The sequence below is a fragment of the Vombatus ursinus genome, unplaced genomic scaffold (genome assembly GCF_900497805.2).
Source record: "Vombatus ursinus unplaced genomic scaffold, bare-nosed wombat genome assembly UNPS02015411.1, whole genome shotgun sequence".
Classification (NCBI taxonomy): Eukaryota; Metazoa; Chordata; class Mammalia; order Diprotodontia; family Vombatidae; genus Vombatus; species Vombatus ursinus.
The window spans coordinates 1,476,296-1,546,432 of NW_020955189.1; the positions used below are offsets into that span (position 1 = coordinate 1,476,296).

Consider the following 70,137-nt stretch of genomic DNA (forward strand, 5'->3'; position numbering starts at 1 on the left):
TCTGTTCACCTCCTTAACTTCTTTCTTGTTTGTTTTGTGGTTAGATTTATCTAGTTCTGAGAGGGGGAGGTTGAGGTCCCCCACTAACATAGTTTTGCTGTCTATTTCTTCCCATAACTCCCTTAACTTCTCCTTTAAGAATTTGAATGTTATACCACTTGGTGCATGTATGTTTAGTATTGATATTACTTCATTGTCTATGATACCTGTTAGCAAGATGTAGTTTCCTTTGTCTCTTTTAATTAGATCTGTTTTTGCTTTTGTTTTGTCTGAGATGAGGATTGCTATTCTTGCTTTTTTTTTTTAATTTCAGCTGAAGCATAATATATTTTGCTCCAACCTTTTACCTTTCTGTGTGTGTCTTTCAGCTTCAGATGTGTTTCTTGTAAACAAGATATTTTAGGATTCTGGTTTTTAATGCACTCTATTTCCTTTCATTTTATGGGAGAGTTCGTCCCATTCACACTCACAGTTATGATTACTAACTGTGTATTTCTCTCAATCCTATTTTCCCTCTTCTTATACTTTTCTCTCCCCTTTCCACCCTGTTCCTCCTCTCCAGTGTTTTGTTTCTGACCACTGCTGCCCTCCCTTCTATCATCCCCCCCTTCCCTTTTCTTTCCCCTTTCCTCTCCTACTTCCCTATAGGGTAAGATAGATTTCTGTACCTAACTGAGTGTGTTGTTATTTCCTCTTTGAGCCAAATCTGATGAGAGTAAGGTTCAAACAATACTCATCCCTTCCCTTCTTTCCTTCTACTGTGATAGGTCTTTTATGCCTTTTCATGTGATATAATTTACCTCATTCTGTCTCTCCCTTTCCTCCTTTCCCAGTATGATCCTTTTTTTTTCACCTCTTAACTAAAATCTTTTTTTTTTTTTAACATCACAAAGTCAACTTATATCCACACCCTCTGTCTAAGTATACTCCTTTTAGCTACTCTGACAGAGTTACAGTTTTTAAGAGTTACAAGTATCATCTTCCCATGGAGGGATGTACACAAAGTTTAACCTTATTAAATACCATGTTGTTGTTTTTTTTCTTTTCTGATTACCTTTTAATGTTTCTCTTGAGTTTTGTATTTGAAGATCAGATTTTCTGTTCAGCTCTGGTGTTTTGAAAGTCCCCTATTTCACTGAATGTCCATCTTTTCCCCTGAAAGATTATGTTCACTTTTGCTGATTCCTGTTGTTCTAGTTGATTCTTGGTTGTAATTCAAGTTCTTTTGCCTTCCAGAATATCATTCCAAGCCCTTCGATCTTTTATTGTAGAAACTGTGCAATCCTGGCTGTGGCTCTCTGATATTTTAATTGTTAGTTTCTGGCTGCTTGCAGTATTTTCTTCTTGACCTGATAGTTCTGGAATTTGGCTGTAATATTCCTGGGAGTTTTCATTTTGGGATCTATTTCAGGAGGTGATCGGTGGGTTCTTTCTATTTTATATATATATATTATATATATATTATATATATACATATATATATATATATTTTGGTGAGGCAGTTGGGGTTAAGTGACTTGCCTAGGGTCACACAGCTAGTGTCAAGTGTCTGGGGCTGGATTTGAACTCAGGTCCTGTGCTTTATCCACTACGCCGCCTAGCTGCCCTGCCAATTCTACTTTTAAAGAAGTTGTTTTCTTCAGGTTTTTTTTTTTCCCAATTTGGCCAGTTCTGTTTTTGAAGGAGTTTTCTTCAGTCAGTTTTTTTGTCTTTCATTTTCCAAGCTGTTGACTCTTTTTTTGTCACAATTCTCTCATATAACTCTCATTTCTTTTCCCAGTTTTTCTTCTGCCTCTCTTACTTGATTTTTAAAATCCTTTTTGAGCTCTTCCAAGAGGACTTTTTGGGCTTGAAAGCAATTTATATTCCCCTCTGAGGCTTTGCATGTAGGCATTTTGACATGTCCTGAGTTTGTGTTTTGATCTGCCCTGTCACCATAGTATGGTCAGGGCTGTTTTTTGCTTTTTGCTCATTTTTAAAAGTTGTGCTCTGCTTCTGGGGTATAGGGAACCCCGTCCCAAGCTTTTTGCACTGAGGACCAGGGCCTGGTCACTGGTTTTCTGTGCCGCAGTCTCAGGTGCTGGCAGCTTGCCCACTGCGCTAGGGTGGGCCTGACCTAGTCGTGCCTGTTGTGCCCTGGATTCCAGGGCTGGCAGTTTGCCTGATGTGCTCGAGCTGGACGCCTCACAGCTGCCCTGCTGAGCCAGCACCGCAGGGCCTCAGTTGATGATCTGTGCTGTGGCTAAGAGCCTCCTGCTGGCTTGCCTGGACACTGCCTGTGCTAGGCTGGCCTCCTCTTTTATCCAAGTGAGGCAGATCTTTCCTGAAGTCCTTCTAAGTTATCTTGGGCTGGAAAATTGTTTCACTCCTGTCTTTTTATGGATTCCATTGCTCCAGAATTCTTTTTTGGGGGAAGGTGGGGCTAGGCAATGGGGTTAAGTGACTTGCCCAGGGTCACACAGCTAGTAAGTGTTAAGTGTCTGAGGCCGGATTTGAACTCAGGTCTTCCTGACTCTAGGGCCACTGTGCCACCTAGCTGCCCACAGAAGTCTTTTAAAGGCTTGATTTAATGTTGTTTCTGAGGGAAACTGGAGAGAGCTCAGGCAGCTTCCTGGCTTCTCTCGTCTTCCATCTTGGCAGAGATACTGGAGTGGTTTGCCATTTCCTTCTCCAGCTCATTTTATAGCTGAGGAAACTGAGACAAACAGAGTGAAGTGACTTGCCCAGGGTCACACAGTGAGTGTCTGAGGCTGGATTTGAACTCAGGAAGATGAGTCTTCCTGACTCCAGACCTGCTTCTCTGTGCACTGTGGCGCCCCCTAGCCACCCAAATCCAGCACTGGTGGGTGCTTTTTTTTGCTCATCTGTAAAGTAGGCTAATAGTACACCTGTTAGCTGTTTCTGAGGTTGCTGAGAGGAGAGGACTTTATAAACTTCAGGTCCTAGAAAAAGGCTTGTGGTTAATCTCATTTTAATGACAGAACATTTCAAATTATTTATTTACTTATTTTTAGTTTTCAGCATTCACTTCCATAAGATTTTGAGTTCTAAATTTTCTCCCTTCCCTGCTTTCCCCCTCCCCCCAGACAGTGTGCAATCTGATATAGCTCTACGTGTACAATCATATTAAGTGTGAAATGATAGAATTTAAAATCTAGTCCAGCTTCCTTCTTTATTTTTATAGACAAGGAAGCTGAGGTCTGGGGAAGTTAAGTCACTTGGGCAGCATCACGTGGTGAGCTCTCAGCAGAGAAGAGACCCAGGCTACCCTTCCCAAACCAGCCCTCACAAAAAATAAATAAACATATTTATGCTGGGGGGTGGGGGCGCTCCTGACCTGTGATTTCATTGATTTCATTGGTGTGAGTTATTCCTGGAAGTTTCACGCCCTTTACTGAGCTCAACCTCAGAGAACTGATGACCTGGGCTGCCGTGTCTTTGTTATTGTTGGTGCTAAATGAGAATTAGCCAATTTTCCCCAGTCTCAGTTATTTCCCAGCTGTACCTTGCTGCCCTCATGTGGTTCTTTGGTGTGGCCATCCTTTGGCGTCAGAGAAGAGAGTTGCAGGATGTTACAGCAAGGTGAAACCTTGAGGTTCACAGGTGGGAAATGACTCGTCCAGACCACCATCTGTGGCAGAGCCAGGATGACTTCTCCCCTGGTCTCCTGCCTCGGAGGCCAGTACCCTTTCCACCATCCGTGGGCTCTCCTGTTGATTCTACCTCCCTGCCACCTCTGTCCCTCTTTTGGTCAGCCAAGCTGTCCTTGCTGGACCTCTCAGGAAGCACTCCATCTTTGCTGGGCCTGCCTTTCCATCTGCTCTTGCCCATGGTCTCTCCTTCTCCTCCTCACTCCTGCTTAATGTCCTTCTAGCCTCCGCTTAGGCTGCAGATGCCTCCCTCCACCCTCTTACCTTTTAGCATCGCTCAGTTATACACTAGTGTGTGCACATGCTGCCTTTCCACTGTGAACAGTTAGCTGCAGTTTCATCTTGGTCTTTATGCCCCCCACACCTCGCACAGGATTTCATCCATCTTTACTGACTGATGAAAGAAGAAACTTTAGTCTCTGGGCTCTAGGAGAGGCCGGTCTTGTCAGGCAGGAAGCTTTGACTCAGTCACATTTCTTTCCTTTGATTTCCTGGACTTGCAGATTTCCTAACTGTCTAAAGGCCAGTGCACTTGAGAGTCAGTCAGCTGGCCTTTATTGAGCATTTTCTGTATGCCAGGCACTGTTCTTAGCCCTGGAGATACAAAGAGTCATGCTGTTCTGGCCCCTAATGGGGCAGCAGCCTGTATAAATACGTATTTGTATAATAGTGTCAGAAGGGGAATACTGATCATGGGGAATTGGGGGAAAGGGCTGGGCAAAGCTTCCTATAGAAGATTGGGTTTGAGTTCAGTCTTGTAGGCAGTCAGGGAAGGTGTGCCAGCCAAGGAAGAGGCCCTGTGTGCGGGCCTTCAGTGCTGGGTCCTGGAGGGAAGTGAAGTTGCAGGGGCATGGCTGGCGGGTTGTGAAGAGTTTTTTTTTTTGTTTGTTTGTTTTTGTGTTTGTTTTTGTTTTATTTTTTAGGCAGTTGGGGTTAAGTGACTTGCCCAGGGTCACACAGCTAGTAAGTGTCAAGTGTTTGGTCTGAGGCGGGATTTGAATTCAGGTCCTCCTGACTTCAGGGCCGGCGCTGTATCCACTGCACCACCTAGCTGCCCCTAAAGAGTTTTTAAAAGCCAGAACATTTTATATTTGATCCTGAAGGTTATCAGGGGGCACTCAAGGGAGAGAGGTGTGTACAGGGGGAGCTCTGCGCTTTAGGACAGGCCCTGAGTGAAGATGGATTGGATGGGGAGAGGTTGGCCAGCAGTCGCAGCCCCACAGGTGGGAGGTGGTGGGAAACGCCTGCCCCAGGCTGGGACAGTGTGAAGGAGATGTGGGGAAGGGAGAAATGCCAAGAGATGGCTGGGTGTGGCGAGCAGGAGATCAGGTGGGGAGCCTTGGGGAGAGGGAGCTTGGGGCTACCCTTCACAGTACTAGGGGGAGAGGAAAGGTCATGTTCTCTGGAGCCCAACTGAGAATGTGAGTCTGCCCTTTCCTGGATTCCCCCTCTTCGAGCTGAACTCTTGGCTTCTTCTCCGTGGGCCTGCGCTCCTGCTGGCCTTGGGTTTTGCCAAGGAAAAGTATTGCAACCCCTCGGCGATCGTTCACCTATAACACTGGCGTTTCTGTAGTGTTTTCCAGTCAATTAAATCTTTTGTCAGGTACCTACTGTGTACCAGGCCTGCATTGTGCTATGTGCCAGGGACGCAGACAGAAGGAGTGGGCCCCCTGCCCTAGGGAGCTGCAGTCTAACTTATATACACATGAGCTTATATACAAGAGATACAAGATGATTTCCGGAGGTTCAAGAAACTAGATGTAGAGGTGAAGAGGAAAGGCACTGCAGGCATCAGAGACAACCAGGGCAAAGGCATGGAGGTGGGAGATCTGGGGAGGCTCTAGAAATTAAAGATAGAGGCAAGGAAGAAAGGCATTGCTAGCATCAGAGACAACCAGGGCAGAGGCATGGAGGTGGGAGATTGAGTCTAGTATCATGTTTGAGAAAAAATTAAACGATTCGTTTGAACCGAATCACAGTGTGTGTGAAGGAAAGTAATGTATAATTTCGACTGGGATGGTAAGTTGGGGTCAGGCTGTTTATTAGATTTGAGTCTAGAGATAATAGGAAACACTAGAGTTTGAGCAAGGCAGTGACAGGCAGACTTCTGCTTTACAAGAGTTCTCCTTAATGCTCTGAAGTAGGTGGACAGCTATACTAATAGACCTACTCTTTTTTTTTTTCCCCAGCCAAAGACAAGGTTTATTAGAACTCTGATCGGGTGAGCGAGATTGCTAGTGAGTGTACTATTGGCCAGATTTCCCAAATCTGAGCACCTTCATGGAGGCCGAAGTGGATCTCACATACAGGTGGTCTGTGGGAGGGATCTAGGAGTGGCCAAGAAATCTGGGGTGCCTGGGAGGTAACAGAGGAGGACCGGAACGCCAGGGACCTCGACCCCCTGGCCCAGGGAGACTGGGGTCTAGACCGATCAAGGAGTGGAGGTCTAGAGTGGGGCCAGTGCAGACACACTCAATTTACACATGAGAAAACAGAGGCTCAGAGCCGCCCTGACTAATACCCACGTCTTCTGGCTCCCACGTGTCCTTTCCCCTCTGGGTCTTGAAAGAAATAGTACTGACAACAATAACAGTAATGATAGCTAACATTGATAGAGCCCTCACTGTGTGCCAGGCACTGTGCTAAAAGCTCTTTACGATTATTATCTCCTTTGATCCTCACAACAACCCTGGGAAGTGGGTTGCTATTATCCCCATTTTACAGATGAGGAAACTGAGAGAACCAGAATTTTTTTCCCTTGTAGGAAAGGATTCCCACTGGAAATAGGATCAGTCGATCATTCTGTGGTTGAGTCAGTCTGGCTTAGCTGTCTGGATGGAAGGGGTCACCTTTGGTGGGCAAGCTTGCTTTGACCTTGGGGAGGAAAGGGTCAGTCCTGTAGTTGACTTCATGGTGGCTTGGGGTCCCATTCCTTCATCCAGGTACCAATCATTTGTCACACGAGTATTCTGCTCTATAACACAGGGCCAGCCCCCCATCCCTCAAAGGAGACAAGTGCATAGAATGGCAAGCTCAGACTCAAAATGCTATCATCTTTATTTCAGTTTATTACAGGAAAGAAGTTAGGCATAATTGAGAAGTTTCAGTAAATGCTGTTGCTAGGCAGCTGGTATTTATTTGTGTCGTGCTGAAAGTGTGCAGGAGGCTGTGTGGTTAGTGAATGCACCTCTGACAAGAGCTGTGTGACCTTGAGCCAGTCACTTTCACTTTTTTGCATCTCAGTTTCTCTCTAAATAAAATGGGGATAGTATTTGTTCTGAAAGCCTGAAATGTAAGTTAATGTCCATTGAAACTTATTATTTCTTTGTTTGGCAGCCTAGAGTAGTGGACCGGGCCTCTGAAAACCAGAGTTCAAATTCTGACTCCAGCAATTGGTTAGCTGTGTAACCTGGGGCAAGCCACTCCTCCCTAGGCCTCAACTTCTTCATCTGTAGAATGGACGATTGACCTCAAAGGGTTGTTGTGAAGAAAGGGCGCTTTGTGGGGTATAAAGTGCTCTTAAAGGTGGGAGTTATGGAGAGGGGCAAACTTTAATTTGATAGATGGAAAAACTTGGCAAGAATTGGAGCTGTCTGCACATGGAGTGGATGGCTTCCCTCTCATCAAGGAGAGGGCAGAGGGGATTCTGGGCCAGCTGCAGGTTGTACTATGTGGCCCTGAGATCCACATATGTGGCAGCTCGAGGATTCTCTGTAATCAAGACTTGTTACTGTTACTGCCTGGATCAGATGAGATGATAGCACTTAGCGTTGTGCATGGCACACAGTGGGTGTCTCCAGAATGCTTGTACCCTTCCCTTCCCCCTGGCATTCTCTGAGTGCCCAGTGGGTAGCTCGTGTGCCACTTTGAATGAGAAACCTTTCCTGATCTCCAGGAATAGAGGCTCTTGATGTTTTCTATGTCATATACTCCCTGGGAATCTGGCAAAAACCAGGGACTCCTCAAAATAGTATTTTCAAATGAATAAAATAAAATTCATAGGATTACAAAGTAAACTCATTCTGTGGAATAAAGTTATCAGTATTTTTTTTAAAAAGTTCCTGGAACCCCTGAAATCTCTCCTTAAGTTGAGCCTGAGCTAAGAGCTGGCCAGTTGGGCGGCACCCGAGCGGATCGCGCACCAGACCTGGGGTCAGAAGAGCTCTCCTTCGCGAGCTCAGATCTGGCCTCAGACGCTCACTGGCGACTGCTGCCATCGTCGGGCTCTCCAGGGCTAGCCTGTTCCTCCAGGCTGTCTCCCAGTCACCTCTTCTCATCCGTAACTCTTGCCTTGAGCAGAAACCCGTTCCCCACCCCCTCTCCTTCTGTGCTTGTCCCTGGCTGTGCCTCCCCATCTTTCCCACTGTCCTTTGGGGTGGAATCCCCCTTCATTCTCAGTCACCTCCTCAGCCTGAACATACCACATCCCTTGTTAACCCACTCCACTGATGGTCACAGTGCTTGAGAATCACACCGGGAAACTTCTGATCTGGAGACAGGGACTTCAAAGGGGGAGGTGGAGAGGCGGGAGTGGAGATTAAGAATTGATAGAGGGGCAGCTAGGTGGCACAGTGGATAGAGTACTGGCCCTGGATTCAGGAGGACCTGAGTTCAAACCTGGCCTCAGACACATAACACTTACTAGCTGTGTGACCCTGGGCAAGTCAATCCCATTGCCTGACTGAAAAAAAAACAAAAACAAAAACAAAAAAAAGAATTGATAGTGTCTTCTGTGAGCCAGACATTGAGCTGCGTACTTTATCCTTATCCCATCTGAGCCTCCTCATGTAGGTGTTACTGTTGTCCCCATTTACAGATGAGGGAACTGAGGGAAACCTGGGTGAAGTGACTTGTCCAGGATCACACAGCTAGTAAGTGCTGGGGCCATATCTGAGCTTGGCTCTTCTGCCTCCAGGTCCCAGGCCGTAGTGACTGTTGGAGCAGCTGCCTTGGGTCTAAAACAAGCAGTTGTGCTTCCAGAGTAAAGTTTCTGTTTTTTTTCCTCTGGTTCTTTTGAAGTCGGCACAGGCTGGCAGTGATTGCTAAGCTGTCTTTCCTTGCCTGTAGCTTCCTTCTTTGTGAGTTGCTTGTCTTTCTGGGTCCCTCTGACTTGGAATATTGTCAGAGACCTGGACCTGGAATCTGAAGACCTAGGGCAGTCCCTCTGCAGACTTCTCTTCACTGCCAGTGTCCTCATCTGTTGCATGAAGGGCTTGGTCTGGACCAGGATCTCTTTCTGGATGGTGCCCCCAACAGTAAAAAAACATTTTGAGCATCTGCTTTCCCCACTATGTGTGTATTTAGTTATTTATAAATTGTCTGCCTCTAATACTGACCCGGTAATTATGCATATTATCATAATAACATTAAAATGAAATAAGGTTTGATCCTAGAGGTAGTAGAGGGCCACTGCAGTTTGGGGGCGGGGGGAGTGATGAACTGGATGTTAGGGAAAGCCTTTTGGCAGCTGTGCAGAAAATAGATCAGAAAGAGGAGGGCCTTGAGACAGGGAGGCCGGATATAGAGAGTCTGAACTAGGGGGAGGCTATGGAGAGGAAAGAAGGTGGAGAGAAGATGCTTTTCTCTGTGTGTGTGTGTGTGAGAGAGAGAGAAGGTGACATGCATGTGTGAGAATGTATGTGAGAGAGCAAGAGAGGTGACAGATGCGTGTGTGAGAATGAGTATATGTGAGAGAGAGCAGGAGAGGTGACAGATGCGTGTATGTATGAGAGTGTGGGTGGGTGTGAGAGAGGTGACAGATGTGCGTGTGAGAGTGTGTGTGTTTGAGAGAGAGAAGGTGACAGGTGTGTGCAAGAGAGCAAGAGAGGTGATGTGTGTGTGTGTGTGTGTGTGTGTGAGAGAAGGTGACAGATTCTTGTGTGAATGTATATGTGAGAGAGAAAAGGTGACAGATGCATGTGTGAGAGTGTATGTGAGAGAAAGCAAGAGAGGTGACAGATGCATGTGTGTGTATGAGAGAGAGAGAGAGAGAGGAGGTGACAGGTGTGTGTGTGTGTGTGTGAGAGAAGGGGAGAGAAGGTGACAGATCCGTGTGTGAGTGTGTGTGTGAGAGAGAAAAGGTGACAGATGCATGTGTGGGTGTGGGTGTGAGAGAGAGCAAGAGAGGTGACGTGTGTACGACAGTGAGTGTGTGTGAGAGAGGAGGTGACAAATGTGTGTGTGTGGGTGTGAGAGAGAGCAAGAGAGGTGACGTGTGTATGACAGTGAGTGTGTGTGTGAGAGAGAGAGAGAGAGAGAAGGTGACAGATGCGTGTGTGAGAGACAGACGCACAGACGGACAGAGAAGGTGGGGGAGGAAGATAGAGGGAAGAGACGGAGAGACAAGGACAGAGCGAGACACTGAGACTGAGAGATGGTGGAGGAACAAGGCTTGCCAAGCAGCGTATTAGGGGCATGTGTGAGAGGGAGGAGCTGTTTCGGGTGAGACCGACCAAGGCCAGGAACATGAGGATGGGGCAGGATGGTGGTGCCTTTCACAGAACGTGCCCGAGTCGCCAGCCAGCTTGGGAGGTCCGGAGAGCTCCAGGAAATGGCATTCCAGTCTTGTTGCACTTTGGGGGAGCTCTCACTGGTAACAATCTTTTCCCTTAAGTCAAATCCAGATTTGCCTTTTAGCATCTTCCATCCATTGTCTCTGGCTCTGCTTCTCTGGTCAGACAGAGCAAGGCTCTCTCTCTCTCTGACAAGGACCCCGTGGATTTGCCTGATCCCACCTGAGCCGTCTTCTCTCCTGGCTAATTAGTTCCTTCCCCATTGTGTTCACGTGATGCCCCCTTTGTGCCTCAGCTTTCTCCTGAGATGAAGGACAGCTCCGGTCACAAAGGTCCCTCCCACCCCTTGACATCACACTTCCCTGCTCAGCCTGAGTTTCCTCATCTGTCAGATAAAGCTTGCTCTCCATAGTGTCTCTGGATTGTTGGCAGGGTTGTCTCAGGGAATTGTGGGGGAAGTGGTCTGTCACTGTGTATGTGTGTGGGGGGGGGGGTGGACAGCCCCAGTGGTCAGGTGGGCTGGTTTCCTAGAATGGATTCTCTGCCAGCTTACGTCCTTCTCCAGCACGGCTTCACCACTTTTTGATGGATTTGGTGAGAAGGCATTAGAGCCATTCCTGTGTGTCCCCCACCCATCTTCCAGCTGCCAGTGACTTTTCTGAAGAGCAGGGCAGACTGTGTCAGCCTTCTCGCCAGGCTCCATTGGCTTCCTGTTACTTCAAAGATCAATGCTAAATGTCTCTGGCATGGAAAGCCCCCCCACCCCACCCCCGCCCCAGCTGTCACCCATTACTCCACAGTGTGCTGTGGGTCGGGCCATCTTGTCATCTTCTTCGCCTCTGTCTTCCATCAAGCTTCAGCACCATCCCTCCCTTCTCCTTGAAGCCTTTCTTGACCCCCCCACCCCCACCTCCTGCTAGCCTTTCTGATCACCTTGTAGCTGTTTCATATAAATACCTGTGTTACACACATGCTGTCTCCCCCGACTGGCCTGGGAGCTCCTTGAGGACAGGAACTGTTTATTCCACTTCTGTCTCTGTAGCTCTGGTGCCTCGCACGAGGCCTGCCATGGCTTGGGAGTTGGAGGGCAGGGTGATGGGGTGGATTGGCCTACAGAGTATATTAGGTCCTTCTCAGCTCCAAAACTTGCTGGGAAGTGCCAGGCAGTTGGGGGGGTACTCCCTTTTGGCAGGCCAGGCAGCCTGAACTCCCACTCGCACCTGAGTCATTCTCTTCTTTTCTGTTTGGATGAATTTTCCCAGCATGTTGCTGCCCTGCCTTCGTCTTAGAGCACTTTGGTTCCTGGGCATTTTCAAAGCTCCCTTGCGAACCTGTCTTGTTTCCTTTAGAACAGCTCTGTGTGATTCAGTGTGGGGTCATGGAAAGAAAGAGCTGGGGATCTGGAGGCCTTGCGTCCTTGTGCAAGTCGCTCAGCTCTTCTAGAAGAAGGCACTTCTAAAGAATTTGGAATTCTCTCAGCCCTTTGAGGCTCAGTTTATTCATCTCTGAAATGGAGGGGTGGAAGGAGATGGCCCTTATCAGCTGGAACTTCTGGAGGGTTGGGAGGCAAAGTGTTATCCCTGTGTTACAGCTGAGGTAGCCAAACCAAGAGGCTTCTCTGGGAAACCAAGTCTTCTGTGGGTTTTTGAATAGGGAACAATGGGCCATTGCCTAGTATTGCAGGGCGTGAAGGGGCCTTCGAGGCCTTCTAGGCCATCCAGGACATCCCCTTCATTTCCACATGGGGCCTTACTGTGTGCCAGGCACCGTGCCTACTACTATACCATAGAGATACAGAGAGAAGCAAAAAACAATGTCTCTTCTGTCAAGGAGCTCTCGGTCTAATGGACAGATAACAAGTAAACAAGATAGAGACAGCATACATTGGGGGTTTCAGAGGAGAGGCCTATGTAGATTAAGGAGAACTTGGAAAGGCTTCTTGTAGAATGTAGGACGTAACCTGGGACTAGGGGGAGCCAGAGAATCTGGAGGTGGCAATGAAGGAGAAAATCGGGGTACGGCCAGAAAAATGCCCCCAGTTGGGAGATGGGGCATCCTTTGTAAGAAGGTCCCTGTCACGGGATTGCAGAGGAGATGGTGGAGAGGAAGGTGTAGGAAGACTGCAGAGGAAGGAAAGGACCAGGCGCTGAAGGTCTGTAAAAGCTAACCAAGGATTTCTAACTTGCTGCGCTCGGTTTGTACTGACCCACACTGAGCTCCCTCAAGTGTGTCTGTCCCTCCACCAGTGCCTGGCTCACACGTTACTGAGTGGCTGCTGTCGAGTGCTAAATGACTGGATTTTCAGGAGAGCTGTAGTCCTTGGGCTTTTGAAACATGTAACCCATGTTTCTCACTTTGAGCCATACACACAACTTTTGTGAAATAGTAAGGAAGTAGAATTTTTCTAATCAAGATTATTGCTCTGTTTAATAGGAATTCTTGATTTACTTAAGGCAGGCCTGTAGAGTCTTAGCCACATGGTGGGCCCTCCCACCTCTTCTACCTTCTCCTCCACCTGAGTTTACATGGTTGGTGGCACAAGGATGCACAGTTTCCTTTGGAGCCCCATTGGGCAGAGACTGAGTGGAAAAAGTGGTGTTGATTTATGCTCCCTTGTGGTGAGCACTCATATTTCAGGAATGTTGGAGTGGGCAGAATCTTTTTTTTTTTTTTACATTCCTATTAAACATATTTTCGCATTAGTGATGTTGTAAGAAAGAATTAGAACCCATAGGAGGAACCACCAGAAAGAGGAAACAAAAAGGGGCAGCTAGGTGACGCAGTGGATAGAGTACCGGCCCTGAAGTCAGGAGGACCTGAATTCAAATCCAGCCTCAGACCAAACACTTGACACTTACTAGCTGTGTGACCCTGGGCAATTTCACTTAACCCCAATTGCCTAAAAAAAAAAAAGAAAGAAAAAAAAAGAGGAAACAAAACTCAACAGAAGAGGAAAAAAATAGCAAATAGTATGCTTCGATCTGCATTCAAACTCCATAGTTCTTTCTCTGGATGTGGATAGCATTTTCCATCACGAAGCCTTTGGAGATGTCTTAGATCCTTGTATTGCTGAGAAAGGGCTGAGTCTATCAAAGTTAGTCATTGCACAATGTGGCTGTTACTGTATACAACATTCTCCTGGTTCTGCTCACTTCACTCAGCATCAGACCATACAAGTCTTTCCAGGTTTTTCTGAAGTCAGCCTGTTCATCATGTCTTATAGCACAGTAGTATTCCATTACATTCATATACCACAACTTGCTCAGCCATTCCCCAGTTGATGGGCATCCTCTCAATTTCCAATTCTTTGCCACCACAAAAAGAGCTGCTATACATATTTTTGTACATGTGGGTCCTTTTCCCATTTGTATGATGTCTTTGAGATACAGCCCTGCAAGTGGGTATGCACATTTTTGTAGCCCTTTGGGCATAGTTCCAAATTGCTCTGCAGAACGGTTGGATCAGTTCACAACTCCACCAACAATGCATTAGTGTTCCAATTTTCCCACATTTTGTCCAACATTTATCATTTTCCTGTTTTGTCATGTTGGCCATTCTGATAGGTGTGATTTGGTACCTCAGACTTGTTTTGATTTGCATTTCTCTAATCAGTGGTGATTTAGAGCATTTTTTCATATGACTATAGATGGCTTTAATTTCTTCATCTGGGCAGAATCTTTTAAGAGATCGAGTCACTGGATGATGGCCTTCAGAGGGATCTTCGGACCCTTTATGTAGCAGGCCCGCACAGCTGCTGCCAGTCAGAGTCAGTAGCATTCAGAGAGTATTATTGGAGCCCAGGGAAGGGAAGCGAAGCGGCTTGCCTCCTTCCGGCTACTTGTAGCCCTCTTGGTGGAAACCAAGGATTGCATGAAGATCGGGTCTCAAGAGAGACCTTCATTGGAGACTCCTAAACTGGAAAAGATGAATCAAGTTATTTCCCTGAAGTAAATGATATTGAGAAAGGAAGAAAGGTACAAGCATTTATTGAATGCCTACTGTGTGCCAGGTACTGCGCTAAGCACTTTGCAAATAATACCTTTGTTGGTCCTCACAACAACCCTGGGAGGTGGGTACTATTATTATCTCTTTTTACAATTGAGGAAATGGAGGCAAACAGAGGTTAGGTGACTTGCCCAGGGTCACACAGTATCTAAGGCTGGCTACTGCAGAGCTAATACAATCTCTTCCATGAGTGGTAGAAGTATATCAAGTTCATTGTAATAGGAAAAGGGCAAACCTTCTGTGTATTTTCTATTTTGCAGATTCTTTTTCTGGGATAGGGAGAGGTGGACCTGAGGTTTTATGGGTTTGGGGAGGGACTCCCTCTGTTGTGCAGATTAGAGAGGGTGTGACTTGCCTAGGGTCACACAGGTGGTATGCGGTAGAGACAGAGGTTGAACCCAGGTCCTCCTGGTTCCCAGCCTCTGCACTCCTCCACTCTGTCCTTCTTTTCAGACATTAGAGACACAGACCCACATTCTGTTTCTGGCTCTTCTCCTTCCTTAGCTGCAGGACATTGGGCAAATCAATCAGTGTACGTGTATTGAGCACCTACTATGTGCCAGGTACATCTCTCTTGCGCCTCAGTTTCTTCATTTGTCAAAGGGGTCTAGATAATAAATAGGAAAGTGCTTTTAAAGCTGTAAAGTGCTATGTAAACCTAACATCGTTTTCTGTTCTAGATTCCCATTTTAAGGGATACTTTCTCTTGATTTCAGTATTTCGGGCGAAGGTGATGACTTTGTAAATGAAGAATCCATTCCTTGTAGAGGGAGCTTTGACTGTAGCTCTGCACGTGGTGAATGGAATGCTGGGCCTGGAGTCGGGAAGCCCTGAGTTCCCAGCTCTGCGCGCACACCCTCCACCCCCCCACGTTACTTACTTTTTGTCTGCCCCAGTTTCCTCAACTGTAAAATGGAGATCATAATATCACCTACTTTGTAGGTTGTTGGGAAAATCAAATGAGATGAGATTTATATAAAACATTTAGGAGTGGCTAGGTGGCGAAGTGGGTAGAGCACTGGCCCTGGGGTCAGGAGGGCTTGAGTTCAAATCTGGCCTCTGACACTTGACACTCACTAGCTGTGTGACCCCGGGCAAGTTGCCTAGCCAAAAAAAAAAAAAAGCAGGCATTTAGCCCAGTGCCTGGCATCCAGTAGGCGCTATATAAATGTGTATTCCCTTCCTTGTAAATATGGCCATAGAAAGGCATTTCATCCCAGGACCCTGTCTTTGGTTTTGTACTAGGGCTCACAGTGCCAGCTGGCTGTGCTGTGTAAACAGCCAGGTATTAAGGACACACGGGTGGGACAGAGCTGGTACCGGGCCTGCTGGGATGAGGGGGTTGCCTGGCTTGGCATCCTGACTCCACCAGGCCTGGGAAAATTGCTCCCATTCCGTTTGCTCATCTATGGATTGAAGGCTAGATGATCATTAAGGTTCCTCCCAGCTTTAAGTAGCTGGGATATGTGTCATTTTATTTGACATCCTTGCTTTGGAAATTGCCCAGCCAGGCTCCCGGTGGCTCCCAGATGCTGGGTGAGAGGGTTGGCTCGGTTTCCCTTCAGCATTCTTCCTGCTTCCACAGCAGTAGCTTCTGGTGGTCCCCAGCTCTTTGTCTCTGGTCCTGACCTCTTTCCCGAGCACCAGTCTTCCCTTGCCAGCTGCCTGATGGGCATCTTTATTCTACTGCTTGTTTTCCAGCAGCCAGGCCTTGGAAACGAAACGCAGGCCTGTCCTCCCAGCCCTCCTGTTTCTCTGCTCTTTGATTAAGGCCAGCAGGCCTTAGCAGACCCCCACCCCTGCCGATGTGTGTCCAGTCACCTAGTCTTTTTAGTTGCCTTAGATGAGTATTTAAATCTGCTAAGCACACTGGATGAAAGAAGAGGGGGGCAGATTCAAGTTGGGTCATAAGGGATTAAAAATACATTTGATTACATGATTCTTGATAGCTTAGCCTCCCTTCCACATGATAAACTCCCTGAGAGCACGCTAGGCTAGGCTCTTTCCACCTCCTTCCCATCTTCTAATCTCCTAGCATGTGCTTCGAACGTGTTAAGAGGCATTTATGTCTTGGACTCCTTGAAGTTCTTTGGCTTTTTGTCTCATTTTAAAAAAAATTAGAATATTTTAGTTTTCCCCCAGTTATATGTAAAAATAGTTTTTAACGTTCACTTAAAATTTTTTTTTCTCATTGTTTAAAAATAGTTGTAGTTCACATAGACCCTGCTTCAGATGATTTCATGTGGCATAATGATTAATTGTATTTGTATGGCTTGGAAGGGCACTGGGAATCAGGAGCCTCAGGATCGAGTTCATTCAGGAGAGGAATGGACTGGCCGAGTCGGGGGCCTGGGAGGCACCAGGACGAGGCTGCCCTGGTCACAGCCTCGGCCTGGCAGGAGGTAGAGGGCTGCTGCTTGGCTGCTTCGTAGCGGTGGGAACTCCAGAGATACACAGGTTTCTACTAGTTTTCATTGAAATGTAAGTTTTCAGTTATCATGACATAATCATACTTTTGTAAGGTATCCTGGGAACCTAGCCACCATTATAAGGAGAAAATTGTTTTCAGCATTCCAAACAAATCATTTACAAATTAATTTCTCAAATCCACCTCTAAAGACTGCCTAGTCTTTACTGGAAGTTTATTGTAGAATGTGTCATTCCTCAAAAACAACAGCAAAAAAACCGTACAGGACTGTGGTATACGGGTGTGAGTCAGTGCAAACATGATTCTGGCATCAGTCCAGGAGGCATCTGAAGAGAAGAGTTGCTTTTGAGGAAGGAGTTTGGGAGGTGGCCCTCGAAGGCCTTGAGGGAAAGAAAGGGAGGGAGATTTCGACCAAGACGCACTGGGCACGGAGCATGGGATAGAGGACAGTGTTCAGAGAGTGGCCCATTTGGGCCAGAATGTAGGCTTTGGCAAAGGGCTGGAAAGGTCCGTGTAGCTAGATGGTGGAGGGCCTCAGTGTGTCTGGATCAGAACTTTATACTCATTTCAGTGGGTACTGGGGAGCCCTGGAAAGTGTGTGGGTAGAAATGGGACAGGCAGTGGTGTGGGGGGTGGGTCAGGGTGGGCTTAAGGCAGGAAGACAGATGTGCCTGTTGGGGTGCTTTTGGTGAGAAGAGATGAGGCCCACAAAAAGAGCAGCTGATTAGAAGAAGACTGTGCAGGAATGAGATGGCCTGTGGGAGGTGAGGAGGAGGGAGGAGAGAAATTCTTGAAGGCCAGGGCAGATGGTGGGCTTCTCTGCAGCCAGAGAGAAGCTAGAGGTGGGGCAGAGAGGCAGCTGCTGGGAAAAGCTGGGTGAGGCCTCCAGGAATAGAATGGCCAGGATGAAAGTAGGAGCCCTGCCCATTGGGCTCCAGAGAAAAATGTTCTTCTCCCTGCATGGGCAGGGCCCGAGGACACTCCAGTTTCAGAGCTGAAAAAACGGGAATAATAGCACAGGCAGCAGTGCACATATTGGGAGGACAAGCGGGTTTGGGGGCACAAACAGAGAGCTCGTATATTGGGATGGCCAGATTTTGAAGTGGCAGCATCTGTAGCTTTGCAATCTGGGACTAGAAGGATGAGGAGAGAGAACTAGAAAAGAAGCCAGCTGAGCCACAGCTGGGATTAAGGATTGGGAAAAATTTTGGTATTTGTGTTTTCGAGTTGTCTTGCATGATTATAATGATTAGAATACATTTGCCTCCCAATGTAATGTTTGCTAAGCATTTTACCCACACTAGGCCTGGGGTGTAGAGAGGGCAAAAAGAATTCTGGTTTGGCAGATGAAGAAAAAACGAGGCTCAACTACAAAGCTACGTCACTGAGAGCTTATCGGCCTCGACTGTTTTCCATGTGCCCTTTCTGGCCTGCCATGAACTTGCATGTATCTGCAGGCGAGAAGGCCGGCGACTTTGGCTGACCTCCAGCCCTGCTGCTTTCCCGCCACCTAAGTGCTAATAGGGAAGTATTTGGTCTGTTTGACGCTTCTCTACCCCTGCTAGTGGGGGAGAAGGGCTTCCACACTTCCAGAGTCCCACAAGGTCTCATTTAGAATCTTGACCTCCAGTTAACCTGTGAACAATGGGAATTTTTTACGGTGCAGCGGCTTAGAGAGCTGAGCCTGGAGTCCAGAAGACCTCAGTGCAACCCAGCCCCAGACCCTCGCTGTGTGACCCTGGGCAAGTCCGGTGACCGCTCTCAGTCTCAGTTTCCCTCTTCTTTAAAATGGGCATGATAATACCAACTCTCAGTCTCGTGAGGATCCAGTGAGTTAGTATTTGAAAAGCACTGACCACAGTGCCCAGAATACAGGAGGCTCCATACAAATTCGTGTTGTCATTGTTGCTAGCTCTGTCAAGAGAAGGTTCTCAGTTCGTTTATTGAGAATAGGTCAAATTATGGAAATAACATGGCAAAGCAATTTGTTGTACTTCTCGGGGCCTGGTTCACCACCTAGAGACTGTCTCACTGTTTTCTTTTCTGCCCCCTGTCAAAGTTGGGTTATGGTTCGTTCAGTTAGAGCTGTTCAGTCTTGCGAGTCAGAGAAGAATTTTGATCGGTAAAGGCCTGCCACCATCTGGCTCCGAACCAACCTGATTTTCTACGATGGCCTCTCGGGCCACACGTGGCGATTGCCAGACACGCTCCGCACTGTCCTCGCACTGCTCCAGTCCCTGCAGTTTCCTCTGCTGGCATCTCTCTCTGTGGAATGCCTCACCCACCCGCCTACCTTTGTGACCCCCCCCCCCCCCCCAGTCAGAAGTGATCTTGCCCTGCTCTGCCTTGCTCTTTGTTCCCTGGTGGGTTATTGTATTCTGGTGTTTCCTCTGGTGAGCCTGTGCACAGGCCCCCCCACCTGACTCTGCCTGCCCTCGCGCTCTCTCTGGTGGAGCCCAGGTCCCCACTCTCAGGAGCATCGGAATCGTGGGGAGGGGCTGAAGTACAGGGTGTTCGTATTGAGCTCGTGTTTATTTCTCTTTTGTTGGTCCACAGGAGCTGGAGGAAATCCGCAAGTGTGGGATGAAAAACTTCCGTAACATCCAGGTTGATGAAGCTAATTTATTGACTTGGCAAGGGCTCATCGTTCCCGTGAGTATGAAGCTGCTTCTTCTCAAATGTGCGGTCCTGGTCTTGCCCCAGCTCAGCAGAGCGGCTCAGCCCTGGAGGCTTGGGGGGGCTCTCCTCCCCTCCTTCAGGCCTTCCAGGGGAGCTGGGCTTGACGCTTCTCGGCCTTTTCTTCTCCCACCTGGGCGGTGTGGGGCCAGCCACACTTTTTCTCATCTGAAAGTGGGCAGGGATGGGGGGGGAGGTTGGGTGATTTTTGCTAAGTCTCTTCCTGCTCTCAGCCCTGTGAAACCTGTGGTTTCACCCAGTCTGCTTCCAAGGGGGTGGGTGTGATTCTTTTCTGGTTCTGTAGAGCTTTCTTTTTCATTCTTTCTGCCCCTTCATCTTCCTTCTCCCATCTCCTCCTGCCTCCATCTGACCACATCTATGGGAGCAGATTATTGCACTTGGAGACAGAAGTCTGAGCTAGGTTCAAATGCTGTCTCCACCCCTGCAGCCTTGGGCGAGGTCCCTCCTGCTGGTATCAGCTGTATTTGTAAAAATAATATGTATATATATATATATATATATATAGGCTAGGTACTTGGTAAGGCTTCTTCCGGCCAGAATACTTTGTGATCACTTTTTATAAGTAACAGTGAGCAGTAGCCTGATAGAGCGGGTGAGATTGCTACTGGCTCGGAATCAGAAGCCCCTGGGTCCCAGGACTTCCTCTGTGGCCGTGCACCAGGACAATGTCTTCTTGGGCCTTGGTTTTCTTTATAGCAAGTAATCATCTTCCCGGGACCTTGGACTTGTTGGTTTTGTTCAAAACCCTGTAGTTGCCATATCACTTAACGTTAGAGACTCCCAGCTCCGGGCTCTGAGTCTAGTCCATCGTTGCATGCATGAGCCCCCTCGACATTACTCCTGACAGGTGTTGATCCAGCTTTCATTTGGAAATCTCATTTCCTTTTAGGGTGGCCCATTCATTTTGGGGGCAGCTCACCTTGTGAGATGGCAGAGAGCACGTTGGCAAAAACAAGAGCATCTCTTTCCTAGATCTACAAATCTTCCTCCTCTTTGAAGACCCCATGAATTTCAGTGAACAGCTTTTACTTGGACAGCGTGTGAGGGCTGGAAGTGAAATAGGAAATGGAGGTGAATCTGGCAGGATTGCAGGGTCCTGCACTAGTGGCCGGGTTAGGTCCTGCCTCCTCCCTCCCTGCAGGGGCTCCAGGCACATCCTAGCCACACTCCTTGAGGTCCCTTCCGGCTCCTCTGCTCCTGCCTGGTGGCTGTCGCTGTCTGTGTCTGTAGGCCCTGCTGATTTCCCTCTGCACGGTCAGCTCTGTGGTTCGGCCTCTGTCCCTTTGTGTCTGTCACACGTCATCTGCTGCCCGGCCATGCTTCCCAGCACGTGGACGTCGACTTTCTCTCCAGTTGCTTGCTAATATAACAGGTTGTGCTGATTGTTGTATTTGATAGAGCTCGTCCCTCACAACAGCATCATTACTGTTTTGTTGGTGCAGCATATATCGAGCATCTGCAGGGATGCAGATTGAGTGTAGTGATACAAAGTACCTACTGTGTGCTTGGGGCTCAGAATAGGAAGAAGAGAATGACCTCCTTCTTACCCTCAAGTAGCTCCTTGGACAGTGGGATGTATCAGACAGGGTCTCAAATGATGGAAGTGTAGGAGGTTCAGGGAGGGAAGGATGGATGCCTTGTCAGGGAGGGAAGGCCCTTGGATATGCCCTTGAGAGAGGGAGGAAGGATTGACATGTAGAACCTGTGTCCGCCTCCACTGGATCTGGGCAGATGCCCTGTACAGATTCAGTGGAGGAAAAAGGAGCAAGTGAGATGGCAGGCCTGGTAGAGAGAAGGGGCACGAGGTAGGTGTTGAGAGCACCAAGTAAAGCTCCCTGGGGAAGCCACAAGGTGAGAAGCAGCTGGAGTGCATTCTTTTCTCAGCTGGGACATCTGAGCCTTGCAGATGGTGAATAGCTTTCAAGGGGGAATCTGGACACTTGAGTGGGAAAAGAATTGGGCCTTTATTTTCACTAAGCTCTTTCCGAAATGTGGCATTTCTTTCCCTTCTGAATTAAAAACAGGAGCAGCATTGTCCTGAGATGTAGGCTTCATTAGATTGCCAGACGGGACCATGATTCCAGAAAGGGTGAGATCTTCCTCCTACTCGGGCAGCGAAGAGCCATTTAATCTTTTTGAGGAGGGCAAGGATGCCCCAAGAGTATGTTGGCAGTGACACAAACAGCATGATGGGAATGGGAGAACCAGGATGAGGAACTGAGGATGAGAGGTGACTTGGCTTACAGGAACTCACTTAGATAAATGACGGGCAAGGCCCCCCCCGCCCCCCCCCCAGGCCAGCTCTTGTCCCTGGGGCTCTTGGTTTTTTGTTTTGTTTTTGTTTTTTATAATTAATTAATTTCTTTTTAGTTTTCAGCATTCACTTCCATAAGATTTTGAGTTTCAGATTTTCTCCCCCTCCCCAAGACAGTGCACAATCTGATGTAGGCTCTACTTATACATTCATGTTCAGCATATTTTCACATTAGTCATGATGTAAAGAAGAATTAGAACTAATGGGAGGAACCACGAGAAACAAGAAGGAAAACAACAAAAGAAAAGCGGAGCAAATAGCCTGCTCCCGTCTGCATTCAGACTCCAGAGCTCTTTCTCTGGCTGTGGGTAGCATTTTCCATTGTGAGGCTTTTGGAGTTGTCTAAGATCCTTGTATTGCTGAGAAGAACCAAGTCTGTCAAAGTCAGTCTCGCACACTCAGCATCAGTTCATGTAAGTCTTTCCAGGTTTTTAAACAGCATCCTGTAGGATTATGGTTCTTAATCCACTCTGCTGTCCTCTTCTGTTTTATGGGAGAGTTCATCCCATTCGCATCCACAGTTACTATCAGTCTTTCTCTCCATCCCCTTCCCCCGCTTCCTCCACCTCTCCCTTAGTCTGCCCCCTTCCTTCTATGCACCCCCGCCCTTTTCTTTCTCCTTTCCCCCTCTGCTTCCTATAGGGTAAGTCAGATTTCTCTACCTAACTGATATTATTCCCTTCTTGAGCCAAATCTGATGAGAGTAAGGTTCAAACAATGTTCATCTCCCTCCCTTTCCCCCCCACTGTAATAAGTTTTTGTGCTTTTTTTTGTGATGTAATTTGTCATTGTCTGCCTCCTCCTTTCCTCTTCTCCCAGAACAATCCCTTTTCACCACTTGATTAGATTTTTTTTATCATCACATCAAAGTCAACTTATACCCACACCCTCTGTCTATCTCTTTTTTTTACTCTTCCGTGAGGCGACTGGGGTTAAGCGACTTGCCCAGGGTCACACAGCTAGTAAGTGTTTAGTGTCTGAGGCTGGATTTGAACTCCGGTCTTCCTGACTCCAAGGCCAGAGCTCTATTCACTGCGCCACCTAGATGCCCCCCTGTCTGTCCTTTTAAATGTCCAATAATGATAACAGTTCTTAAGGGTTTACATCCCTACAAGGGAAGTGTCATCTTCCCTTGTAGGGATGTAAACAAGTTTGCCCTTATTAATAACATGTTACTTTTTTATTTCCTGTTTACCTTTTTATGTCCTTCTTGAGTCTTGTATTTGAAGATCAAATTTTCTGTTGAGCTCTGATCTTTTCATCAGGAAAGTTTGGAAGTCCCCAATATTGTTGAATGTCCATCTCCTACCCTGAAAGATTATGATAAGTTTCACTGGGTAGTTGATCCTTGGTTGTAATCCAAGTTCCTTTGCCTTACAGAATATCATATTCCATGCCCTTCCATTTTTTAATGTAGAAGCTACAAAGTCCTACGTAATCCTGACTGTTTCCATTATTTTTAAATTGTTCTTTCAGGTTGCTTGTAGTATTTTCTCTTTTTCCTGGTGATTTTGGAATTTGGCTACAACATTCCTTGGCATTTGCAATTTGGGATGTCTTTCAGGAGGTGATCTGTGGATTCTTTCAATGACTAATTTACCTTCTGGTCCTAGGACCTCAGGACAGTTTTCTTTGATGATTTCTTGAAAGATGCTGTCCAGGCCCTTTTTTTCATCATGGTTTTCAGGTAGACCAATAATTTTTAAATTGTCTCTCCTGGATCTATTTTGCAGGTCAGTTGTTTTACCAATGAGGTATTTTATGTTTTCTTCTATTTTTTCATTCTTTTGTTTCTGTTTGACTGATTCTTGATATCTCAGAGTCATTAGCTTCCACTTGCCCAATTCTAATTTTTAACGGATTGTTTCCTTCTGTAGATTTTGTACCTCCTTTTCCATTTGGCCTGTTTTACTTTTTAAGGAGTTCTTCTCTTCAGTGAGTTTTTGTGTATCCTTTTCCATTTAGCCAATTGTATTTTTTAAGGACTTGTTTTCTTCAGTCAATTTTTGTCCTTCCTTTTCTAAACTGTTGGCTCTCTCTTGCATACCTCTCATTTCCTTTCCCAATTTTTCTTCTGCCTCTCTTATTTGACTTTTAAAATCCTTCTTGAGCTCTTCCAAGAAGGCTTTTTGGGCTTGAGACCAGTTCATATTCCCCTTTGAGGTTTCAGATGTGGGCATATTGACAGTATTGTCCTCTTCTGAATTTGTGCCTTGATCTTCCCTGTCCCCAAAGAGAATCTGTGGTCATTGCCCGTTTCTGCTTTCTGCTCATGGTGTTTGCCTGTTTCCTGGCTTTTAAAGTTGAGCTCTCCTGCTGGAGTGCAGAAGGCACTGACACAAGTTTCTTATGCTGGGAGCCTGGGACTTGGTCACTGGCTTTGTGTGCTGGGGCCTTAGGTGCTGGCAGCTGGAGGCTGTAGGGGTCTACTAGCAGCTTACCTGGTGCTGAGCTGGGGTCAGCAGCCCTGGAGTTCTCAGGGTGGGGGTGGGGAGGATGCCTGTTCCCTTGGGCTTCTTTAAAACACTCCAATTTTGGCTGCTGGAGGATGTCTGCCAGGCTGGAGTTGTGCTGAAGCACTGAGAGATTTGGCTTCTGGAGAACGCTGCTGCGTGTGGTGGTTTCCTGAGCTGGTATTTATCGGTTCCCCTGCCAGTGCTCAGGCACTGACTTGGGGGGGGGGTGTCTTGGTGTTGGCATTCGCCTGTTCCACCACCCTGGGGCTCAGGATTTCCCTCTGGTTTGCTGAAGTGGGGCTTGCTGCTGGTTTGCTGGGACACCTCCTGTCCTCTACTCGGGCCTGTCAGTTTTCTCACGGACACTCATTACATTTCTGATTCTGGAGAGCACTGTGTTCCACATAATGAATTCCTGAGGTGGCTTCCTGAGCAGAAAGGTGGGTCAGCTGTGCCCCCACAGCCATCCAGCAATAAAGGAATTTTACTAGCCACAGGGAATCCCCCCAACGACAGGCAGGAAAACTTACCAGCTAGCACGTGTGTGTGGTGTGCCTCAATTAGTGACCCCCGTTTATCATACACCTACATGCCAGGCACTGGATCTGGTGCCGGGGAGCCAAGGACATGCCTGACAAGCATCCAGCCCGCCTGTTTGAAGCCTCGGAGGCAGGTGGCACATCCCGCTTTGGGGTGGCACTCCTTGTTAAAGAAGGTGGTTTCCTGCTGTCCAGCCTAAATGGGTCCCATTGCTTCTGCTATTCTGGATCAGAACAAGCCCAATCCCTTGATCCCATGACAGTTCTGCACATATTTGAAGGCAGCCTTCAAGTCCAGAGTTTCTTCTTCACCGGGCTAAATGTGTCCGGTTCTTTCACCACATCCTCCCACCACGGACCCCAGGCCCTTCCCCATCCTAGCTGGCTCTTCTGGACAGTCACTCCCTGACCTTCAGCCATAGCGCGAGCTTGCCCTCCCCCCCACGCTTTACTGTGGTCTTGGGTGGTCAGCCAAAGGCTGAGGACGGTGGGAGCTAGGCAAGAACAGGGTGGAAGCGGAGCAGCTCATTAGTGCTTTGGGTTCCTACATCACACTGCTTCGTTGTCATAAACTTGTGGTGTGCTAGGGCTCCCCCAGGCAGATCAGTGGTGCAGGGGTAGAGCGCCAGACCTGCAGTCAAAAAGAGCACGAGTTCAGATTTGGCCTCAAACATGTAGGAGCTGTATGACCCTGGTTATTCCCTGTATCACCTCTGTCTACCTCTGATTCCTCATCTGTAAAATGGGGATAATAATAGCACCTACCTCCCAAGGTAGCTGTGAGGCTTAAATGAGATGCTCTTTGCTGGAAGCTTGGCAACCCTTCAGGTGCGTCTGAACGCTCGCTGTTGCTGCTGCTTCTGTTGCTGTTGTTGTTAGCAGCAGCAGATCCTTTTTTTATATAAATAAATTTATTTTGATTTACCAACAATCACTTCCATAAGCTTTTGAGTTTTAAATTTTTCTCCCCCTCCCTCCCCAAGACAGCACGCGATCTAATATAGGCTCTACATATACGTTCCTATTAAACATATTTTCACATCAGTCATGTTGTAAGAATTAGAAGCAATAGGAGGAACCACCAGAAGGAGGAAACAAAACTCAACAGAAGAGAAAAAATAGCAAATAGCATGCTTCGATCTGCATTCAAACGCCATCGTTCTTTCTCTGGATGTGGACGGCATTTTCCATCATGAAGCCTTTGGAGATGTCTTGGATCGTTGTGTTGCTGGGAAGGGCTGAATCTATCAACATTAGTCATCACACAACGTGGTTGTTATTGTGTACAACGTTCTCTTGGTTCTGCTCACTTCACTCAGCATCAGTCCGTACAAGTCTTTCCAGGTTTTTCTGAAGTCAGCCTGTTCATCATTTCTGATAGCACAATAGTATTCCATTACATTCATATACCACAGCTTGTTCAGCCATTCGCCAATTGATGGGCATCCCCTCAATTTCCAGTTCTTTGCCACCAGAAAAAAGAGCTGCTATACATATTTTTGTACATGTGGGTCCTTTTCCCATTTGTATGATCTCTTTGGGATACAGCCCTACAAGTGCTTTTGCTGGGTCAAAGGGTATGCACATTTTTGTAGCCCTTTGGGCATAGTTCCAAATTGCTCTCCAGAACGGTTGGATCAGTTCACAACTCCACCAACGATGCATTAGTGTTCCAGTTTTCCCACATCTATTCCAACATTTATCATTTTCTTGTTTTGTCATCTTGGCCAATCTGATAGGTGTAGTGTGGTACCTCAGAGTTGTTTTGATTTGCATTTCTCTAATCTATAGTGATTTAGAGCATTTTTTCATATGACTGTAGGTAGCTTTAATTTCTTTATCTGAGAACTGGCTATTCATATCCTTTGACCATTTATCAGTTGGAGAATGACTTGTATTCTTATAAATTTGACTGAATTCTCTATATATTTTAGAAATGAGGCCCTTATCAGAGAGACTGGTTGTAAAAATTCTTTCCCAGTTTTCTACTTTCCTTCTAATCTTGGTTGAATTGGCTTTGTTCGTGCAAAAACTTTTCAGTTTAATGTAATCAGAATTATCCATTTTGCATTTCGTAATGTTCTCTATCTCCTGTTTGGTCATGAATTCTTCTAGTCTTCATAAATCTGATAGGTAAACTATTCTTTGCTCTCCCAGTTTGCTTACAGTATCAGCCTTTCTATCTAAATCATGAACCCATTTTGACTTTATTTTGGTATATGATGTGAGATTTTGATCTATGCTTAGTTTCTGCCATACTGTTTCCCAGTTTTCCCAGCAGTTTTTGTCAAAGAGTGGGTTCTTATCCCAGAAGCTTGGGTCTTTGGGTTTATCAAATAATAGATAACTATAGTCATTGACTACTGTGTCTTGCATATTTAACCTATTCCACTGATCTACCACTCTATTTCTTAGCCAGTCCCAAGCAATTTTGATGATTGCTGCTGTATAATACAATTTAAGAGCAGATCTTTTTCAGAACAACTGCCTTCTAACCCTTGACTCCTCTATCTTATTCTGGTGCAGCTGATTTTTTGGTACCGAATGGAAGACTTTAAATTTATCCTTTTTGATGCCATCATGTTCGATTCAGCTGCATGCATTAGCCTGTTGAGACCCTTGTGGATCCTGGCTCTGTCAGGCAGTGTATCAGCCAGCTCTCCCAGCTTTGAGGCCTCAAGAAGGCGTCATGTGTAAGCTGGTGCTTGGTTTGAGCTTTAAAGGAAGGTGGAGGTGAGGATGAAGAGTGTACCAGAGATGGTGTGAGACCTGTCCAGATGGGAGATAGAGAGCCCGTGGAATGGAGCGTAGAGGCCCAGCCAGGCCAGAAAGATGGGTGGGACCAGGTTGTGAAGGATTGTAGATGCTGGAGGAGTTTGTGTTGACCCCATAGACAGAAGGTTAGAGCTAGAAGGATCCTCCAACTAGGCTTTCAGAGCTGAAAGGAACCTCAAAAACCCATCTCCTCCAGCACCATTGTCTTTGAGAGATAGGGAAGAAAGAAGACTTAGTGCAGTCACACAGCCAGTGAAGGGCAGATCCGTGCCTCTTGGATCTCAAGGCCAGGAGGTATTTTGCCTGTTTATTAAAGGGGCCGGTGGGTGACGGGGGAGTGGGTCCATCCACCTACACTAAAGGAGCAGGTAAGTGGGCATGCTGGACAGGTGTCAGTTGATTCTTTGATGTCTTCTCAGTCTCATTGATGTGAGTGTTCTCTTGGTAACCTCGTCAGCTCCCATGAGTTTAACCGTCACCTTTATGCAGGTGACTCCCGGAGTCTTCAGTTCATCACATCTAAGACAGAACTCATTATCTGTCCCCCAAACCCTCTTCTTCTCCAGACTTCCCTATTTCTCCCCCAGGACCCACAGGGCGGCCGCCCCCTCCTCCAGTCTTAGTGCTTCATTTTTATCATCGGAGCATCCCCCAGCTGCTCGCTTTTCCTCACATGGATCCAGGGAGTCACCACAGTTTGCCACGTTTACCTTCACATCTCTTGTGTCTGACTCCCTTCTCCTGCCCTTTCATGGAGTTCAGGCCTTCATCACCTCGTGCTTAGATGTAGAAATGCCTCCTTGTTGGTCTCTCTCCTGTCCAGTCTGTTCTACAGACTGCTGCCAAAGTGACTTCCTAAGCGTGTTTCACTCCCCTGCACCTCCAGCTCCAGGGGCTTCCTCTGGCCTCTGCAAGAAAATGGAATCTCCTAGTGGGTTTTGAAGCCCTAGTTACCTGGCCCAGCCCATTCCCCAGACTCATTGGACATCACTCCTTCCACTTTTTAAAACAAATTGATTTATTTTTAGTTTTCAACATTCACCTTCACAAGATTTTGAGTTCCAAATTTTCTCCCCGTCTCGGGCCCCCCCCCGCCTGCCAATGGCACGCACTCCTATTTTCTGCACCTCAGTCCAACTGGCCTCTCTCCTCCTCATCCCTGCGCCTTGGCACTAGGTGTCTTGCCATGCCTGGGGTCGATTCCTTCCTCTGTCTTGGAGAGTCTCTCTTCTCCTTAAAATGCAGCTTGGGCACCATCTTTTTCATGAAATCTTTCTATATCCCTCCAGTGGCTTATGCCTTCCCTCCCAAACACCTTCGTATTTAACTCTTCTCTCTGTGTGAATTTATTTGGTAACTTTCTGTTCATGCTGTATGCATTTTTATGTACTTGTGTCTCCCATTGGAATGTAAGCTCATAGCAAATGGGGGTAGTTTTGTTCTCGGTACTCATAACCCCATCCCCAGCCCAGTGCCTGGCACACACAAGGTGCTTAATGATTGCTTGCTTGATAGTGCAGAACCAGATGGTCTCATCTGTGTGACTCATCTTTCTTCCCTAAGTCCTCCTTAGGGAGTGGTGAAGGTGGAGGTCAGTTTCACTGTGCTAGAATCCTTTCCCTCAATCTCTGCTGTAGTATGGGGTCTGGTCAAGCATTGGAGCTGTGTTTTCCCCTGTGTCCTTGCTGTGTGCCTGCCTGTGTCCTTTTCTGATCGTTCATGTCCTCCGTATTCGTCATTTATATCCCTTGTCCCCTGTAACTCTGTGTTGGCAATATGTTGTAGGCTACTTATGTGCACCACGTGCTTCGGTTCTTCTAAATGCTCTTTAATTCTTCTGAAGCAGTTATATTCTGTGACTCAGGAGCAACCTGGGTATGCAATGATGGCCATTTGTTTTAGGGAGAGGCTTTATGGCATACCCCTCAGGAGATGAAGGCTCAAGGAGGCTAAGGGATTTGTCCCAGGTATTCTAAGTCCCCGAGGTTGAATTCAAACCCAGAGCCTGACTCCCAATACAGGGCCTTTCTGTCATATTACTCTGCTTCCCATACTTTATCCACTTGGCTTTTCCAGTATAGATGGCTAGGCAGAACTCTCTCAATTAATTAATTAATTAATTTTTAGTTTTCAGCATTCACTTTTTTAAGATTTTGAGTTCTGATTTTTCCCTGCCCCCCCACCTCCCCAAGATGGCCCGAAATCTGATACAGACTATACATGTATTATATCATATCATATCACATTATATCACATCATATCATATCATATCATATCATATCATATCATATCATATCATATACATATTTCCGCATTAGTCATGTCGTGAAAGAGGAATCAGAGAGAGAAAAAAGAGGGAAAGTAATATGCTTCGATCTGCATTCAGACTCCATAGTTCTTTCTCTGGATGTGGAGAGCATTTTCCGTCATGAGTCTTTTGGAGTTGTCTTAGATCATTTATTGTTGAGAAGAGCCAAGTCTATCAACGTTAGTCATCGCACAGTGTGGCTGTTACTGTGTACGATGTTCTCCTGGTTCTGCTCATTTCACTCAGCATCAGACCGTACAAGTCTTTCCAGGTTTTTCTGGAGTCTGCCTGCTCATCATTTCTCATAGCACAATAATGTTCCATCACATTCATATACCACAACTTGCTCAGCCATTCCCCCATTGATGGGCATCCCCTCAGTTTCCAGCTCTTTGGTTAGGTAGAACTCTTGGGTGTGGTTATGGGTCTCATTCTTGGGCTTGATGCAGCCAGCATAGCAACATCTGCAGACGGAAGCATCCAGAGGACCTCCCCATCTCTGTGGGATCCTGCTTCCATTTGTACTTTGCCTTGGCCATCCCACATGAAAGTAGCAGCCCCATTTCTCTGTACTGGGGGAACAACATAAAAATAACATTGCACACACAAGATCTACAGGATAAATCAGAAATAATCAACACTAGAATCAAAGGGGATTGGGAAAGGCTTTGGGGGGAAAGTGGAATTTTAGTTGGGACTTATAGCTAAAGTTTATAGAGCCCTTACTATGTACCAGGTGCTTTAGAATTATTATCTCATTTAATGAAACAGATGTAACAGAGGTAAGATCAACAGGCCTTGGCAACAGCTTGGCTCTGAGGGGTGTGAGACTACATTTTGACGGATGACTGGAGGGATGGTGGTACCCTCAACGGGCATGGGGAGTTAGGGAGAGGAGAACGTATGGGGGGGAGAGATAACAAGCATAGTTTTGGCCATGTTAAGTTCTGGATGTTTGTGGAACATCCAGTTGGAGATGGGAGACTGAAGGTCATTAATTTGAGAATCCTCAGCATAGAAATGGGAGCTAATGAGACCATTAGTGAAATGGTAGAGAAGGAGAAGGGAAGAGGGCCCAGGACAGAGCCCTGAGGGACACCTGTGGTGAGAGGGCGTGACCTGGAGGAGGGTCCACCAAAGGAGCCAGAGAAGGAGCCAAGGTCAAGGTCAGAGAGGCGGGAGGAGAACCAGGAGAGACGGGCGTCCTGAAAACCTGGAGAGAAGTGAGGACCAAGGAGGAGAGAGGGATGGACAGTGTCCGAGGCTTCAGAGAGGCCAAGGAGGAGCAGGGCTGGAAATGGAATTCTGATTGGAATCTTTTTGTTCAGGAAAGGCTGCCTGTGAAGAAGCAACCCAGTTCCCTGCGGCCCGAGGCTTCTTCGTCCGGGAGCCTGCAGCTTAGCACAAGTCTAAAGGAAGGGGCAGGCCGCCCTTGGAGGGGAGGGTCAAATTGTCTGACAAATTTTTGCCACATATTTAAGGGCCTGTGTCCTTTTGAAATGCCTGAGCCGCCTGACGTCAACAGTGATGGCTTGGGAGTGGTAAAACCAGTTGCTTTTCTCTTTTCCTGAATTTCCTTTTGTCACATAGGGACAGCCTCCATGCCGGCTGAGCCTTCCGGTCACGGGGGGCGGGTGTGGATGGATTCTTCCAGGTGACCTGTCCATCTGTCTTCTGATCTCCAGACATTCTCACCTGAATCATGCCAGTGCCGCTGAGCCTGGACTCTCTCCATCCCTGTCTGCCCTCCCCGCCTCAGGTCAGCAGGTCACCAGGAGACAGAGAGTCTCCATTTGGAATCCAGAGCCCCGCCGTTTCCCATCACTCTCCTTGGCTTTTCTGTTATTTGCTTCCGGTTGGCTGGCACGTCCTTGTTATCTTAGACCTGTGGTATCTTTGTAGGAATTGTTAGGCTGCCTGTTCGTTTTCTGTGGGTGCTTAAAACGAGATAATATCATCCAGACATCCACTGAACTCAGCAGGAGGAAACTGGAAGTGAATAAATGAGCAGAGAACATCCCTGTCAGGGCAGGGCCTTGGTGTAGAGCCGTCCTTCCTCCCTCCCATACCTCAGGACTGTGAAGGTGACCTCGGGAGGGAGGGCCGGTGCTCTCCAAAATGAATACATAGCTCTACGTTCCCATGTCCCACCAGAGACCTCTGCCTCAGAGCACAGAGCTGGGAGGAACCATAGGATCACATGGGAAGAACAGATTCGAGCACTGGGACGAGAGAAGACAGGCTGGTCTCCCTGGAGGACTCGAGCTCCCTGGAAGGGCAGCGTCCTGCCAGACCTCCTACTGATTCTCTTCCTGGGCTCTGCCTTGACAGTCAGAGACCCAGACTCCCATCCTGTCCCCATTATCGACAACGAGGAATATTGCCACGCAGCGAGCAGCTCACGTCTCCTCCTCCTGTGACGGTTTCTGAAATGATTCCCATTGACCAAGTGCTCTCCTCCCAGTCTGTAGTAGACAAAACAAGCAGCATTACACCCATTTTTCAGACCAGGAAGCTGCTGCACAGAAAGTTGAAGTGACTTGATCAGGTAACAAATCAGCTTCAGGGTAAAGAACCAGAGTGTGAGATCACTCTGCCTGCTACTCATTGGAGCCTCACCTCAGCCCTGGGAGGTAGGTGCTATCGTTATCACCCGTTTTAGAGAAAAGGAAACTGAGGCTGAGAGGTCATGTGACATCCCCCTGGCCTCATACTGCGAGGTATCTGACTCCCCCATCCAGCATTCTGCCTCGGACCACTCGTGGCTTAGGATGAGAACGTGAGCACACAGTTAGGTGGCGTCTTGTCACCATGGCTCACGAAGCAGCACCCCCCATTTTGGAGAAAAAGAAATTAAACTGAACTAGGTCCGGTGAGCTTCCTGCAGTTACCCCAGCAGTGAGACTTGGATCTGATCTCCAGCCCTTTCTACTCTTCTCCTTGATTGCTTTTGAGGACGGCCATGATTCAGGGGCCGGGCCAGGGCTGCAGGTGTTTAGCAGATTTCCATGCCGAGGTCAGAACCAGGAATGACAGCGGCTCGGCTCTTTCTGGCTGCCCTGTGACCCTGGTCATTTCTTCTTCTGTAAGTTGTGGGCATTGTATTAAATGGGCCTCTGAGGGCTCTCCTGCAGAGGTCTTGTGTGGTGGCACAAGGAGGCAGATTTTGGCTGCCTGCTGTAACAGTGAACCTGCAGCAGGAGTGGGCTGGGCTTTCTCCAGAGGAACTGAGCCTCCCTGGGCCCCCCGTGGCGCTCATCCAGCCTTGGGCAGAAAATGGGTCTCTTCTTGCGTGGGCTGCCAGACGTGAAGAATCCCTGTTTCGCTGGCGGATGTACCTTGCCTTCCTGTTAGCGCCAACCTCACCTTGTCTTTACTTTGCATTTATTCCGTCTTGACTCGTGTGTTACCTTCCCTGGTAGAACGGGAGCTCCTTGAGAGCAGGACCTGTGCCTGTCTGGCCTTTGCCTCCTCAGCGTCTGGCACAGCCTGGCACAGCAGGGGTCCTTTATACATACTTAATGACAGTCCTACTGGAAAAGCAGGCATGGAGAGGTTGCCATTGAACCGTCGGAGAGCAGAGTCCACACGTGGATGAGATCACCGATTTGTGGAAGGATCGTGAACATTACATTTTTCACATTTCCCAGCAGAACTTCTTTCTCTTTATGTGTTTTTGCTCTGGCACTGATACACTTAGACATGTGAGCCGGCATTTGACCCTGATTGATATTAACTTTATAGTTAATGCTCACAGTCTCTCCTAGTACTTGAAATCTTTGTAATCTTCCCACTTATCCCAACTGCCCAGAGTGTTTAAAACCTCAGTCAAGGTTTTAACTATGTTCTTTCTGTTTTTCTGGAGAAATGAACCAATAGCTGATGTTTAAATGAGATCAGATTTTCAAATTAAAGTGAAGTATTCCCTGTCTCTTTCCAGCCTCATTGCCACCACACTAAATCAGATCTGTATTGCCTCAGGCCAGACTATTCTAATCAGGCTCTACCTGCTGTTCATGCCTTTTCCAGTTATTGGCTCAAAGTTGGAAGGGCCCTCCAGTCAAGCCCAGCCCCTACCTAAGCAGGAAAGCTCTCTATGAACATCCAAAGGAGGAGTTGTCCAGCACCTCCAGGAGAACTTGTTCCTGAGCTCACTGTGGCTTGAAACAGCCCAGGGGTAGCGAGGGATAGGCAGAGGAGAACGAGCCGTCACATGCTGTCTGAAGGGGAAGCAGGCTTCTACGCCATCGATGGGATGGTGTGGAGAGACTCCTTCAACAGCGTCTTTTGGCTTCTGGCCAGATACCTCAGATGGCTTTTTGGCTTTTTTTCACAGGACTGTCCACCTAGGCCTTCTTTGTCATTAGCTCCCAGTTCCAGCCTTTGGCTCCATTAAAACTGGTCTCTTCACGGTCCCCCCAAGTGTGTCATGGGGCTAATTTAAGTTCCGTGTTCTCCTTAAGGTCATCCAATCCACTCTCTACAAGGACGCTGGACTTATAAGAAGTGGTCCCTCACTGTCCTTGTGTCAGAGGGTTGTCCCCACTTAACTCCTCTCTCCCCCAATCTCCACCCCAAACACACCAGCACTCTGCCTTGAGTCTGCCTGTGAGTGCCTGCTTCCACTCTCTTAGCCTGGGATACCACTCCCCTTAGAATTCTGTGGGACTTTGGCTAACCACGGTTGTTTGACTCGGTGATGTCTAAGGTCAGAGCCAAAAAGAGATCTTCAGCCTCGTGACTACGTCCCCTTTTTACGGGTGGAGAGTTGAAACAACTTAGCCAAAGTTCTCCAGCTGATTGGTGACAGAAGAAGACCTAGGACTCTTGTGCTCCCTGGCACTCGCCTTGAATGTCCTCCCATGTAACAGCTGGGACAGAACACTTTTATTCAATACAGCAAGTGGGCTACTTCATCCCCTTTGGATGAAGAATTTATTGCCCCTTTTGAGGGATTCTAGTGAATTCTGCCCCCTTGCCCAGGTCAGGCTCCCTCAGCAAGGCCCTTATCAAGCAAAGGCCCTGTGCATTCCTCAGACATGAAAGTTGCCATGGCTTCAATGTGTGTGCTGGCAGGAGGAGTCAGAGAATAGCACGAGCTTGTGGTGAGTGAGCAGTTTTTGGCCAGCCTGGATGGCTTTGCTGCTCCCCAGGAGCACCCCACCCTCTCGATCTGGGCTTGACTCCGATGCACATTTTTTGGTCTGCCTGGAATGACCTTTTCTCTCAAGTTTGATTTATTTCCATTCCAGCTGGTGTTGAGGCCAGGTCAAGTGGCCTCTCCTCCTGGAAGTTTCCTTGACATACGCCTTCACCCTTGTCACCCAGGCTGAAAGTGATCCCTCCTTTCCCTGCACTAGCAGTCCTTTGTCTAGAGCAGGGGTGAGGAACCTGCGGCCTCGAGGCCACGTTGTGGCCCTCTGGGTCCTCAGGCGCGGCCCTCTGACTGAATCCAAACTTCCCAGAACAAATCCCCGTCATAAAAGGATCCCCTTCATAAAATCTGGTTCCACTTTCCTATTTCTGTCTGCTCGTCTACTTCTTGGTGTACATTTCTAACTCCTCTCGAGAACCAAAGCCTGGCACCTGGGCATTGAATGATGGAGTAAGTGTTCGGCATGTGTCTCTTGGAATTGAATTCTTCACAGAAACATAGATTCTTCAGCTCAGAAGGGACCTCAGAGATCGTTGGGCCCGGGAAAGGGAAGGCATTTTTTAAAAGTTATATTTTATTGTCAGTTAACAAACATTCATCTTCTCTTCCTTCTACCTTAACCATGCAATTGGAAAAAGAAAAACCCTCATAATAAATATGTATTATCAAGTAAACAAAAAGATCACATTGGCCCGTAAGCCTTGCTCTGCATCTTGAATTCACTGCCACCAGGGCTACCTGGTGTGCTCTTTCGTCATTCTGTGCAATCATGGTTGTTCACTGCCATTGATCAGTGTTCTGAGGTCTTTCAAAGGTCTTTGCCTTTACTGTGTTATTCTTTAAATTGTTGTCCAGGTTCTGTTCACTTCACTTTGCATCAGTTCATACAATTTATCTCTGGTTTCTCTGAAATTTTCCCTTTCATGATTTTTTTTTAATTAATTTTTTTTTTCAAATAGAGATCTGCCTTCTCTTCCTTCTCCCTCCAATTGGAAAAGCAAGAAAAAAAAACAATACGCCTATTTTAAGCAGGTGGAGTCAAGCAAAATAAATTCCTGTGTTGGCCATATCCAGTAATGACAACAGTAATAAAAATAGCTAAAATTTCGTGTGGCCCTGGGCAAGTCACCTGTCTGCCTCAGTTTCCTCATCTGTAAAATGAGCTGGAGAAGGAAATGGCAAACCACTCCAGTATCTCTGTCGAGAAGTGGGGTCACGGAGAGTCTGAAACAACTGACCAACAACCAAAATCTCTTTCGTCTGCTCCCTTCTCTCCACTCCCGTAGCGCCTACCTTTGTGAGGTCTTCATCCCTCTTCTCCTCTCAGGTCTCTCATATTCCCGTCCTCCCTCCACACTGTGCCGGGCGCTGTGCCGAGTGCTTTCCAATTAGGATCTCATTGGGGCGGGGGGGCAGGTCCTGTTATTATCTCCATTAACTCTTTGTCAGGAGGTGGGTACAATGTCTCGTCATGAGTCCTCTGGAGTTGTGGCTGGTCAGTGATACGAGTTCGGAAGTCTTTGGAGTTGTATGTCTTTACATTATTGTTGTTGTTGTGTAGATTGTTTTCCCGATCCATCTGCATTCATTCATATAAATCTCCTGTTTTTGTTTTTGTTTTTTTAAACCATCCTCATCATCTTCATCATTTCTTATAATCAGTAGACCAGGTCCATCACATTCGTGCACCATCACCTGTTCAACCATTCCCCTGGAACCTGATCCAGTTCTTCATCTTGCCACAGAGGTGCCATCAATATTTTTGCATACCTGTATCTCTTCCCTCTTTCATTGGTCCCTTTGAGGTGGTATCACTGGGCCGAAGGGCGCACACAGTTTAATAGCTTTGCGGCCCTAGACTTCTGTAGCTGTCCAGGGTGGCTGGACGGGGTGACTAGCTAACAGCTCTGTCCAGTGTGCAGTTACTGATGAGGCCCTCAAGCTCAGTCAGGAGCCTAGGGTAGGGTATATCGATCTGTGATAATTAAACCCTTTTAATTATCTGTGATAATTAAACCCTGGTGATCAGGTCACCAGGAAGAGCGTGGAGTGAGAAGATGGCTCAGGAACTCCTGGAGGAACGTCCACACGTGGCAGGAGGGATATGAATGAAGAGCCAGCAGTGGAGATGGGCAGGGGGTAGTCAGCCAGGAGAAAGGATCCGGGAGGAAAAGGGCAGCCAGTGGCATCACACAGAATGAGGAGTGAAGAGCGACCATCAGGTTGGGCATTGAAGAGAACTTGGGGGCTTTGGGGTGGGCAGTTGCAGTTGGGTAATGCATTGGGAGCTCGAGTGCGCAAGTTGGGGAGAGAGTAAAGGGAAATGGGAATTTGGGGTTCCAGGACAGTGCAGCTTGAGAGGTCGGCACGGTCTGCGTCCTGCGCAGTTGTAGGTGTGTCTTTCACCCCAAAGCCACTCTCTGGAACATGCCTGTCTTTGTCAGTGTCACTGCCATCCAGCCCTCCCTCATCCACATCTCCCCGACCCAGTGGATCTGGTGGACTTTGCCCCCACAGCAATTCTCATGGCCCTCCCCTTTTCTTTACTTGTGGCCACCACCCTAGTTCTGGCCCTGCCCATTGGTCACCCTCCTACAAGTCTCTCCCCTCTCCAGTCCCTCTTCTCCTGACATTTACCCCGTGTGGAATAGTGGGAAGATCACAGGGCTTGAGATTAAAGCCCCGGACTCAAATCCTAGTTCTACCACTCCCTGCTTGTATGACTATACAGCAGTCATGTAACCCTGGCGCCTCCATTTTCTCATCTGTAAAATGGAAGGATTGGAATAGATGGCATCTCAGGTGACAGTCCTTTTTAATTTTATGGGGTTACTAGGCAGCACAGAGATAGAGCACTGGGCTGGAGATTCAGGAAGACCTTAAGGCTCTTACTAAGTGTGACCCTGGGTAAGAAAGTTAACCTCTGGGCTTTAAGTTTTCCCACCTATAAAATGAAGAAAATCATAGCGTCGATTTCACAGAATTATTGTGAGGATCAGGTGAGATAGGACATTTTGTGAAGCATTTGCCATCTAAACACCGCCATTGATTAGGCTTGATCAGCACACCAAGTAAAGGCCTTTAGGGAACTCGGACCCCTGTTCTAACACTCCCTTCTTTCCATCTTTACCATAGCTGGGAATGGAGCTCTTAATCCCCTTAGTTTTTTTTCCTTTGGCTTATTGCCCTGTGGCCTCATTGGGCTTCCTTCCATAGCTCTCCAGTTCAAATGAATGATAACCAGTACACACTAACCCCTTTTTCTACTTTGTGCAGCTGGTTTTGTGAACTTTCATTTATCTCAGTATAAGTTTAATTTTATTAGCGGTAACATCCTACTTGCCCAATATCATTTTGGATTCCTGCTCTTTCATGTGATACATCAGCTGTCCTTCCCCACTTTATGTCATTTAACTGACATGACAAGCACGATCTCTCCCATTTCTAAAGTGATTTATAGTTTGCAGGGCTCTTTCTTTACAATAACTCTTGAGTTAGTGTAGGTATTATTATCTCCATTTCAATGAGCATACCAAGCCCCAAGAGAGATGGACTGGTTGAGTGGCAGAGTCAGGTTTTCATCCCTGCCTCCCTTAATCTAACCACCCCCTTACTACCCCTTACACTTCAATTAGCCCCTTCCCCTCCTACTTCCTGTTGGGTAAGATGAATTTCTATACCCAGCTGTGTGTGTATATTTGCTGCTCCTTCTCTGAACCAGTCCAGATAAGAGTGAGATTCAAGCATTGTCTGCTCTCCCAGTTTTCCCCTCCGTTGTAAGATCTCTTTCTCATACACCTCTTCTTCCGTGAAAATTTTCCCCATTATTTCTCTCCCCTCCTTTTCTCCCAGTAAACCCTTCTTTCTCACCCTTCCATTCTTTTTTTGAGATCATCCCAACATAGACTCCTCCTGCCCGTGTAGGACTTTGTAGACTCCTCCTAACTACCCGAAGGAAATTCTTAATAGTTACATGTGTCATCTTCCCACATAGGAATGTAAATAGTTTAGTATTAAGTCCTTTATGGTTTCTCTTTCATGTTTACCTTTTTATGCTTCTCTTGAGTCTTGTGTTTGAATGTGAGATTTTCTATTCACCTCTGGTCTTTTCATCACGAATGCTTGAAAGCCCTCTATTTCATTAGATGTCCACATTTCCCCCTGTAGTATTTAGATTATTCTCGGTCAGGGGTGGGGAACCTGTGGCCTCGAGGCCACATGTGGCCCTCTGGTTCCTCAGATTTATTCTTTGAAGTTTGGATTCAGTCAGAGGGCCACACTTGAGGACCTATAGGGCCACATGTTGAATTGTTTTTTTCTGGCTGCTTGCAGTATCTTCTTCTTGACTTAAGAGCTCTGGAATTTAGATTTACTATTCCTGGGAATTTTCATTTTGGGATCTCTTCCAGGAAGTAATAGATGGATTCTTTCAATTTCTGTTTTGCTCTCTGGTTCTGTGATATACCAGAAGTCAGCTAACTAGATAGAATACTTACCTAAAAGGAGCAAAGCGAAGGAACAGAGATTAAATAACAGTGATTAGTAGGGCCATGTCTGGAGGAAGAGATGACCACGGCTGGTGTTTTCCTTCGTAATTGCTTGAAATATGATTGATGTCTAGGTTCTTTTTTTTTTTTTATCGTGAGTTTCAGGTAGTCCAATAATTCTTAAATTATGTTTCCTCAATCTGTTTTTCAGATCAGTTATTTTTCCAGTGAGATTGTTCACATTTTCTTCTATTTTTTTTTCAGTCTTTGACTTTATTTAATTGTTTCTTGATGTCTCATGGAGTCATTAGCTTTCATTTGACCAGTTCTAATTTTTTAGCAGTTCTTTTCCTCAGGGAGGTTTTGTATCTCTTTTAGAGCAAGCTTTAATTCTCTGTTCATAATTTTCTTGCATTGGTCTCATTTATTTTCTCAGTTTTTCCTCTGCCTTTCTTCTTTGATTTTTAAAATAATGTTTTGCTCCTTTTTTTTTCTTTTTAAATCTCAGTGAATTCTCTTCTAGTGATTCTTTTTGGGCATACGTCCAATCTCCATTTTTCTTTGAGGCTTAGCTTGTATATATTTTCATGTCATTGTCTTCTTAGTTTGTGTCCTGAGCTTCCTTGGTCAGGCTTTTTTTTTGTCGTTCATTTTTCCAGCTCATTTCTTGACTTTAGAATTTATGTTACAGTTGGGCTCTGTTCACTGATGTGGGAGCGATGGCTCGATCTGGGGGGCCTGTAAGTTTTCGGTACTTCCAAAGTGATGTGATCCAGGAAGAGTTTGGTCACTGTCCTCCTGCTTTGTGCTCTGGACCTATGCTCCCTTGTGACCACAGACTGTAACTGTTCTCCACCCTGAGTAATGGGTAAAGAAGCTACCAGCTGGCACTGGTTCTGCCCCTAGTGCAGAGGTCCTCTGTAATACCTTTCTGACCAAGTATTTAGTTCCCTTCCCGTCTGTAGACACTAAGGGCTGTGCTGCCGCTATCTCCAGGCTCCACGGCTGGCGCAGCAGGCAGACCTCTCAGTCAGTCCTCTAAGCTGGCAGAATGAAATACAGTTGCTTGTAGGTGTTGGAGTTCCTCTCAGAATCTGATGAGGCATTTTTAAAAAGTTGTTTAGTGGGTTGGGTTGGGAGAGCTCAGCAGAAATGCTCAGTTCTTTCTGCCATCTTGACTCCACCATCTTGCCTTCACCTAGTGGCAGGGTGTGGACTTGTTTCCTGATCCTTCCCTGTAGCAAACATGCCATCTCTGCCTCCTTTCAAGTTGTCGACAATGGTATCAGACAGCACAGGGCCAAGAGAACTTCGCAGGGCACCTGTCCCAGGCATGCTTGTTAACCCAAATGCATTAATGATACATTGGTATAATTTTAGGTAAAGTCAGTCTGCAGCCATTTGTTAAATGCCTACTGTGTGTCAGCTCTAAGTGCTGGAGATAGAAATAGGAAAAAGAAGCCCTTCCTTCAAGGAGCTTCCAATCTAACGGAGGAAGACGACATAGCAGGAAGCTGAGGAGTAGGGGCCTGAGAAGGGAAGGTAGCCGGTGGGCTGGGGCTGGTGGAAAAGACCAGAGGAGTGCAGCTGGGGGGAAATGAAGCTGTGGCTGGCCTGGGCCCCCTCCTTCCGTGGGGGTTTGGGGAGGAAGTGATCCTCCAGTGAGTGAATAGAGTGTGTCTTGGCTCAGGTACTCATCTAGTAAATCTCAATGGCATGGAGGTCTGTTCCTGAACCCACTAAAGCTCCGTTAGGTGCTGCCCAGCCAAGTCTTGGAAGAACGTGATGGTCATTGGTACAAAGTGCAGGAAAGCTAGTTTGAAGATGCTGATTGGCGGGAGCTGGGCCTTGTCTGCCCACGATGCTGCTTGCCAGGCCCTGTTCTGGTTCCTCCCATCCAGAGCTCCCACGGCCCTTGGTAGTGGACAGGTTGGGAGGAGATATGCTGCCAGGTGGGCAAGAGAAGGCCTTGTCCTGTGTCTTTCCACAGGGGGAGCGGGAATAGTGTGGGGGCATTGCAGGGAAGGAATGAAAAGCATTCAGTGAGCGACCCCTGTGGGCCAAGCACGCGTACGCAGTTAGAAGCATCCAGATGATCAAGTTGAAGGAGAAGACACAGGGCCTGGGGAAAGGCCTGGCAGCCCCAGGGGTGCAGCTGTGGCAAGGTCCACAAGCCCTTCGGTTAGATGGGTGGTTAAGGGAGAGTGCCCGCGGGGACCAAGGGGCTTCCCATCTCATTGGAAGGAGTCCTGTAAGCAGCCACACTCCTTTTGTGCCCCCTGGTGGTGGCTCTTCCACCACTCAGTGGTTCCCCTGTGTTCTGGGACTGCCAGGAACTGGGGAGGAGGCCCCCACTTTACACCTGGTGAAACTGAAGCCTAGAGAGTGGGGTGGGGGCCTGCCAAGGGTCACAGAGTCTTCTGCCCCCCAGGTCAGAGCTCTTTACAGGGAAGCAAAGGGGCCATGATGGGTGGGGCCAACTGCCTGAAACGCCTCGGGGGATTTGAGTTTTGATATGAGTTTGATCTGAATTTTAAAAGCTCATCCTTCTGCATCATCCTCTCAGATATAAGCTGCTGAAAGTGGAAGAGGCCCCAGCTCAAATTGTGGTGAGCTGAGCTGTTCCTCCCAGGAAGTGCTGCTGGTGGAGGCTCTCAACCCTTCAGGGGCCTTAGAGATCCCTGCAGGTGCCCGTGGCTATTGCCCCCGACTGGCAAACTCGCTTCTCTGGGCAGCCTTGATGGATGGCCTTGAGTAGAAGAAGGCTCTTCCTCTCCCTGAGCCAGAGTTAGCTTCCAGGGAACTCCCTCGTGCTGTTCTCAGGGTTCTGCCCCTTCATCCTCTGTCCTTCTGCCAGTCCCTGCAGCCACCTCACTGGCCGGCCAGCTCTGCCCCAGATTCGAGCCTCTGAGTTGCCGTTCTTTGGCCTTTGCTCCTTTGATCGGGCATGGTCAGGCGCATGGAGAGGCCTTGCGAAAGCCACTTCCTTCATGAAGGCACACGCCCTTTGCTTTGTACTTGTCCTGTGCCATTTAGGACTCTCAGTGGTGGAGCAGCACACTGTAGTACTGTACAGTCAGCCTCTGTTTGTGCGTGCAGCAGGTCCCTGGAACATCCTGGCCTTCCGCTTATGCGTACCAGACATTGACGTGTAGCAGCTGTTCTCAAAACGTGTCCCCTCGACTACTTTAGGGGGTCAAAACTGTTTTCATGATCATACGAAGGCATTTTAATTTCTGATGCAGTGAATGTTTGGTAGGTATAACCTACCCAGAAGCTCTTTGGGGAGAAGGGCCTTCAGTCATTGTTCTGATACTGGAAAATCTGAGGCCTGCTTTATTAAAGTTATCTGCTGATGCATCTTATTGGAAACATAGTATCATAGATTAGAATTGGAAATGAGACTTGAGTTCACTGAGTGTAATTCCCTCATTTTACAGATGAGGAAACTGAGGCTTCGAGAGGCTAAATGACTTGCCCAGAGTCACTCGGCTATTAAGTAGCTGAAGCAGGATCAGAACTCAGGTCTTCTTGGCTGAAAGTACAGAGCCCAATGCACTGCACATTTGAACTCATTGAAGGATGCAGTCCTTTTAGCCTTTGTGCCCAGCTTAGTGCTTTGAACCAAGCATAGTAGACCGAGGACCTGTAGGGGCCTGGGAGACTGCCTGGTACAGAGGAGGAGCCAGGGCTGTGGCCAGAGTCCCAGAGACAGTTGTTGTCTGAGGCCAAGTTTGCCCAGAGGCTGAGGCTGTCTCTAGTGAGACCCTCACGCTTTCTCCTGGGCCAGGTTCCGGGAGCTACTTGGGAGCTTTATTATGTATTGTGAACTCACTTAATAGAATCGTGGTCACGGAGAGTTCTTTCTAATTTTCATCTTTTATTGTGAACTTAAATGCCTGAACAGAATATTTCCAGGCGCGGAGCAGCTCGTCAAGGGTATTGTGCTTCCCTCTCAGGCGGCTCGCTTTTTTCAGAAGCATTTCGAGCCCACGTGTTATTTTCAGAACCGTCCTGCTTGTTTGTGCTCCCTTCTGATCTTCCTTCTGTTGCTTCTCGAGAAAAGAGAAACATGTCAGTGGCTCCTTCTCTTTCTTTGTCTCTGTCTGACAGTCTCTCTCCTCTTTTGGCATCTCCCTCCTCCATCCCCAGTTAAAAGCCTGAGAAAAAGGAAGAAGAAGCCTGGTCCAGTGGAGTCCACGTCCCCTGTGCGTCTCTCTGTCCTGCTCAGGTCCCTCCGCCACGTGGCAGGAGGGGAGGCCCAGGGCTTCGGCCTTCCCGGTCTCTGTTGCCATCGCTCTTCTCGGCTCCTTTCCTTCTGCCTCAGTTAGCGCTGCCCCGATTTGCCACTCTCCTTTTTGTCATCATTTTGATAATGTGGCGCCAGCCCCGTTACATTCCCTGTCTGCTGCCATTTTCACCATGGGTGGGCACTCTTTAGAGTCTTGTTTGCTTTTCTCTTCTCCCTCATCATCCACCCTTCAGGGCAGGAAGCTTGTTTTCCTTGTGAGTGTTCCCTGGCGCTATCCTCGGGAATGCCTTCCCTCCCTTACTTGTTTCCCTGGTGAAATTGATATATTTCAGCACCAGATTGGGTGTGTGTGTGTGTGTGTGTGTGTGTGTGTGTGTGTGTCTAGGCCTGCTCTTCACTCCTGGCCTAGCTCAGGTCATATATATATATATATTTTTTTTTTTTTTTGATGAGGCAGTTGGTTTTAAGTGACTTGCCCAGGGTCACACAGCTGGTAAGTGTCAAGTATCTGAGGCTGGATTTGAACTCAGGTCCTCCTGACTCCAGAGCCAGTGCTCTATCCACTGCGCCACCTACCTGCCCCTCTCAGGGCATCTCTTTTGAGCCCCTCGAACCCCACAGCTAGACATGACCTCGCTCCTTACGTTTCTCATTCAATTCTCAGACGGCTGCTATTCCCAGCAAACATGCGTACAAGTAGTAATGCTAGGGACTGAGGGGCAACTGTGATGTTTAGCTTCATGGAGGCTGGCCCAGTGTGATAAAAGTTCTGTGAGAAGTCTGAGGGTGAAAAAGGTCATGAGTAGCTTTGGAGGTGGGGAGAAGTGGTGACTCTGATACCTAGAGGTGACATTGGATTTGGGCTTTAATGGAAGAGCAGCAATCCATCCATGTGGGATGGGCACGGGAAACAGTGAACAATGGCTTGCAGGACGTGTATCGCGTTGGGTCTGTATTAGGAGAAGAAAACAGTCTGGTTTGCTTTGATTGTAGAGGGAGCTAACGGGGACGGTGGCTGGGGTGCTGCCTCTGGAGGCAGGAAGCCCTGAGTTCAGATGTGACCTCTAGACACTTGGTAGCTGTGTGGCCCTGAGCAAGTCACTTCACCTCTGTCTGCCTCACTTTCCTCAACTGTAAAATGGGGATCAGTTTACATTTCAGTGCCTGGAGCACAGGAGGCACTTAACAAATGCTTGTTCCTTTTCCTTCGTGAGGGAGAATAATATAGCTATAAGGCTGGAGAAGTAGGCTGGCACCAGATCGTGCAGTGTCTTAATTGCTCTTTCATTTAGTAGGAAAATAAGGACCTATTGAAAGATGATAGTAGAGGAGTGACCAACTCAGCCAGAACATGGTCATCTGGTTCAGCCGCCTTTCTTGACGGTAGAGACTGAGGCTCAGGTCACGGGACATCTCTTGGGCCCCACAAGCCATTTCTCTACTTCTGGCTGCCTAGGAGGTGAATGGTCTGGGCAGGCCAGGACTGGGGGTAGCTGAGCTTGGTAACTGGATGTCAGGCTGCTGGCAGGCAGAGAGAACTTTGAGATTTTCAGCAGGTGACAGGCCCTGGCTGCTGGCCCACTCCAAAGAACTGAAGTCCAGATGTAAGAGCGAGATTTGGGGGGGGCCGTGATTGTGAGTTTGGAGTTGGGGAAAGGGCTCCATGCTGGAGAGAAAGATGGAGGGGTGCATCTTGTGTTCTCTGTCTCCTGCTCATCCCACCAACACACACTTCCGTCTCTAGCGCAGGGCCTTGCCCTTAGAATAATTTCCTAATCAGGCCTTTTCAACACTTCTTAGAACTTTGTATTCTTCTCTTGCTATCTTTAAGCGTTTCTCCGTCACTGCTAGCAGAGAAACAACCTCTCAGAGACAACAAGGCAAGGGAGCATAGTATATAGAGCTGGATGAGGCTTTAGGGAGTCATTCTGCGGATGGGGAAGCAAGTTCAGTAGCATTAATAGCAAACTAAATAAATCCCCATCTAATGCCAAATCTCCATCACGAGGCTCAAATCGAAGTGGTATCAGGCCAAGGAAGCAGTGCCTCCAGCTTTCAAACTCTTTTCAAAATCAAGAGAGCAAGTGTTTGAGTGAAAGTGTGAGGCACACAGATTCTCTCCAGAAGAGGTGATGGCCCTTCCCGAGAGGGAAAGATGATTTACTCGATGGTATTCAGTCAGTGGAAGAGCCAAGACTTGGAGGATCCCTGAGTTGGAAGGGTCCATCCCCTTGACAGCATCACTGTTTACCCAACCTTCCTCCCCAGAGACAGCCTCGAGCACTGGACCTGGAGTCAGAAAGGCCTATGTTCTTATCTATCCTCAGACACCTCTAGTTAGGTGACTTCATTAACATCTGTGCCTTAGTTTCCTCATCTGTAAAACCTACAGAGGTCTAATGGGCTATATTTGTAAAGGACTTTGTAAAGCTTAAAGCACTAAATAAATGCTTCCTGTAATTATGATTATCATTGTGGTTATTCTTAATATGATGATGTTGAGAGCTTGAGCACCAGCCCCCGCTTGGGGCAGTCCATTTCATTTGGAGGTAGTGCTAATTGTTAGAAGGTGTTGCCTGACTTCAAGCCTAAATTTGCCTCTTGGCAACTTTCCTCCCATTATTCCTGATTCCGTCCTCTGGGGTCAAGTGGAACAGCAGACCCACAGGTCAGCCCTTCACATACTCGAAGATGGTCTCTTGACTTGGAATTCAGGGTTCTTTCTTCCTACTGTGCTGTGCTAGGAGGAGAATACCTTCCCAGATGGGAAGGTTGTGATGGTGGATATCTTAAAGAAGCAGTTGGCATCTAACCCTTTGACCTCAAGGAGAAAAAAAGGGGGGCCAGGGGGTCCCAGGCCATATGTCGAGAGGGGAAGGTTAACAACACTACTTATATCCCCATCAGGGACCTTGTTCTGTCTGTGAAGTTTTTGCCACATGATATTAGAACCTATCCTCTGAGTCACTCTTTACTCAAGGAAGCCAGAGCCTATGGGCAGCAAGATGGTGTCCTTGAAAAAAGCTGGCCTTCAGGTCCTGGCTCCAGCGCTCGGTAGCTGTGTAACAGCCATAGGTCATTCCTGCTCTTGGTGCTTTGCTTTTCCTGTTATGTTTTGACTACCAAAGATCACATTGATTTCCTTATGTTTTGACTACCAAAGATCACATTGATTTCCATTAATGAAATAGGACACAGTTGTGGGTGCCTAGTACTGGGAATAAGGTGCCAGAACCAAAATTGATGGAGGTGGGCTGCCCCTTGGGTAGTCATCCCAAAGCTCTCCGCATACTCCAGAGGTCTGTTGACATAGGAGCTGCTGGGATCTGGGTTAGTGCTGCGAAGAAGTCGGTCTGCAAACCTTGAGCAGAAGGTTTGCTATTTGAAGGGCCTATTCCAGCCCCTGCCCTCCTCGAGCTTCCTGACCAGTGAGGACCATCACAACTTCTGGAGAGAATCTGTGTGCCTCACACTTTCACTCAAACACTTGCTCTCTTGATTTGGAAAAGAATTTGAAAGCTAGAGGCACTGCTTCCTTGGCCTAATACCACTTCAATTTGAGCCTAGTGATGAAGGAGATTTGGCATTAGATGGGGATTTATTTAGTTCGTTTTTAATGTTACTGAGTTTACTTATATGAAATAGCTGAATCTTTCCCTTTGAACTATTTAATGCTTGACTTTTAAATTGCATTCATCAGAGCTTTCCAAATTGACAAGTTAAAATCCCGCTGATCTACATTATCCACGTATCAGATCTGTTCAGACTTAGCTGATTTTGTGACTAGCCATTCCTTCAATCTCTCTCTGTCTCTCTTCATAGGACAACCCTCCATATGACAAGGGAGCCTTCAGAATCGAAATCAACTTCCCAGCAGAGTATCCATTCAAACCACCTAAGATCACTTTTAAAACAAAGATTTACCACCCTAACATCGATGAAAAAGGGCAGGTCTGTCTGCCGGTAATTAGTGCTGAAAACTGGAAGCCAGCAACCAAAACTGACCAAGGTAAGATGTGCCCTGGGCTCATCCCTCAGGTGGCCATCCCAGGGTCTCGGTGTCCCCCGAACATGCTCTTTGTCTACTCTGGGTACGTCAGGAGGTAACTGACTCACTGTGTGATCATCTGGGCAAGTGTTGGGTGATCAAACTCAAGTAGAATTCGTCCCTGCTGTCACAGAGTGAAGTAGAAAACCACAAATTAGCATTATCTGTGTTTCTTTTGTTGCACATTTCCTAACTGCATTTTAATCTGGTTGGGCCACACTGGGAATTTTGCAGCCAACTCATTTGACATGTCTGGAGTAGACCAAAGAAAGTGAAGGGGAATGGAGGAGAGAGGCCCAGGAAGTGATGCTAAGTGTGGGCTGAATTACCTGGGCACCTGAGACACTTCTTCCTGGCTTCCCAGCAGCCCGGCCAAGTGCAGCAGAGCAGAGGGTGCCCGGGGAGCCCTGGGACATAGAGTTAGATGGCATTAGGCTTCGAGATGACCTGAGCCCGCTGGTCCATCGCTGTTGCCACGTTGGGTCCCCCACTAGACTGGGAGCCCCTCGAGGTCCGTGGCTGTCCTTTGCCTCTTTTCATGTCCCCACAGTGCCTGGCACACAGTAGGTGCTTCCACAAAGCCTGTTGTTGATGAAGATGGCATTTGGCATATGATCACTGAAACACTGAGGAGTCAAACTCCAAGGCAAGCAAGTCCCTTTGTCCCTGAACTGGCCCTGCCCCCCAGAGAACAGCACAGGAGCTGGAGAAGGCCCTGCTGGGTTACCAGTCTGCTCTGTGGATTCACACAGACTGGAGTGGAGTCAGGAGATTTGACTTGGAGTGCTGGCTCCGCTGGTGACTTCACCGTGCCGGCCACGTTAGTGCCAGGTTCACTGGTAACTTCATCATGCCAGCTACATTAGCACCGGCTCCCCTGGTGACTTCTCCGTGCCAGCCATGTTAGCGCCGGCTCTCCTGGTGACTTCACCGTGCCAGCCACATTAGCACTGGCTCCCCTGGTGACTTTACCATGCTAGTCACGTTAGTGCCAGCTCCCCAGGTGACTTCATCATGCTAGCCACGTTAGTGCCAGGTCTGCTGGTAACCTCACCGTGCCAGCCACCAACCAGCTCCCTCGGTGACTTCACTGTACCAGCCGTGTTAGTGCCGGCTCCGCTGGTGACTTTGCTGTGCCAGCCGTGTTAGCGCCGGCTCCGCTGGTGACTTCGCCGTGACAGCCACATTGGCCAGTCCCTCATTTTCTGTCGGCTTTACTTTCTTCAGGTCTGTACTTGAGGTGAACTCTCCGCGCTCTCCAGGCCCTTGCGACTCCAGCACTGCGGGGTCTGTGAACTACATGGCCTGGCAATTCAAAGTCGCTGAGCCTTCTTTGGACCGAAAGGTTTCGTGCTTACCCTTAATGTAGTCCCATGTTCAGGGTCTGAGCTGGAACATTAGCTTAGACTTTCCTTTGAGGCTCATGTTGTTTGAAGTCCGTGGGAGTGTTGAGAGCACCCTGTGAGCTGAAGGCCAGCAGACTGAGCTCCCCACTGGGGGCGTGAGGCAGCTTAGCGCAAGTTCTCCCCTCCAGCCTTCTGACTTGGTTCCCGGGGCACGTGAAGTCAGGGGCCGAAGACTGTCTCCTGCATCTCTCGCTAAGTGGTCAGTCTGAACCAAGGCCCGCACATCCCCAAATCCTTCGCCCTCTTTTTTAGAAGGGGGTGTCTTCCACCTCCTTGTCTGAGGGGCATCTGAGTAAATGTCAGGAGATTCATGTTCAGGTCCAGGTTTTTGTGGCCTTCAGTGTTCACAGTCATCAATGGACTGAGACTCTTGGGCTCCTCACCTCCCAGGCGCCCAGTGGATGACCTCACGGATGAGGGAGGGGAGGGTCGGAGAGGGGCCGTGCCACAGCTAAGCCAGTATGGTCTCTGAGGCAGGCCACCCACTTCCCAGTATCCTCATCTTGAATCTTGCCTTTTTGTGTTGGGGTGGTGCTGGTTGTGAGGGTCCAGTCAGATCATATTTGTAAAACACGTAGTGCTGCACTTGACACATAGTAGGCACTCTAGAGCTGCCTGTGCTCTTCCCGTTCTCACCCCCGTTCAGGGCCCAGCCTGCTTTCCTCTTCATTCTGGGACTTATTCTCGGGGACTACTTGGGGCGTGTTATTTCTTCCTGCTTCTTCCTGTCAGAGGAGGTGGTAGAACCTGATGAGAAGGCTGTAGCCTCTGTGAACAAGCTTCATCTTTGGGCAGCAGGGGCTCTGCTCTCGTATGAACCTTGGGCCTCTTGGGCCTCCGGCTTTTGACTCACCATGGAGCACAGTGAGGCTGCAGATCACAAGGTGGAATCTCGTTTGGAGCCTTGTTCTCCTCAGGAATGCAGAGATGCTACAGCTTCAGCCACAGGCCTTACTAAGTTGGACGTTAGGAAGACAGGGCTCTAGAAAGTTCTTTTTTGCTGCCCCGTAATGGAACAGAGGGAACCTTCCCACCCCCAAGCCTTTGCTGGGGGCACAAGGTCTGGGAGGGCCTCCTAGGCCAGAAGGAAATCAGGCCCCAGTTCCATAACGAAGTGAAGACCAGTGGTACCAAGCCTGGCCCAGCAGTCAGGGAGGCTCTCCAGGTAATGCTGGCCTTGGCATCAGGCCTTTCTCAGCTGCTGCAGCTGGTGGTGAGAGGGCGGCCTCAGCTTCGGTGCGGGGATTGAGTGCTGATGGGAGGGAAATCACAAACACCCACCCCAGGCGAAATGTGCTCAGTCTTAGCAGGTTCCTAACCTCCACTTGTGTCTGCCTGGCCTTGAGACTCCCTGGCTTATCCCTGGTGATTGATTGCTAACAGCTTTAAAGAAAAAATTAGGGACATCATTACCTTCCATTGATGTTTTTAGGTCCCTCCCCTCTGCCCCCCATAGGACTTTTCTTGACTGACCGTTCCCCCTCTACTCTCCATACTGTCATTGAATCATTGACTCCAGGAGCTGGAAGAGATCCTCCGGTCCAGGGGACCAGGAACCTTTGTTAAAAAAAAATTTGGTAACTGTATCTCACTATAATTGGTTTCCTTTAAGTCTTTGAATTTTACTCTATGCTTGAAAAGCATTTTGAGAAGGGGTCTATAGGCTTCTCCAGACTTCCAGAGAGATCATAATGCAGAAGAGGTTAAGAACCCCTAATGTAGGCTATTGCCCTGTGTGCTCGGGAGCCTGCTTCTACAGTATCCCTGTCAAGTGGACCGTCCAGCTTTGGCACTCGCCGCTTCATAAGGCTTCCAATTCCATGTTTGGACCAATATAATTATTAATTGAGGGCAGCTAGGTGGCACAGTAAATAGAGTGCTGGGCCTCAAGTCAGAAAGATTCATCTTCCTACGTTCAAATCTGGCCTCAGATACTTACTAGCTATGTGACCCTAGGCAAGTCACGTCACTGTTTGCCTCAGTTTCCTCATCTCTCAGATGAACTGGAGAAGAAAATGGCAAACCACTCCAGCGTCTTTGCCAAGAAAACCTCAAATGGGGTCATGAAAAGTTGGACACGACTGAAAAACAATTGATCAACAGAATTATCTATTGTATTTGATGTAATTATCACTCTACCAGGAAGACAGTGAGAGAAAAATAAAACTAACACTTGGTCCCAGCCCTCGTGGAGCCAGCCAGAGGCTTCAGCAGAGCCAGGGGACTTTTATGTTGAGTCAGAATCTGCCTCCCCTAGATGTCGGCCCAAGGGGGCTTCCCCCCACCCCCCAGGATACACAGAAAACAGAGGAAGCTGACTTCTCCAAGAAAACACTTCTGATCATTTGGAATAATTGGGACCTTCCCCTGACCCCTTCCGGGCTCCTCAAACTCTCTAGGCTAAATATGCCCATTTCCTTGGATCTATTCTTAAAGGAACACTTATGTTCTTTGCCCTTTGTGCCTGGTACCCAGCATACCAGTCTAAACAGAAAGGACACCCGTGCCCTAAGGAGCTGCCAGGATGCTGAGGAAGGAGAGACAAGTACAGACAGAGAACTGCTGCTGCTGGGTGGCTCTGAGAAAAGCCGATCTTTTTGGCAGCCTCGTGAGCCAGGCTGAAGGCTTGAAGGCAAGCGGGGAAGCCAGCTAACTGGATGCCAACTCCACAGTTGTGAACAGAGGTTGAAGGACCACACGCCATCTTGATACTTACTCACTTAGTAGTCAGTCAGTCGGCCAGCCCTTAGGAAGCAGGTGCTGTACTAAATCTCTGGGATGGAAAGAAGCAAAAATCAGGCTGTCTTCTCCAGGAACTCACAGTCAAGTAGGGGAAGAATCCACACCAACAACTCTCTACAGATGAGAGGCATGCAGGATAAGTGGCAAAGCTGGGGGAGCCAGGAGGCAGAAGGAAATACTCAGGAGATTGAGCGTCAAGGTCAGTTACCAGCAGGAGGCCAGGGCCACTGGATTGTAGGGGACATAGAAGGGAATAAGGTATTCTGATGCCAGGAAAAGTCGGAGGGGGCTAAGTTAGGAAGGGCTTTACATACCAGTGAGGGCATTTGGTATTTCATCCTGGAGGCAGTAGGGAGCCATGGAGTTTATGGAGTAGGCAATGACAGATCACTTTGACAGTTGACTTGAGGATGGCCAGAAGTGGGGTGAGACATGAGGTGTCAGAGGAGAGGAGGAGGCAGATACAGGAGACGTGAAGGTGGGAGTGACAGGACCTAATGACTGATTGAATGTGGTTGTTGAGAGGGGGGAGTTGGGGATGAGCTGGGGGACTGGAAGCATGGCGGTGCTCTCCAAAGTACGAGGGAGGCTGGGAAGAGGGGAGGGTTTGGGGGGGGGAATCAGGAAGTTTGGGGCATTTTAGTTTTAATCGTCTACAGGACATTAACTTGGAGATGAAAGAGTGAAGGCCAGCAAAGAGCTTAGGGCTGGACAAGTGGATTTGAGAGTTAGCAGCATAGAAATGATCATTCAAACCAGGAGAGCTGATGAGATTTCCAAGTGCAGTAGGACAGACTGGGAAGAGCAGAGGGCCCAGGACAGAGGCCTGGGGGTCATGACCTACAGTGAGAGGGCATGACCTGGAGGAGGAGCCATGGTCATACAGGTAGGAGAAGAACCAGGAGAGAGAGAACCATGGAGGAGATGATGAACCGTAGCAGAGAGGTCAGGGAGAATGATAGTTGAGAAAAGGCTGCTGCATTTGGCATCCCAGAGGTCCTTGGGAGCAGGACCAGGCAGTTTTGGTGGAATGATGAGGTCAGATCAAGACTGCAGAGAGTGAGAGGAGAGAAGTGGCTCTGCTTCTTGTCAATGGCTTCTCAAGGAGTCTACCCACAGAGATGAGAGAGATGGGTAGAGGGCTCTCCTGGCTGGGCTGGTTTGGGGCATGTTTGTTGGCAGTAGGAAGGCATCCAGGAGACACGCAGTGAGGAAGCCAGGTGACCAAGGGGACGGTCTGCTGGAGATGGGATGGCTTGTTGGTCAGTAAGCATTGATGACTGACATCGGGAGTCACTCCAGGTTTGTGAAGAGGAGAGTGACCTGAATGTGGCATTTATCAGGAAGGTTATTTGGGCAGCGCTGTGGAGGTTCAATGGAAGAGAGCAGAGTGAGGGAGAGCAGGCTGGGGGCCTTCAGTTATGAGTGCGAGTGAGAAGACCGGAAGCCGGAGGAGAGAGCTCAGAGTGCAGATTGCAGAGGCACTAGGAGCGAAGAGGTGTCAGCAGCTGGCAGGTTTTCAGGATGCGTCCCTGCCAGTCCTCCTTCCTCCTTTCCCCTTGCTCCCAGCTTCCCTGAGAGTGCTCAGTGCCCCAGAGCCAAGCACCTTTTCCATTCTTCGTCCTCCTTGGCTTTGATGGTGACCACATATATCAAAGGCTTCAGCGAAAGACAGCCAGATCATTTAGGCCTTCGTCCTCTGGCGAGAGAAACCGTCTTGACGACTCCGTTGGAATATTCCCAGGAACCTCCAGGCTCTTAGCTTCTTCACTTTCTGAGGAGAAGGTGACCTCCACCAAATGGTCTGCTGTGGGCTGGCCTTGAACTTTCAGTGGCAGGGATGGGTGTATTCTGGCAGCTCCTTCCAAACCCAAAAGGGTGAGATGATGGCCCAAACGAGCTCAGCTCACAGAGGCTGATCACTTCAGGGTTGGCCATAGTGGCAGCAGTTAAGGTAGACAACGTAGGAAGATGTGGGTGGCATGTGGAGGGGGGGCCCACAGCGGTGGCTGGAGTAGGTGGCCCTCCCCAAGCCGTTCAGCGTTTACCAGGCGGTGCTCCCAGGAGCTCTCTGGAGGAGGCTCCCCTCTCAGCTTAGGTAAGAGGAGTTGTCTGACCCTGGAGAGGAAGGAGGTCCCCTGGGGGCCAAGAGGGCTTTTGAGGTGAGAAAAGGGGACAGCCACCTTGATTCCTCCTTGTTGGGGCCAGTTTTCTGACAGACTGTTCCCCCTTTCCCTGTAGATGCTTACTTCCTCCAAAGTGGCACCGTTCCAAGGATCTGTGATCTCTCAGTCCTCCTTCCTTTTCTTCTCACACTGATGCCACACCTTCTACATCTTCTTAAATAGCTATGAATTGGGGTGGGGGGGGATTTCCTGGCCTTTTGGCCAAGGCTTCTGCTAGCAGCAGCTGTTGGCCAATGGCCAGCCTCTTGAGTTCAGGCACACCTGCCTGAGCCGCTGTAGCTTCACTGCTCAGCCTTAGGCAACCCACTGTGCCCTCCAGACCATGGCAGGACCTCCTAAGACCCCCAAGGGAAGACCCCTAGGACAAAGACAGAACCTGCGAGAGTTTGCTCCCTGAGCTGCAGACAGGACTCTGGGTGTTAGTGTAGCTCACTGGTCCTGAGGGACAGGCTGCAGATTGTCTGATGTGGGTGATGCCGTCTTTGTTTAGGAGTTGGGCCTTTTCTTCCGTGTCTCAGGCTCCCATCATACCCATCGTTAGCGATGTATACGGTGCATCATCTTGGGAGCCAGGGCAGAAGGCTTCAGAAGAAGGGAGGCCCCCTCCCTAGCCTCCCCTGGGCTCGGCCCACAGACCTGGAGAACTGGAGAGAGCGCACAGGGCGGGGGCCTGAAGACCTTGCTGTAGACAGACATTTCCCGTGGAAAAACCAGACTTAGGACTGCACGAAGGGTCATCCTGGCAGAGAGCCCGCTCTAGGGTCCCAGACACACGGTCCATAACTCTGCTTGCCAGTTTACAAAGCACTTCCTTTACCAAACGCTTCTCGGGGGGCTGGGCTAGCAACATTGTGCCCGTTTGAGAGAGATGGACGGAGCTAGGAGCAGGGGCAAGGAGCTTCTTGGAGGCTTAATGTGGGGAAAGTAGCGGGTGCCCCCCTCACTCAGGCCTTCGGGCGGCTGCTTGAACGGCCACTGGCTGAGGCTGGGGGTGATGGGGAGTCTTGTTCCAGCGGGGCTTGACTTAGGGCCAGTTCTGAGATTCTGGGTGTTATATTAGCCCCGTTTTACAGATGAGGAAACTGAGGTCCAGAGGGATACGAGTGGTTGCACAGCTAACCAGTAAGTGGCAGAGGTAGGTTTCAGTCCCACGGTTTTTCTGCACTGCTTCTACGGAAGATGTCATCAGGAGGCACGGTCTTGCCCTCCTTCTGAGCCCCTCCTTCCCTGGGGAACAGACACGCCCCGGCCCCTGCTCCCTGCCACTCTTCTGCGTTCTGTTCTGTCTTGGGGCCTTCCAGCTCTTTTAATCTGAGCTCTCCTCCGGGGCCAGCCTCCTCTTAGGGCTCAGTGGCCTCTCTCGCCTCTTCCCCACATGCTCCCTTTGCTCCTTGGGCTGCTGCCGATGCTGCCATGTGAGTGCCTTCCCCCTCCTCCCGAGCTCCGGGTCTGGGAGAGGGTCCCAGTGCTTCGCTGTACTCCCTGGTCTGCTGCTGATGGTGCCCTCTCTTCACTTGTGTTTTCACGTCCTTTAATTCCGGTTTTATTTATATTTATATATATATTTATATTTATTCCATCTCCTCCCTTTAATCAGATAACCTTGCCTCATATTTACTGAAAGAATCAAGACCAAACACCTGTGAGCTGTCCTTGCTGCAGAGCCCAACAGCACTGCCCCCTCTATCTTAGGACCGTTCTCACTTTACATAAATTTACATTATGCAAATTAAGCTTTACATAAAGAATTCCGGAAGAAATCCACATTCCCAAAAACCCCTGTGTGAACTTTACTGTACTCCACTGTGCCAGAAACCCTTCAGTTGAAAGGAAAAGATGGAGGCTTAGATTGAGACCTCTGGGCTGCTCCACCACCAGCCGTTCTGTGTCTGTCCCCAGCCCCCGCGAGTCACCCGTCCTCTCGTCTCCTATGTCTGTTCCCTGCGTGCTCTTCCTCTCGGCTCCAGTCAGACCCCTCCTTGGCTGACCCTGGCCCTGGATTGCTCCTTTTCCTTCTCTCCCTTCTCTGTGGCAGGCCTTCCCTCCTCCCTCCGGCCCTCACGTCTGAAGGCAAATTAGTATTATAGAAAAATCACATTAGTAAGGTCTGTGGAAGGCATGCTTACATAAAGCAGGAACGGTCTGGAGTCAGAGGACCTTGGACCTCCTCAGTCTCATTGGGTCTTCGTTGAAGGCCCTCCTGAAGAAGCCTTTTCTCGATCCCGGCCTGCTCCCCTTTCCCTGCCGAGTTTCTTAGAACAAATGATAGTGGCTAGGTTTTTACATATGACGAAACCAAGACTGAGGGAGGTTCTGCATCTTGCACAAGGGCATGCTGTTAGTGTGACAGACGCAGATTTGAACTCCTGTCTTTCCAGCTCCCACTCCAGAAGTAGTCAAGACTTAGAATGTCTCCTTCCTCACTATTTCTTGTCTGTCTGGTTCAGCCCTGTGCAATCCAGCCTCCATTGTCCTCCCTCAGCAATGAAGCTTGTTTTCCCAAGTGACATCTTTATCCCCAAAGCCTTTTCTTTTTCCTTCCCTTGGCTTCCAGGATACCGCGTCCTCCCGATTCTCTCTTCTTTGACTCCTGAATGTGGGTCCCCCTCTGGCAGCTTATCTCACCCTCCCCCCCACCCCCTCTCCGTGCACGTGACTCCCATCTTGCTCCAGCTACAGTCTCCATTGGATAACTCTCGGAGCTCTCTGCTGGCCTCTTTCTGATGTCTTAAGTCCAACACATCCACGGTGGAATTCATCATCATCTTCAAACGCCCTGCCTGTTGAGGGCACCCCTTCCTCCCCATCGCCCCCATGCCAAGCGCTCTTGATTCTGCTTTCTGCTGATCTCTCCCCTTGTCCTTCTGGTGCCACCACCCTCGTTCAGGCCTTTCCATTCAAGGCCTTCCGTGGTCTGGTTCGGTCTGACTACTTCAGTATTGGGGATTCCCTTACAACTCTGTCTCTCTAAATCCTTCTCTTCCTTCAAGGTCCCAGGCAGAGATGCTTTCCCTGACCTCTCAGGCATCAGTGTTTTACCCTCCTGGCTCCTTCATCTCATTCTAACCCTAGTTATTGGGGTATGAGTCACCCCTCGGGTGAGAGCCACGTCATTTTCATTCCTCGGTTCCCCTGCACCCAGTGTGGGCTTGTCTCCAAATTAGGTGCACGGTGGCTGTTGCATCTGTTATTCTGCCTGCTCCGTTAGCAGATATCACAGGATGCACCTACGGACCCCTTTCCTACTTCAGCTTCTTGGGAAATGGGGTCCCTGCTGGAGTTGGGCGTCATTGTTCCCCTTCTGAGGAGAGTAAGATACACCGTCCTCGGAAATGCAGCAGAGCACGTTGTCACAGGCACCCCCAGCAGACATTGTGATGGGCAGCACCTGGGGGGACGAGCAGTCAGGTATTGGCCTAGAACCTCGAAGGCTGGCTCTTCAGGCCCCTGCTTGACCGCTGGTTGAGTGATGTCGTGGCCTTTCTTTGTAAAAATGAGCTTGGATCATGGGTAGTTCAAAAGAGTGCCGAACCAAGTCGTGGGCCCTGCATTCAGATCTTGACCCTGCTGTTTACCACCTGTAGGACCATGGGCAAGTCATTCACTCTCTCTGGCCTCAGTTTCTTCACCTGTAAAACGAGGGTGTTGGTTGGAAATCGGTGAGCTCCAAGGCTCCTTCCCACTCTGGGTCCACAATCATCCTGAGGTCTGTTCTCGTGCTAATGGTCTGTGGTTCTGTGATTCTTTTTAGAGGTTTGAATCCTGATTAAACTGAAGAGCCTGTCCTCTCACTTCTCCCTGACTCCTAACACGTGGGTGGGAGTGTTCATTTCCCATTGTAGTGCATGGTTTTGTGTGGGGGTCTGCACCCTGACGACAGCTCTCAGTAGAGGCTCTGCCAGGTTAGTGATGCGAAAGTGAATGCTCTAACCACTGACAGCCCTTGTCCTTCTCTTGGCAGTCATCCAGTCCCTCATAGCACTGGTGAATGACCCCCAGCCTGAGCACCCCCTTCGGGCTGACCTAGCTGAAGAGTACTCTAAGGACCGTAAAAAATTCTGTAAGAACGCTGAAGAGTTTACAAAGAAATATGGGGAAAAGCGACCCGTGGACTAAATCTTCCGTGATTGATTCCAACCAGGGCAAGCGGCAACCCGGAGCAGCAAATTTCCAACACCCCGCAACCAGGACTCTTTGGGAAATTGATAGGGGCCACCTCCTGGCGTTAACTTGAGGCAGTTACTAACTTTCTACAGTTTTCTTAATCAAAAGTGGTCTAGGTAAACCTGTAAAGAAAGGATTAAAAATTTAAGATGTTCTAGTTCTGATTTCTTTGTTTTAAAAATCACTGCTTCAATCTACCTTAAAGGATGGTGTGTTCTTTTCTTGCCCAAATCTATCCCAAATCTTCAGTTTCTCTTCAGGTTTAAAACAGAAAGTTAGTGAGTGGTGCACACTCCTGATCCCTCCCTTCCCCTTTGTAGGTCTTATTTTATTGAGTTCATTTTAATCACACTCCCTGTCCCCAGAACAATGCCTTGGGAATCTCTCCCCCCACCCCAACCCTCATTCAACCTCTTCCCTTCCCCCCCATCCCAAGCCCTGAAAAAAAAATGGCCTAAAACCCAGCAGTCCTATTGCCCGCCCTCCCTGCGGTTTTGTGCTTTGTGAGCACGGTTTGTGAGTTTGTAACATCTCAGAAACCCAAATGAGGCCGAACCCCAGGGTGAAGTCTGTGATGAGGAAGGAGTCTGGCTGTTGTGTAAATCCGGCTGATGTTATCAAAACAATGTCATTAAATGGGCAAACCCCTGATTGTCTGCTTGTGTGTGTGATTGAATTACAGCCTGGCTCCAGAGCTGTCAGCACTGGGCTGTGTGTTTTTGTACTGGGAGTCTTTGGGCTAACTAGCTAGAAGACACATGGGCCTCCTGACTGACAGTGGCCAGTTGGAAGCAGCTTTTGGAATGGGCTGGGCAGGGTTCATACCCCCTCTTCTCCTATTAAGATGCATACTGATACCACTCACAGGAGATGTCCTGTGACAGTGAAAAGCTAATTCTATTGACATTGTTTTCCACGGGAGTATAGAACTTTGTATCAGAATGGACTCAAAATTTTTGGCAAAGTTCCCCCTTATCTCCAATATTGAATTCTTTGATTATCTTAGAGAAAGAAATTTGAGTTTGGGATTCTGCTTGTAACACCTAAAGGTGTTACTCATCTGGGTCAAGGTCATCACCCTTCCTCCCCGCCCCCTGTCCCTTTTTAGAGTCATTGAGAAGAGCCTCTCTGGGGAGGGCAGCTTCTCTTTCCTTTGACCACTTTGACTGAAACAAGGCATTGCCCCCTCCCTCTGGATGAGGCACCCCCGGGGAAGAAACCTGCCTTCACTTGGGAAAATCTTTTGCTGTCCTTTAAGGATGGTTGTTCGGGTTTTGTTTTGTTTTTTAATATTACAAGCATTTTGATGGCTTTTTTTGGTAGAAATAAAAAGTGATTATAAATTTGCAATCATATGGAATTAAAAGGATTAAAATGTTGCTGTCTCTTAAAAATAAATAGCTCCCCCCCCAATAAATAAATGAATAAGATCCTAGAAAATATCCATTGTTGATACCCAGATATTTGCTGTGGTTAATTCTGGTGACGTGAGATTGACGACTTTCTCGGTTTTTTAGATCTTGTCCCAAATGATCTCAAATCTTTAGCCTCATCTAGTTGCTGAGGAGGAGTAGGTCGTGGAGGAGAGGATGTTCAAGAGCTTAACATTTTTTCCCCCGGGGCGTTGAGACATGTAGGGTATTCTGCTTTCTGTTTGTGCAAAAGTGGGAGGTTTGTGAAGTTTTCATTTGTCAGTGACCACATTGCTGGCCTGTAAATATCCCCAGCTTCTTCAGCCCTCTCCAAGAAATAGGGTGCACAACTGCATTTGGGGTATGCCCGTGTTTTCAGGGGGGCGGAGGGGCGCCCATCATCAACACAACCACCACTGTCTCTTCGTTTGCTGAAAATTGGTACGGACTTTGTTTCCCGACTTCTTTGGATTTGTAATAAAATGCCAGATTCTGTCAAACAAAAGCGTGTTTAGCTCCTACATCAGACTCCTACCTAGACCAAGCCACTGTCTGTCCTGTTACTGCCTCTGAACGGGAAATGTTTGCCGTTCTTTGAAACTGTCTGGTCCTTTCCTCTTTCGATAACACTTGCTTCTCTCTCATAGTGTGTAGACCTTTCTGATTGTCAGCCTCTCAGGTTAATGCCATTGAGAGGGAACCTCCGCAGCCCGGCACTGGGAAAGTGTGTGGATGTGAGCTCACTTGATGCTGTTCTGGGCCACCGGGTGGGCAACAGATGTAGAACAGTGGGTTTTATTGTTTGCCTCAAAGCTGTGGCTTTTCTGTAAAGAGCTAATGAGGGGGAGTTGTGAAAGGGGGTGGGGGGTGGGGGGAGAAGCTTCTGCCATAGTGAGAACCAAATCGTTGTGTATGATGGTGGATGAGGAGGTGCTGGCTGTCCTTGGATCACTCAGGACTTCACTCCTGCTCCTTAACTGTTCCTGACAATGTGCTGAATTCTCAGCATCCCTTCCCTTCCCCGAACTACAGCATACTCTACCCCCACCACCACCTCGTTGTGGTATAGACTTTCTAAGGTTCTGCGATTCCATTCTGCTACCCTAAATAAAAGTGCTCTCAAAGGTTTTGTGGCATGACTTTTTGTTGTCAGACCTCCGGCGGGGCCTAGAAAAAGTAAGCAGTGTGTTGCCCTGAACAGACCACATCATCACCATTTCCACTCATGTCCATTGATGTGGAGAAGGATACGCTGCCCTGGGGCTCTCTTGGTCTGGAGAGATGGTCTCCAGGGTGTATCCTCCGGGAAATCCCCCAGGTAGGGTGATCCCTGTTCTGAATCATACCCCCAGGCTCCAGAGTGGCCACACTGGCTCCTGAACGGCAGGCCTGCTGCCTTCTTGTCCCTCCGTCTGTCCTTGCACACTGCAGAGGTTTCAGCAGCTTTGAGAAAACCAGCCCTGAAACCCCCGTGGGGGTCGGGGGTGGAGCTGGGGGTGCACTGCTTTTCAGGAAAGTATCCTGGCTCAGGAGCCAGGACCTGTGTCCAAATCCAAGGCCTGCTGGCCACAGGGAAGTTCTTTTTTAGGTCCCCATTTCCTCATCTGTAAAATGAAGACTGGATGCTCTACCAGGTTCCTTTCAGCTTTAGCTCGTGGGAGAGACCAGTGACCTTCGTTCTAGGCCCAGGACACAGAGCGTGGCCACATGGGATGTAGAAGGAGATGATTCCCTTCACTTTCCTGGCATCACTCGCCCCCCCCCTGCACCGGAGGGTCTCCCCAGATTGGACGGTTTGTCCCAGGCCCTGTTAGGGGCATTTGTTTGTACCCACGGCACGTTCCTCTACATTTATTTCTAATGTCTAGGTTGTCAGTCCACAGTGATTAGAGTGATAAGAAAGGGCTGTACTCTCACCCCCTTATGAACAGCCTGGAGGGGAATCCTGGTCTGCTAGTTGGCAGCGCAGCAATCGCTGGGGGAAAAGACACTTGGCCCTCTGGGAAATCTGTCAAGGCACAGGAATGGCACTGCACAGATCAAGCAAACTAAGTTGTAAGACGAGCCTTTTCATTTCGCTGACCGAAGGAGCCTCGTTCCTTACCTTGCAACAGTGGTCAGGGCACACGAAGACATCACAGACACTGAAATGTGCTGTTGTATATGGGCCCGTGAAGCCGAGGCATTCATGAAGACTGATCATGCTCAAGCTGAAGGGTCGCTGACTCCTGCCTTCTGTCAGTGTCATATTTAACTGAATCCAGGAATCGCCCTCAGGTTTTCACGTAGGTATGTTTGAATCAGACCCTCCCTCGGCCAGTATCCAGCTTCAGGACTAGTGCCCCCTTTGCCTCAGAAGCCCTTCCTGTGGTGAACTCTGCAGTCAGCTCGAGGGTCAGAAGAGACCATTCAGGTTGTCTGCGCATGGGGCGCTGAGCTGAGTTCTGGGGGAGACGCAGAGTCTGGGGAGACGCCATTAGAACAGACACAGAAACCAGGTGGTAGGGAGACGGGAAGGGCATGGGCCAGTACCAGGATCTGGCAACGGCGAGACACAGAGGGTAGTTGAAGAAGACAAGTTATGATCTGCTCTTGGGATGCTGGTGACGCCATCGGCAGAGACGGACTGAGGGAGAAGATCTGGCTGCAGGGAATAGAGGGCAGGATCACGGACAGATAGAGAGCGGGAAAGGGGTTCGAGACGCCCTGAGCCCACCTGTGGCAGATGGGGGTGTGGGGCCCTGTGTCCACTGTCGGGCCTGATGCCTTGCTTAGTGTCACACTGAGCTTTCCCAACTCCCCATGTTCTGTATTACGAGAGAGGACCATGTGTGAAGGGGAGGGGAGAGAGGAAAAGAGAGAGGAGGGAGAAGGGGGAAAGAGAGAAGAGGGAGAGAAGGAAGGGGAGAGAGAGGAGAGAGAGAAGGAGGGGGGAGAGAGGAGGAGAGAGGGGAGAGAGTGAGAAATAAGCAGAAGTCTAGTTTAAGGGGGTTTCTTGGTGTAGGAAGCGTAATTGTCCTGGACTCGATGCTTTTCCACTTAAGACAACTACTTTCCTTTCTATAAGAAAAGTAAAGCAGACCCTGCCCCTCAGCTTTTACTCATCATTACATCATCTGATCAGTCCTCTTATTTTATAGGTAAAGAAATAGGTCCAGAGAGGGGAGGGCCTTGACAGGTCATAGCTAGTAAGGGGCAGAACTGAGATTTCAACTCACATCCTTTAATTTCAAATGCTCTCCTCTTTCCTTGTGTGGCTATGAAATAGACATTTCTGCGCCTTAGAAGCTGCCTGTGATAGATCACAAGAGTTCTCCAAAAACTTGGCCTAGGATCAGAGATTCAGAGCTCCAGGATCCTGAAAATCACCTCTAACCCCCTCATTTTGCTCCCAAGGAAACAGGACCAGAGAGTTTTTAACTTGCTGAATGAAGGTCATATCGCCAGCACAATCTATGCTCACAAAACCTTCGTGTGCAGCCAGCGTTCTGCAGGACTCCTTTCTGAAGTGAAGTGGTTGGACCAGACTAGATCCCTTGTGGCTATGAAATTCTGCAGGCGTGGAGTTCATAGCTGGCCGATGGGGGACAGCATGGCGTTTCAGGGCCACGTCCCGTTCTGTGAGTCTCTTCTCCAAGGTTTCGGTACTGACCAGAGCCTATGCAGCAATGGCCAGGTGCCCTTCTCCAGTGGGATCCCCTGGTGTGGGATGCCTGAGCTAGGCAGAGGACGGGCCAAGATGAGCAAGTCGCTGTCACTTTGGCCCAGTGGCGTCACTGCAGGGCACACAGATGAGGGTTTCAGCAGAACTCGTGGTGGGGGCAAGAACTTGGAAACGAAGGAAGGGCCCATCAAGTCGGGAACGGCTGAAAACCCTGTGGTCTAGTAACAGATAGCGTCGATTGTTGTGCCAAGAGAAATGGCAGACAAGCAGAGACACTTGAAAAGACTTTGGTCCAGTGCTGCAGAGGGAAGGAAACAACCGAGAGAACGGCTTCATTAGGGGCCCCAGTAACTCAAAGGAAGACAGCACCCAGAGACAGGTGAGCTCTGAGCCATGTAGCGCCCCAGACGTGACTTCGGTAGAGCCGTGCTGCAGCGGCTCCTTCCTCTCAGCAGAGACGTAGCAGAATATATGAGACATGCTCTGCCAGCCACCGTCAGTGGGTCACTTTGCTCTGCTTAACAATATTTTTTGGTGGTTGTACAAAGGGAGAGGTCTGTGGGGAGCAGAGCGTGACTGTTAAGGTTTGGTTTGATTTTTAAAGGCAAACCTAGGAGCTAGAGAGGACAGGATCTATGAGGGGGTGAAGGCTTCTCCCTTTCCATTCCCAGAAAGTTTCTCTGTTAAGATGTAATACGTGTCAGAGGTTCTGTGACATGATGTCAGGTGAGTGACATCAGGAAAAAAAGTTCATGAGCTTTTGAGCTGAAAATAACCCCATCCTTTTACAGATGAGGAAGCCTACTGAGAGGGGAAGAGACTTCACCGCACTTAAGAATTAGGAGGACTTGAGTGCTTTGGTCTCACCTGTTTCTGACCAGGAGTCCCTTTCGCAGTATCCCCAACAAGTGCTTAATGACCTCTAGGGAGGGGAGTTTTTCCTCATGGCACACACCAGTCTGCCTCCCCGTAACTTCTATTACGCCCAATTGTGTGTCTCCTCTCCCTCCCACCCCCTCCCCACTTCCTTTGGGTCAAACATAACAAGTCTAGTCCCTGTTCTATAGGCTGGACTTTCCAATACTTGTGCAGAAGGTGTGCCCAAACGTTGCCCTGGATCTGTGGTGAAATTCCTTTCATATAAGACGTACAAAAGTTCTTGTTTTCTCACTGGTGAGAACTTTGCTCTGACATTAATGATCATCTCCTTAATGAGATGTGAGAGTCAGTATTGGGAGATCTGTGGGAAGATGGTCACACAAATGTCACTGGTAGTGCTGTGAACTGGTCCAACCACTCATATCCTTTGACCCAGGAGTCCTTGTCCTGGGTGTGCCCCAGGGAGGCCAAAGACAGAAGCAGTATTCAAATTAACCAAAATAGCCATGGCAGCATTGGAAACAGAATTGGGGAAAGGGTCCATTGATGGGGGAAGGGCTGAGGACACTGTGGTCTGTGAATGTCATGGAACGTTATTGTGCAAAAGAAAGATGAAGAACAGAAGGAATCCAGAGAAGGGGGAGAAGATTTGTATGAACTGATGCAGAACCGAAAGAACAACGTGCCAATGTGACTGTGAGCGATGTTAGTGAAAAGGAGGTTGGCCCCTGAGCCCTGCCCCCACTGGCGGCCCCTCCCAGGCGCAGGTGGAAGATTTGGGTGGCCTTTGTGGAGCTTGTCCAAGGTCACCCTCGATGGGGTTCTTGTTCTTTATTATGAGAGGCGGTTTGGGGTGGGGGGGCGGGTGGGGGTCGCTGTGAGTACTGCAGTGACTCGTGTAAAGAGGAAGGGCATCAATAAAACCTTTTTTAAAAACAGCAAGGTGTGGAATTTCCTTGGCCAGGTCTGCACTCACCTTGTCCTGGGTGTGTGTCCCCAAGTTAACCCCAGGCTGGCGGCCAGGTTCATTCATCGCCCGGTGACCCCTGAGCTGTTCCTTGGTCAGCACAGAGATCCAGTGGAGGAGCCAACGTGGACTTCCGCTTCATTAGTACCCAAAGCGTTGGCTAAGCACCTACTGTGTGCTCGGCTTTGGCGATCCAGAACCAAAAAAAGAAACCGTTCCTGCTTTTAACAGGAAACGAAACAAGTTGCCCATGTGAGTACATCCAACATCAGGACCCAAGGGCACCCGCTGCGGGGGGGCACTTACCCCTGGTTCAGAGTACTGTGGCTTACTGTATGTAGCTCATTATCCTCCACCAGTGGGCTCACATTTAATAGCCACTCAGAAAATGCAATTAATTCAAAGCAAAGCCATTCAATGAGAGGCAGTTTGAGATAAGTAGCCACGAAATCTCTCCATAAACCTGCCACTGAGAAGAGCAGAAATCGAAGGACCCTACATGACCGGGGTGCCGCCTGGGCCCACGTTGGAGGGTCATGCCCAGGGAACACGTCTCCAGGGCGTAGAAGGAGGTTCACCTCCTGCCTCTGGAGATTTGCTGGCCCTGTGATCTCCACTGAATGCTGTCGTCTGGCTGGGGGGTTTTGCTGCCTCCCGCTTGGGCTTGGCTGAAATCCTTGACCGGCCCTTTCTCAGAGAAAGAGTAAATACTGCCATGCCTTCTTAGCCGAAAGCCCAGATACACAGGCCTTCCCCAGCTCCAAGAAGGCAGAATATCCTTGCTCTAGTTAGTCTGGGACTAGCCACTTAGCTCACCCTGCCTTGTTCTCTCCGTCTTGGCTGCTGAAGACTCTTAGCTTCCCTAGCAAGAGATCCTCAGCCCCAAGGGACGTGCGTCAGAACAACTATCAGGCGACTCAGGTGGGGAAACCCTTCTTTTGAACTCTTTCTGACCCAAGATCTTAGACACATTTATAGTGAGCATTTCATAGACTTCTCAATTTTCAGTCTGTAAAGGCCAGGCTATAAACTAAGTATATCAAATGGCTCTAGGGTTCGGATTTGCTCAGTTTTCAAATACCGAGTCTCTTTTATTCTCTCGTGTAAGTGGGGAGAAAATCACAGAGAAAAGGTAAGGCCACCTTGGAACCAAATTCCTGTCCTTTTCATAGATGCTGTCCCCAAGCTTTGGGGCCACTCGTTCATAGAATAAATACAAAGTAATTTTCTGTGACTTGGTCTCCTGAACAGTCTTTACTGCCCCCCCCTTCCAGGAATGAGGACCCCGGGCATATGTCAGCGTGCAGCCCTGTAATAGTATCACTAGATTTGGAATATCGGAACTCTTTGACTCAGCGGTGCTTCTACTTGGTATGCCCAGGGAGGTTCCAAGTGTAGGATCCTTTCATCTGACCACCCCTTCATTGCCTGCCAAAGGCTCTCCTCAGACTGGTCTGTATGGACAGACCTCTAAAAATGTGGACGTCCACAGGAGCATAAGGGGACACCAGGAGAAACACTGCTGGGGAGCCCCTATGAGGTCTTTGGAGGCTATAGCCTTGAAAGGTACCGACTAGCAAATAACTTGGGAAGAGAAGGCCATCAGAGTGTTCACGTGAGGAACACGGGTTCTCCAGGACTGGAGATCAAGAAGCCTCGTGGCTTCTTCATTAGTCTCTGGAAAGCAATTGTCAGTAGCTTATTACAGACTAAATCTGGAATCATCTGGGTTCTTCCAATGCAGTGTATCCCCCAAAACTTGCCTGAAGGGACCAGACTCTGAGTTTTCTAAAGGTTGATCTACCCCATGTGTCTTGGATGAGGGCCTCTGCCAGTCAACAGTACGTTGTCAATATGGCAGCAGACATCATTGCCTTCACGAAGTGGGGACAGATGAAGGTATAATGAACTCGGATCTTCTCCCTTCCCCTCCCCTCACTCCCAAGTAGGTTAGGCTAGCTAGCTTTTTCTGAAATGGCCCTCACGATTTAATCAGTTCAGAGAACTAAGGCTGAGATTCTTGATGTGGCTTTCTGGTTCCCTAAGTATACAAATCCACAAGCTGGGTCTGCTGCTTGACTGAAAGACTGGCTTGTGGACAAACCAGGCAGGGAAGCTGCCCACCCCAGCATCAACATCCTTACCTTGCTACGGACTAAGAAAATCACTTTTTGTTAACTGTCAGGTTTTCTAGAAGTGGTTCATTTCTTTCCACCCAGGGAGCAGCCTTTTCCTACAAGAAGGGACATAAATCCAGCCCACTAAGCCAGTCTCTTTGAAAAAAGGCCCCCCCTTCCTTGCTGTCCTCCATCAGGCTTAGCGAGAGTTCATCTTCCTAGGGCCAAGTGTTCAGAAGCCCTCATTTGATGGTTCTGCAGACCATCGACAAGCACCTGAATGAACTCGGCAGCCTTTCTAAGAACAAACCCTCCCCAGCCATTGGCTGAGTTCTCCCAGCGGATGGAACTCTGCCACTAAAACTGCTCAGAATCGCCTCCATTAGACCACACCCTCCTTAGTCATGACTCTAATGATTCACAAGCTCACTGTTCAAAATTTCCTTGTAGCTGCCCCAGTTCCTTGGCTGAGAGAGTTCCCCAATGGAGGAAGTCACCCTTGCTCCATATTTTTATCCCTTATAGTACTAATCATGACAGGATTTGACCCATTCTCCAAAGAAACCTATGGGTCAGAGATCAGATTGCAGTCATCTGCAGTCATCAGGCCCTGCCTACATTGCCCTTTTCACCTGCCGTCACGGCCAGGCCCACTTCCAGATGGTTGATGATGAAGCGGCATGCTCCCCACCCACTGACAGATGTCATTCAGGGCACAGAATGAGATAGATGTTTGGGGAATGGCACACGGGCAACATTCATTTTGATTGAATATGCATTTTTGTTACAAAGATTTGGGGGTTTTCCCCCCCTCGTGAGAAAGAGTGGGAGAAAAAGTAGATTTTTGTTAATTAAAAAAATTTAATAAAAAAAAATACAAACCATTCTCTATTCAGCTGCCAAAATGATCTTCCTAAAGTGCAGAATGACTGTGTCAGCACACCCCTTCCCCTAGAGAGTTGCTCCCCAAACTCCAGTAGCGATTTATCAACTCCAGGATCAAATGTCACATCCTGTCTCCTTCAAAGCTCTTCCGTACACAGGGTCCCTCTCTGAGCCCATTTCTTTCTTAGCGAACAGGGAAGGGCAGAACACTTATTAAGTGCCTACTGTATGCCAGGCACTTCACAAATATTATCTCATTTGATCTTCATAACAACCCTGGGAGGTAGTTGCTGTTGTCCCCATTTTGCTGTTGAAACTGAGGCAGACTGGTGAAACGGCCAGTCACTGTCAGAGCCAGGACTCGGATGAAGGCATCTAAATTCCAAGTCTTCCTTTCCCTCCTGCCCCTAATGTCTCATGTAGAGATGGCAGAGCTGGAGCTAGAACAGACCTTCGAGGTCTCCCGGTCCAACTCCCTCCTTTTACAGGTGAGGACATTAAGGACCGTGGAACAAAAGGGTTCTCACAGTCACAAGGAGAGCAAATGGCAGAGGTAAGATTTGAATTCAGGTCTTTAGATTCCAGAGGCAGTGCTTTTTACACCAAGCCAGGCTGCCCGTTAGAGGGAGATGGGACTTGAGACCTTCCTTTCACAGCCAAGGAAACAGAAATGGCTTGTCCAGATCTCCCATTGGACAAGTGATGGAGACAGGGCTGAAGCACAGGCTCTTCCTGACTTGGATGGAGGGCATGGCCTCCCCCCAGCCTCATAAGTCCTCAAAGGCACACAGTTTGATGCTTCTCTGCCGGTAGGAATTGTGGAGTGCAGGGTCCAGCAGGGTTTGCAGCTCATGCAGCCGCTCCCAGGACTGGGAGAAGGCATCGGGCCCCTCCCCACAGCCACTGGTAGGTGAGACACTGGGGTACCCAGGGTGGGTCATGAGCTCCATGGTGATGGCTCGTCCTCCTTGCAAGATATCCTCCCGGCTCAGGACGCTCTCCACAGCCCGGTCAATGGCAGCCTCAATTCTGCTCACAGACATGTCCTTGCCCATAGTGCTCAAGCCTATGTATGCATCAGGCCACCTGTGGAGAGAGGCTGTGTCCCTGGGGGGTGGGGGTGGAGGGTAACAGACCATTCTCAGCCAACCCTCACTTGGACAGCAGGCCCCTAACATCCCCGACAAGTGGACATCCAACCTTTGCTTGCAGACCACCGGTGAGGGGGGGCCCACCACCACCTATAGCAGCCCATTCCACTTTGGGACAACTCATTGCTAGGACATCTTTCCTTAAATTATACCAAAACCTGTCTCAGTGACTTCTGATCCATGGCTCTATCCCCTTCCATGTGATGGCCCTTCGTGTGCCCCCATACCTTCTCTAGGTTAACCACAGTTCTTTCAACTGGTCCTTGGACAATGATGAGGTCTCTAGGCCCTCCACCACCCTGGCCATTTTCTTCTCCAGCGTACCCAAACCCTGCTCAACGGTGACTCCCAAGTCCTGGACACTTCCCAAGATCTCCTTTAGCACTCAGCACACTGCGGAGCCACATTAAGGTTACAGCTCATTAACACCATCCCTCCCCCCTTTCTTTCTGATGAGCCACTCTCCCACTATACCTTTCCCAATCTCATGTTTGTGAAACTGTTTTGGAACCAGATGAATGGTGAGACCCCAGTGGTTCATGGATTGAGGTCTCCAGGGAAGTGCCCCAGGGATTATGCAGAGGCCACCAGTGGCCAGCATGGAAGCCTACTGATAACTTAGAGCTGACACAAAACCTGCCTCTCGGTTCTGAGCCCTGCAGCTTAGGAAGGACACGGACACAACAGGAGAATGTCCGTGGGAGGGTGACCAGAATGAGGGACGTAAGGAATGCTTGAAGCACTGTGGGGGGGGGGGGGTTAGCCTGGAAAAGAAGCAGCTGGGCTTGTGCTCAGATCCACACCGGTACGGGACCCCTCCCCCTCTTCTGCCTCGAAACATATAGCCCCTATCTATAAGCTCATGGCTGCAAGGGGGAAGAGAGATTAGGTTTGTTCAGTTGGGCTGCAGGGGGCAGAACCAGGAACCAGAACCAGAA

General features: G+C 48.6%; 2 protein-coding genes across 2 annotated transcripts in view; one reads left to right on the plus strand and one right to left on the minus strand.

Moving 5' to 3' along the window:
- The first annotated feature begins 18,764 nt into the window (after window positions 1-18,764).
- UBE2L3 (ubiquitin conjugating enzyme E2 L3) lies at window positions 18,765-60,663 on the plus strand. The gene is made up of 4 exons (XM_027847498.1): window positions 18,765-18,828; window positions 19,120-19,247; window positions 47,401-47,587; window positions 57,922-60,663. The coding sequence occupies exons 1-4, from the start codon at window positions 18,765-18,767 to the stop codon at window positions 58,074-58,076; spliced, it is 534 nt and encodes a 177-aa protein (XP_027703299.1). The 3' UTR covers window positions 58,077-60,663.
- A 7,669-nt stretch (window positions 60,664-68,332) lies between these two features.
- YDJC (YdjC chitooligosaccharide deacetylase homolog) overlaps window positions 68,333-70,137 on the minus strand; it is a 4,225-nt gene continuing 2,420 nt past the window's right edge. Inside the window, exon 5 of the mRNA XM_027847499.1 lies at window positions 68,333-69,134. Coding sequence (XP_027703300.1) covers window positions 68,816-69,134 — 319 coding nt within the window. The 3' untranslated portion in view covers window positions 68,333-68,815. The remainder of the gene's footprint in view (window positions 69,135-70,137) is intronic.

Bases quoted from the DNA above. Each gene is read 5' to 3' on its own strand.
- UBE2L3 (XM_027847498.1), top strand. From the start codon at position 18,765: ATGGCCTCTCGGGCCACACGTGGCGATTGCCAGACACGCTCCGCACTG. The intron at 18,829-19,119 runs GTCCCTGCAGTT...GTTCGTATTGAG, and splicing joins ACTGTCCTCGCACTGCTCCA to CTCGTGTTTATTTCTCTTTT. The intron at 19,248-47,400 runs GTGAGTATGAAG...CTCTCTTCATAG, and splicing joins GGCAAGGGCTCATCGTTCCC to GACAACCCTCCATATGACAA.